General features: G+C 49.6%; 1 protein-coding gene across 1 annotated transcript; it reads right to left on the bottom strand.

Moving 5' to 3' along the window:
- Nucleotides 1–6,033: 6,033 nt before the first annotated feature.
- Nucleotides 6,034–40,055, bottom strand: tmem72 (transmembrane protein 72). The gene is made up of 6 exons (XM_038783252.1): nucleotides 39,774–40,055; nucleotides 39,590–39,692; nucleotides 13,263–13,329; nucleotides 13,095–13,166; nucleotides 10,383–10,531; nucleotides 6,034–7,734 (listed from the first exon to the last, which is right to left on the bottom strand). The coding sequence occupies exons 2-6, from the start codon at nucleotides 39,657–39,659 to the stop codon at nucleotides 7,307–7,309; spliced, it is 786 nt and encodes a 261-aa protein (XP_038639180.1). The 5' UTR covers nucleotides 39,660–39,692; nucleotides 39,774–40,055; the 3' UTR covers nucleotides 6,034–7,306.
- Nucleotides 40,056–72,089: the final 32,034 nt, after the last annotated feature.

The following is a 72,089-nucleotide window of genomic DNA, read 5'->3' on the forward strand; positions in this document are numbered from 1 at the left end:
CGTTCCGCTTTTTGGTCTGCGGGTAAAGCATTTTCATCACTCTGTGACTGTGAATCCCAGTGTTTGATTTTAGACATGTTGCCACAGGGGCAGGGGGTGATGTTGAGAAGTACAATATAAATGTGGACAACAGTTTAATCTGCTTTTCTTTGTTCACCAGGCCCAATCCTACAGGCCACCCATCGCCTGAAGGGGGAACCGTCAGTAGATCAGTTTCCAATCCTGCATGGTTGTGGATGAGAAATGTCTCTGCTGAAAGTGAATAAACTGAAATTGTGCTCAATGTTAGAACTTTACTGCTGCAGCTTTTGAAAGCGCCGCTAGGTGGCAGCACCATTCTGGGTTCGATCAGTCATATTAAGCAGCAGCTTTTTTTATTCTTGTGCAATCCTTTGGCAGTGAAATTCTTGAAACTTTCCCGCGGACTCTCAGCTGCAGAGAGCGTGTAAACATCCTGTAAATGATTGTAGATGAGTGCTTAGCGCATTTACAGGGCAGCCCTCTGCTTTCTTTTAACGAAAGCCATCTGCATTATAATTAACTTATTTACTTTAACCAGGGAAAATGCCACCATGAAAATGGTTGGCAGAGGAATGATCCAAACCACATTCTGGGCTATGGAACATGTTGTAATATAGAACATAAGAACTAGGAGCAGGAGTCGGCCATCTGGCCCCTCGAGCCTGCTCCGCCATTCAATGAGATCATGGCTGATCTTTTGTGGACTCAGCTCCACTTTCCGGCCTGAACACCATAACCCTTAATCCCTTTATTCTTCAAAAAACTATCTATCTTTATCTTAAAAACATTTAATGAAGGAGCCTCAACTGCTTCACTGGGCAAGGAATTCCATATATTCACAACCCTTTGGGTGAAGAAGTTCCTCCTAAACTCAGTCCTAAATCTACTTCCCCTTATTTTGAGGCTATGTCCCCTAGTTCTGCTTTCACCCGCCAGTGGAAACAACCTGCCCGCATCTATTCTATCTATTCCCTTCATAATTTTATCTGTTTCTATAAGATCCCCCCTCATCCTTCTAAATTCCAGCGAGTACAGTCCCAGTCTACTCAACCTCTGCTCGTAATCCAACCCCTTCAGCTCTGGGATTAATCTAGTGAATCTCCTCTGCACACCCTCCAGCGCCAGTACGTCCTTTCTCAGGTAAGGAGACCAAAACTGAACACAATACTCAGCGCCGGCCCTAGGGTTGCTGGCGCCCCGGGCAAGCTGAACTTCGGCGCCCTTCGGGGGGGGGGCGGGGGCCGGCGGGGGCCGGCGGGGGGGGCGGGGCCGAGGCGGCCGGGGGGGCGGACCCGAGGGCGGGCGGACGGAAGGGGGGGGCGGATGGAAGGGGGGGCGGACGGAAGGGGAGGCGGGGGGGCCGCCCTGGGGGAGGGCGGCCACCGCGCATGCGCTGGTTGGCACCGGCCCAACTGCGCATGCGCGGGACCCGAGTCTCTGGCGCCCCCTAACACATGGCGCCCCGGGCGACAGCCCGAGTTGCCAGTGCCTTGGGCCGGCCCTGACAATACTCCAGGTGTGGCCTCACTAACACCTTATACAATTGCAGCATAACCTCCCTGATCTTAAACTCCATCCCTCTAGCAATGAAGGACAAAATTCCATTCGCCTTCTTCAACACCTGTTGCACCTGCAAACCAACTTTTTGTGACTCATGCACTAGCACACCCAGGTCTCTCTGCACAGCAATATGTTTTAATATTTTATCATTTAAATAATAATCCCTTTTGCTGTTATTCCTACCAAAATGGATAACCTCACATTTGTCAACATTGTATTCCATCTGCCAGACCCTAGCCCATTCACTTAACCTATCCAAATCCCTCTGCAGACTTCCGGTATCCTCTGCACTGTTTGCTTTACCACTCATGTTAGTGTCATCTGCAAACTTAGACACATTGCCCTTGGTCCCCAACTCCAAATCATCTATGTAAATTGTGAACAATTGTGGACCCAACACTGATCCCTGAGGGACACCACTAGCACTGATTGCCAGCCAGAGAAACACCCATTAATCCCCACTCTTTGCTTTCTATTAATTAACCAATCCTCTATCCATGCTACTACTTTACCCTTAATGCCATGCATCTTTATCTTATGCAGCAACCTTTTGTGTGGCACCTTGTCAAATCCAGATATACCACATCCATTGGCTCCCCGTTATCTACCGCTCTGGTAATGTCCTCAAAAAATTCCACTATATTAGTTCGGCACGACCTGCCCCTTATGAACCCATACTGCGTCTGCCCAATGGGACAATTTCCATCCAGATGCCTCGCTATTTCTTCCTTGATGATAGAGGTTAAAGTAGATTTAAGGTTAAAGTATATGACAGCAGAGCAGGGTGTTGTGCGTGCTAACCTCTGAGTATTTTTCTACAATAGGTACATTTACACAATCAAACATATTGGGCAGCATGGTACCTTTAAGTGGCTAGCACTGTGGCTTCATAGGGTCCCGAGCTCAATTCCCCGCTGGGTCACTGTCTGTGCAGAGTCTGCATGTTCTCCCCGTGCCTGCGTGGGTTTCCTCCGGGTGCTCCGGTTTCCTCCCACAGTCCAAAGACGTGCAGGTTAGGTGGATTGGCCATGATAAATTGCCCTTAGTGTCCTAAAAGGTTAGGAGGGATTATAGGGTTATGGGGATCAGGTGGAAGTGAGGGCTTGGCTGGGTTGGTGCAGACTCGATGGGCCGAATGGCCTCCTTCTGCACTGTATGTTCTATATTCCTGTAAAAGTGATTTCAACACTGAAGAGGAAAACATGCAACAACCTCATAAACTTGAGTGGTTGAACGACTGTAAAGAAGGGGCTTGCCTGGACTTTAGATATTGCTTCTAGCCTTATGTTAGGAGGCCGAGCTTTACATAGAATGGGTGTTTTATATTAGTACAGTGGGCTGATCATCAAGGGCAACTACAGGGGGGAATGGAGGCAGACGGGTTGGTAAAATACGGGCGCTGGTTGGCATGTCAGAATTCCTGGCACTAACCATTTTAGCCAAGATGGGATCAGGGCCGGTAGGTGTCAGATTGCCCTTGAAGCTTCGAGGGCCCATGGCCACCCTTAGACGTACAAGGAACTGGTCTCCATGTCAACTAAAGGGATGGCTCTTTGAAAATCCCAACGAGCGACGGTCACCCTATCCCCCCAGCCGCTGAGGTGGGTTTGCGACCAAGAAACAGCCCCGATGTTCATTCCTGCCACCCATTCCCAAATCCAGCCCAGTGTCTTCATGTTGACTGTCCAACGACCTTTGGAGGAATATTTGATGATGTCATTTGGGGTCTGCTACAACCCTTGGATCAACTGCAACATGTCTGCGGACAAATTAAAGTCCCCGTGTGCACTAGGTTTGTGTTCTCAGCAACAGCCCCCCGTCACCCCTCCTCCATTCTCTCCTTTGACTGTAGTGAGGCGTGGACAACTTCTACAAGCCAAGAAAAGTAACTGAACTCCTTCTACCTCCTCTGCCTGAGATGAATATTGGGGATCTCCTGGCCCGACAGAGTGTGAACATGGAAGTACACCAGCGTGCAGGAATCCCCACCCTGTTTGCCCCCCTTGAGTCGGTGGTGACTCTTTTGTCTGGGCCATGTGAGCTCACCCTTCCCAAGAGCTTCAGAGCAGATCTATTGAAGATCCCCCATGTCCTTCGTAGCCACCATAATAGTTAGCTCCCTTTTAACCCCATTGACATTATTTCCAACTGTTGAGCTATTTGTTGCAATGCCACCTCGAAGGATTGGCTGGGGAGGTGGACTTCCCCTTGAAATCTTAGGTGCTGAAGAGATTGTGAGGAGGCCAAGAAGGAATCTTAAGCTGCAATGTTGGTTTAGCTCATCTTTCCCCTCAAGATCCCATCCTAGAATCATAGAATCCCTGCAGTGTTGAAGGAGGCCATTCAGCCCATCAAGTCTGCACCGACCCTCCAAAAGAGCAATCTATCTAGGCCCAATCCCCCGCCCCTGCCCCATCCGCCTAACCCCACCTAGGCTTTGGACACTTCGGATCAATTAAGCATGGCCAACCCACCTAACCCGCAGCTTGGCAAAGGAATTTAAGTCGGCTCCGAGGACTGGCTGTCTGGAGGATTATTGAGGGGGCTGACCGACGATTCAGCACACACCGAAGAGGCGGCACACCATTTTGGTGACTCGCGCTTTTTCCAAAAGCCTTCTCCTGACAGTGATTGGCTGATTGAAAATAGATGAATCATTGCTGAGGGCGTCAAGCGCTGCTTAGAATTACACCACCTTTCACTGCAAAGGCTTGTTGGGGACTTTTGAAACACCTCAAGAAACTTTCTGGGACACTTTGTCTGACATTGAATGTATTTTGCGGTGATCAAGAATATTGAACTAGGGCAGCACGGTGGCGCAGTGGGTTAGCCCTGTTGCCTCACAGCGCCGAGGTCCCAGGTTCGATCCCGGCTCTGGATCACTGTCCGTGTGGAGTTTGCACATTCTCCCCGTGTCTGCGTGGGTTTCGCCCCCACAACCCAAAAGATGTGCAGGCTAGGTGGATTGGCCATGCTAAATTGCCCCTTAATTGGAAAGAATTGATTGGGTACTCTAAATTTATTTTTAAAAAATAAGAATATTGAAGTTACGCTGAGGGACCTGAGAGAGGCACATCTTACATGAAGGAAAGTTGAATTTTATTGCACATTTTGTTTTTTTTTTCAATTTGAAAGGTGTTGCCCCCAGGCTGTATGCTCGACAGGGAATGGAGATTGTAAATTTCAAGCACATTCCAATTGCATACAGACATCGAGGAATGTGACATAACTGTTTGGAGAAATTTTAATGGGACTTGCTGTAATTTTCAATTTGAAGTGTTTTGTAATGTACTGTTGTGAATTAAGTGTATTTTTGGAGAAAAAAGAACTTTGTCAGTAGTCTCTATCAACATTTATTCAGGAAGCAATTTGAGGACTTGACCGAAAAATAGTAAGAGTCACGCTACTCCACCTAATGGGAGTAACCAGTGGAACGAGAGTGTTTGGTCTTCGGCACCTTTCCGGGAGCCCTCCTTGGCCTGGAAGGAAAATGGGAGAAGGGAATGAGGCCTAGCTGTGGAAGGACGGAGGGACAGGAAGGAAAGGAGGACTCCATCCCTCATGTGGGTTTATCAAGTCAAGTTAACACCAGCTCAATTCTGGTCGCCACACTACCAGAAGGATGTGGAGGCTTTGGACAGCAATAATAATCGCTTATTGTACCAGGTAGGCTTCAGTGAAGTTACTGTGATAAGCCCCTAGTCGCCACATTCCGGCACCTGTTCGGGAAGGCTGGTACGGGAATTGAACCCGCGTTGCTGCCTTGTTCTGCATTACAATCCAGCTGTTTAGCCCACTGTGGGAAACCAGCCAGAGGAGGTTTACCAGGATATTGCCTCGTCTGGAGGGTGTTAGCTATGCAGAGGCTGAATAGACTCGGACTGTTTCATTAGAAAGATGGAGGTTGAGTGATGACCTGATAGCTGTCTACAAGATTATGAGGGCTGTGGATAGAGCAGATTGGCAGGCACTCTTTCCCAGGGTGGAGGGGTCAGTCACCAGGGGGCACAGGTTTAAGGTCCATGGGGCAAAGTTTAGAGAAGATGTGCGAGGCAGGTTTTTTACGCAGAGGGTGGCGAGTGCCTGGAACGCATTGTCAGGGGAGGTTGTGGAAGCAGATACATTAACGGCGTTCAAAAGGCATCTCGACAAACACATGGATAGGTTGGGTATAGAGGGATGTGGCACAAGGAAGTGCTGAGGGTTTTGGCAAAGGTTGGTATCATGACCGGTACAGGCTTGGAGGGCCGAAGGGCCTGTTCCTGTGCTGTATTGTTCTTTGTTAGAACGAGGTGAACCATCTTCTCATTGGGAATGTAAGCAAAGCTAATTGCTTTAGTTTTAACCATTTGAAATAATTTGTTTAATTGTTGGGTGTGAACCGGGAAGGAAGAACACGGAATCCGAAAAGAAATAGGATGAGCCAAGAATGAAAACGTGAACCAATAAAAATGATCTTAATGTTGACCTTTAGTAGCAATGAATGTATACATTTCATGCTCAGCTACTTAATCATCAGCCAACTTTGTCTTCAACGAGGAGTTGTTCTCCTTTAGTTAGGTTAGAAACATAACCAAGAGATAAGACTTGTTCCAGCTATTATAACTAGTGTGATTGCGAATGCATTGACAAATTATGTCTTTGCTACAGATAGCAACGATTCTTCTTCTGTTAGTCTATGTATTAGCGGTGCAAAATCCCTTTCTCCCCAGTGTCCCTGAGTGACTGTAGTGCTGTCTTAAACTGTCAAATGAAGAGGAATTGCAGCTACGTTATAACAGCACTCCGACCCTCCTCTTCATCCAGGAGGGAGGCACTTTGCTCCCACTTGGCACTGCCCGCACCTCCAATCATACCCCTAACCCCACTGGCAGGGTTCAACATTCCGGGCCCAGCGAGTCTCACAATCATGCTTAGGCAATCAAGTATTTATTGCTATTGGTTATAGGTGTCAATGTCACTTGGAATTGGAGAGTCGTGCTCCAAGTCATTAAGGTTATACCAGAACATGTGTTCTGTATTGACGGAGTGCTGCATTGCAGAGGTGCAATCTATCAAGCGCGACATTCATCTGAGTCCCCAGCTGACTGGTAAGCTAAATGTGAATGATCCCCATGGCACATTTGTTGAATGTGTCCTGGCGAACATTGATTCTCCAACCGACATTACGACAAAAAAGCCCACTGGCCTTAGAGCTGATTGTGGGACCTTGCTGTGCACAAATTGCTTGCAGCGTTTGCTGAAGTATAAGTACTCGCTGAAATATAAAGGCCTGGCACATATAGGGTCAATGTGGGACTGAGTGCAGTACCACCCACACAATGATGTGAGAAAGTACATGACCCACAACCAAGATCAGTCTAGTGTTGGACAGAGCTGTGCGTACAAGCAAGCATGGAGACAGCTCCTAGCTTGTATCCTTTCCTGTACATGGGTAAATAGTTCTAAGAGTCAATAGAGACTTACAGTTCGCGTAAGTATGTCTACGACTTCTTCAGCTGTGCTGAAATGCGCTTAACAACATTTGCTTATAAAACAACCATGACTATACTTCAAAAAGTAACACAGTGGCTTTGAATTGCTTGAAGATATCCCAGAGATGTAAAAAAGCTTTACACAAAAAGAAAGCTTCCTTGCTGCATATATGTTGAAGTCATCAATTTGTTGACGTCAATATTCAGTCACAATGGCAGTCTTTGACGATACTGTAGTGTGAAATATGCCCTCACTTTGGTAAAATTGGTACTTTGTCAGATGTTGTTTCTACTGATTCCATTTTCTGCTCTTCCAGGGCATCAGGCTCAGATGGTATAATCTTAATCACATTTTCCTCAAATGGTGCATGTCTGCTCTTCATGTTCAGGCTTGCATTACAGGCAACGCTATCTTGACGTGTTCTTACACCTTCATTGGATAGAGGCCTTCCACTGTTGAGCTTGAAGACATTACGCACACAGTTTGCAACAGCTAACTTTCTCTTTTCAATGTCACGGTGGAAGCTGTACGTCTGCTCCATCTCACCGGCATCTGTCAGAGTCACAGCCGTGATGTACTCCTGGGAACATCTCTGTGTGCCGTCCGGCATGTTTGTTTGAAACCGTTTTCGCAGGTTGAGCACAAAGTAGGCCAGGCCGCTCAGGATTAACATGGTCCCTGGAAGAGATTGTCATGGCAACATTAGTGTTGCAACCCTCCTATGTCCCTGACCACATTCAAAGGCGAAAGTTTCAACTGTGAAATATTGTTTTATTTTTGGAATAAAGAAAAACAGATAAAACGCAAGTGTTCCCATGAAGGGCTTTGCCAACTTCCAGGAGATTGGAATGCCGTTTTCTCAGCACAATATGTTGTCTATTTCCAGCAGTCTCTATTCTTGGTAAGAGTGTCACTTGGGACACGTCCTCCGAATCAATTCTCAGCATGATGCACATACTGTGCTTGTGTGCACATGCAACATTTCCTCCCGGGTGAGTCCCCAGCCTAGTGAGGTTACCCACACGGCGGATTCCCCAGAGGCGAGGCTGGCCATTAACTCCGGCGGGACCGGTAGATCCGAATGGTGGCCAATGGGGAACCGTAAAACCCGCCACGGGGTGGGGGGTAGGGGTTTGCAAAAAATCCTACCCTGAGCTTCAGTACGGGCGTTAATGTGCCTCTGTGCACTGGGGAGCTCTGTGTTATAAGAGAAACAAATTTTAGCTCTGGCCATTTTAGATTTGCCGGGCCAAAAAAAAACCTTTGTCACCCATGGTTTACTTTTCACTTTTAATTCTTGGAAGTTTTGAGATCAGCAAGATTCATCTGTGCGCAGACATGAAGGGCGCGATTCTCCGCTCCCCACGCCGGGTGGGAGAATCGCGGGAGGGCCGGGTGAATCACGACACGCCGCCCTGGCACCCCTCGCGATTCTCCCACCCCCCGCTCGGAGAATCGCTGCTCGCCGTTTTTCACGGCGACCGGTGATTCTCCGGCCCGGATGGGCCGAGCGGCCTGATGTTCCCGACCTGTTCACACCGGCGGCAACCATACCTGGTCGCTGCCGGCATGAACATAGCGCGAAAGGTAAGTTTGGGGCCTGTGCAGGGCAGAGAGGGGATTGAGCACCATGGCTGTGCTCGGGAGGGGACTGGCCCGCGATTGGTGCCCACCGATCATCGGGCCGGCGTCTCCAAGAGACGCACTCTTTCCCCTCCGCCGCCCCGCAAGATCAAGCCGCCACGTCTTGTGGGGCAGCGGCGGGGAAGACGGCAACCGCGCATGCGCGGGTTGGAGCCGGCCAACCTTCGCATGCGCGCTGACGTCACTTAGGCGCCGCCGTCGTGTCATTCTCGGCGCGCCGCTTTGACGCAAGCGTCAAGGCCCGGCGGCTGAGTTTCTCACAACGCCGCTCCTAGCCCCCTGGGGGGGGAGGGGGGGTGAATAGGGTGCGAGGAGCGGCCTCCGACGCCGTCGTGAAACTTGTCCGAGTTCACGACTGCCTTCCCGATGCCGCGCGGGAGCGGAGAATCACGGCCGAAAGGTTCAGAGAGAGAGTTAAAAGAAACAGGATCACGTAGAGAGACAAATAAAAAAGTAACCGAGGTGATCAACGGTGTCAAGGTTAATATCATAGACCAGAAGTTAGATTGAAAAGAACACTGTGCATGTAAAAAGTTTTAGTCATTTAGGTTTAGATCTGTTTAGTGTGATGAATCGCTATTGTTCTCTCCACTTTTTTAATCTAACAGGCTGTGAATTTATTCTGTGGAGCGGATAGTTTTCAGATGCTGAATTTGTTTCTCAGTCCGATGGGTAGGTGACTTGCCTGTTTTTATGAGTGACCCCCCCTTCCTCCACCCCCCCACCTTGAAACCACTCGCTCCACACTGTCAGGTTCCCATGAGTCATGTCCACTGATGTCTCCTGGAATATGCCCACCCCGGCCGGCTTGGCAACTCCAGACTCAACTCAGCAGTAGGACTCCTTCCTGCCTTTGGGTTAGAAGATTATAGCTTCAAATCCTCCACCAGAGATCTGAGAGCACATGATTTAAGCTGACATTCAGTGCATCACTGAAAGAGTGCGGCATTGTCATCAGCTTTTGGGTGAGAAGTTGAACAAGGCCCTATCCTGTCCTCTCAAGTGGATGTGAAAGGCCTCCTGATTCCATTCGAGAAATAATATTGCTGCTCTGCGCTATATTAATGACCCTATTATTCTCTAGGTAAACTGTAACTTGCACTCAAATTAAAGAGATTGAGTTTGCGAGGTTTTAAAGGATACTGGAGGATTTGCCTAGATTGGGTTCAAGGGTGGGTATCTCCAGTGCAACCCTCACAATGAAAGCCGGTGCTGGGATTAGAAGCGACTCAGCTGGGAAAGGAAAAAGCAAGCAGGCCATTGGTAGTGGGGAATAATTTAGCACTGCTTCCAGGAGAAAGAATTGTCTGGCTAGCGGTCAATATAAAGCATGATTGCAGCGATGGATTTTCAGTCATTTCATAGTTAAACGGGCTGTGGCGTAGAGAATAAGTCATCATCTGAATGTTGCTTAGGCAATGTAACTTTGAGATTGTTTAATACGGTAATTTTTCAAAACTTGCAATCGTTTTGTGTGATCCTTCCAGACAGAAATTCGACTACCTGTTTATTAAAGTTATTGATCCCTATGGGGATCAGAACACAACGGTGCATAATCTTGTTGCCGCCCGCCTGTTATCTGAACAGTTTGCAAAGTGGCCACGTGATAATGCCGAGGGGTCAGAAAGAGAAAACTGGAAATTCAGCTTTCAAATGAATAATTCAATAAGCCTTTCACTTGCCTGGAATAGTTGCCTGCCAGATAAGAACTGGGTGCAAGAAGCAAGCCACGGACAAGAAGGTGAAAGTAAGACACTTCTGTAAACCATTCGGCCTCATAGCTTTCTTCCAGATGTTCCAAATCTTGCTGTCCATTTTGTCAAAAAGCGTGCTAAGAGGACAAGAGTAACGTTTAAAATTTTACAGTAATTAGCGCAAGACAAGAGGCACCACAAGAAACCAAGTCAAACACTTCATTTTACCTGGTGGATTTAAGGACACGTTTTCTTTTATCCCCCCCCCGTAACATGATGTTTCATTTTGAGATGCGAAAGTACCTGCTCTCCTGGACCCAGGGGACAATCTGACAAGATACTGCAACCGCACTATGTAAATACCCTGGGGCAGCAGGGTAGCACAGTGGTTAGCACTGTTGCTTCACCGCTCCAGGGTCCCAGGTTCGATTCCCGGCTTGGGTCACTGTCTGTGTGGAGTCCGCACCTTCTCCTCGTATCAGTGGGGGTTTCCTCCGGGCGCTCCGGTTTCCTCCCACAAGTCCCGAAAGACGTGCTTGTTAGGGGAATTGGACATTCTGAATTCTCCCTCCGTGTACCCGAACAGGCCCCGGAGTGTGGCACCTAGGGGATTTTCACTGTAACTTAATTGCAGTGTTAATGTAGGCCTACTTGTGACAATAAAAATTATAAGATTAATATTATATATATATTTCCTCTGAAATGAGGCGCTTTTATTGGCTGCTGTTTAATCCATGGATTTTCCCGCGAAACATTCAGCGCGCGCGGAGTCAACAGTTGCTTAGTGCACAAAAAGAAAGGAGACCAAAGTAAACTATTGGATTTACCGTGGAAGTGTGTGCGCAGTTTCTCACTGTGAATGAGTGTTGAGGATGTGATTCAATGGACACAAATGTCACTTTTAGAACAAAACAGAAAATGCTGGACAATCTCAGCAGGTCGGGCAGCCTCTGTGGAGAGAGAAGGGAGCTAACGTTTCGAGCCTCTGGATGATGCTTTGTCACCTGAGAAGGTGCGCTGTCAGGGTGTCCACCCGCGTGTTTGCGAGACTGTGGTGAGGGGACAAAAATCGACGAGGATGAAAATAGATGAAAATAAAGCTCAAGGGGATGATATTTCTTGGTGAGAGGTGGTGGGGTTGGGTGGGGTGTGAGGAGCTTCCAATTGGCTGGTGTAATTTTAACAGAGGCCATAGTTTGGTGGTGGGGGGGGGCCTCATGCGCCAGTCAGTGTTCTGAGTGCGGCCCATGAAACATTTTGTTAACCGTTGCCCAGAGGCAGGGTTTCCACATTCCGCTGGTTCCCATCCATTTTCCCTCCCATTATGACTGAAGTGAGGTTCATGGTGATTGCTCACAACATTTGGGTGAATTCTCCGCCAACCCAGCTGCAGGTTTTTCGGCAGCGCGTCATCGCTGGCAGCGGGATTCCCCGTTCCCGCTGCTGGCCAATGGGATTTCCCATTGCAGCCACCCCACAGGGCAGTGATGGACACCTAGATTAGTGAGTGGGCCACATGAGTGAGTCCAAAGATTGAAATCGGGTCATGTTCACTAACTGTGGGCCTCCAATAAGATTGAATACATTTAATAGAACCGGAGAATAATACCATAGATGTCCTACAGTGCAGGCGAAGGCCATTCAGCCCATTGCATCTGCACCGATCCTCTGACAGAGCACCTTACCTTGGCCCACTCCCCCAAGCTATCACCGTAACCCCACCTAACTTGCACATCCTTTTTGAACACTAAGGGGCAATTTAGCATGGCCAATCCACCTAATCTGCACATCTTTGGACTGTGGGAGGAAAGCGGAGCACCTGGAGGAAGCCCACGCACACACGGGGACAACGTGCAGACTCCACACAGTCACACGAGGCCGGAATTCAACCGGGTTATACATGTAAACAGTGTCCCCATTGATATTACATTGAAATTAAGGTGGCCGCTCAGAGCGTGTGAGCAGATCTAGCAAAGTGAAAGCAAAAAAACTGCCGTCACTGACGGTCAGAAATGAAACAGGAAGTGCTGGAAAAACTCAGCAGGTCTGGCAGCATTTGTGGGGAGAGAGATAATCAGAGATATCGTTTTGAGTTCCCTCTGACTTCTCCTTCGTCGATTTGGGATTTGAACCGCCAACCCAAGCCTGGGTTTTCCGGGCCTGCTGCAGTGGGACCCACTGCGAGGGATATGAAATGAAATGAAATGAAAATCGCTTATTGTCACGAGTAGGCTTCAATGAAGTTACAGTGAAAAGCCCCTAGTCGCCACATTCCGGCGCCTGTCCGGGGAGGCTGGTACGGGAATCGAACCGTGCTGCTGGCCTGCCTTGGTCTACTTTAAAAGCCAGCGATTTAGTCGAGTGAGCTAAACCAGCCCCTGGCGGCCCAGTCAAAGGTTCTCCATTGACCTTCGATAAGACTGGAAAATCCCGGTGGTGGGCGGGGCTGGAAAACCCCGCCCTCTCTGTCTCTCTCCACGATTCTGCCAGAGCTGCTGAGATTTTCCCAGCATTTGCTGTTTTTATATGAGGAGATGCAGTGCGGATTTCACTTTTTCCACCTTTTCCCTGCTAAGTATTTGTGTTCCGTGCTGGAGTAGTGGAATCGGCACCGTTGTCAGCATCTGCTATTGAAGCAGACAGGATTACTGCAGCAGTGGAATTGTTAAAGGCTCCTCCGAAACACATATTTCTACTTACGGATAACGTCCGACCAACACAGCATCGATGAAATACGGGCCTTCCAAAATGGTGAGGACTGCCGCAGCAAATCTTCAAACAAAACAAAATAGTCAACAACCCAATCTCTCCTGGCACAGATACAAATCTTCCACAAATAAGAAGGAAATCGGGTCGTATCATACTCACAGCAGATAAGCAGCCAACTTCCTGAACTGCCCTTGAACTGCCGTGTCTATCCCCACTCCCAGAAGCACTATGTGTTAAATGGGTAGAAAGCATATCATTAATAATAATTTACCGCTAGTGAAACACTTCTCCCTGTCTCCGACCAATTAAGTTCAGATTGAAACTTGGTATAGTTCAACCCAGTCAACCTTCAATCGATCATGGCAGAAGGCAACGGTCTCACATCAAGGTTGGCGGGCAGGGTATTCGCCAGAGTTGGCACTTCAAACCAAGATATGCTGCGGTGTTCTTCAATGGCGAGTCCCCACCGTCCACGGGATCCAGCCACCTGACAATGGGATTTCCCACTCTGGGAAACCCGCGTGCGTGGGTGGTTTACCGGTAGAACGGAGAATCCCGTCGATGGAGAATCCGGCCTTCTAATATCATAATATTATTGAATCATAGAATGGTTGCAACACTACAGGAGGACACTTGGCGCATTGTGTCCCTGTCTGCTCTCTGCACGGGCCATTTAGGTGATTTTCATGGCATACTTCAAAAATAAAAGGCTTGAATGGGGCAGCACGGTAGCATGGTGGTTAGCATCAATGCTTCACAGCTCCAGGGTCCCAGGTTCGGTTCCCAGCTGGGTCACTGTCTGTGCGGAGTCTGCACGTCCTCCCCGTGTGTGCGTGGGTTTCCTCCGGGTACTCCGGTTTCCTCCCACAGTCCAAAGATGTGCGGGTTAGGTGGATTGGCCATGCTAAATTGCCCGTAGTGTCCTAAAAAGTAAGGTTAAGGGGGAAGTTGTTGGGTTGCGGGTATAGGGTGGATATGTGAGTTTGAGTAGGGTGATCATTGCTCGGCACAACATCGAGGGCCGAAGGGCCTGTTCTGTGCTGTACTATTCTAAATTCTAAATTCTGAATGTGTATTGCCACTCATTCAAAGCTTTTGGGCCATTCCTTCAGTTGTGAGGATAGATTGGAGAGATTGGAGCTGTTTTCCTGGGAGACTAGAAGGCTGAGAGGAGATTTGATAGAGGTGTTCAAAATCACGAGGGGGCGGGACAGAGCAGACGGGAAGAAACTGTACCTCCTCCTAAAAGGATCGCGAACGAGAGGGCGCTGATTTAAAGTGAAGAAGCAAATGCGATGTGAGAAAAAGCTTTCTCACACGAGTGGCTGGGGTCTGTAATGCGCTGCCAGGAGGTGTGGTAGAGGCAGGTCCAATCGAGGCATTCAAGAGGGCGTTAGATGATTATCTGAGTGGAAACAACGCGCGAGGGTACGGGGAATAGGCAGGGGGACGGCACTAAGTCACGTGCTCGATTGGCAAGCCGGATCAGACATGATGGGCCAAACGGCTTCCGTATAGTGGTTCTGGGCCAAAATCAAAGGGTTCCCTACATAACACAATCATGGCCCCAGCAGGCTGGCAGCTGATCAGGGATAAAACCCACCAGCTACCATTTCAGGGCGATGATGGATTAGGAATAAACATCAGCCTCGCCAGTGTCACCTAAAGCTGGCGACCAAGGGCTTCAAATCTGTGGCTGCAATCAATCCTAACTAGCGCATGCAAAAAAAACCATTGGCAACTGTCTACAATATTCTTACAATGGAACAGATTAAAGTAGCATTTTCACACTGCAACAGGTAGATGGCAGAGGCTGATCAGAAAAAAAATCGTTCCGGAGCTCATGTACCAGGATTGTTTTGAGTGTCAACCATTCCCATGTAGCCCAGGCCGAACTAGTCCGTCAAAGCCTGTTAAATGTACCCGTGGAAAAAGGGCAATATCTCAAATTGTAACGCTTTAATTAACCTCGCAAAGAGTAGGAATCAAGGTCGGTCTTTTTTTTCTTCTTTTTAAAATAAATTTAGAGTACCCAATTCATTTTTTCCAATTAAGGGGCAATTTAGCACGTTCAATCCACCTACTCTGCACATTTTTGGGTTGTGGGGGCGAAATCCACGCAGACACGGGGAGAATGTGCAAACTCCACACAGACAGTGACCTAGAGCCGGGATCGAACCTGGGACCTCGGCGCCGTGAGGCCGCAGTGCTAACCACTGCGCCACCGTGCTGCCCTCAAGGCAGGTCTTAATGGTTCAGCTACTCGGTGGGCAATGAAGTCACTTTGGGAGTAGTTAGATTAACCCTTTGAGTCTTTTTGCAGATTTGAGCAAAATATTCGTAGATCATCAGCAGACTATTCCTGAGGACCTGTCTGAAGTCTTCGGACTTTCCTTTCATATTTTCCTTGGAGACAACAGGAACGAACGCTGACATGGCAAAGAATGCAAGTTGAGGCTACACGTAGCACAGCCTTATACGGTGATGCCTATTTGTCGTGACCCAGTTACATTGTTGGAAATGTACCCGTCAGCTCTTGTTAGTACGAACTCAAATTTTCCATTGGTTGTGTGTTATGGTGCTTTGCGATTAATTCCCCAGATATAATGCGCTCCCCTCGTTACGTTCAACTCTCAGCCCAACCCCAGCATTCTGAGCAGATGCCTCAGCTGCCGTTGAGCACTCAGCTTATCAGTAATAGTAAGACTCCCATCTGACTGACCCTGGCAAGCTCGTTGAGAACATTGATCACTCAACGAAGGTTCCTGCTCAAAGAAGGTTAGGGTTGTGGTGATATGCATCACTGTAAATACACAAGGGGTTAATGTAAATACATATAGACTAGCTAGACACACAGACACTCAACCAATAGGTCAGTAAGATAGGACACGACCAATGGGAATTCACGATACACACAGAGGTGACACTACCACAGGGGGGGGGGGCATTACATCAACCCATATATAAAGGACACAGCACACATGATCTTCCTCTTTCCAGTGGAGACACTCAGTGAGTACAGACACAGGGTTGATTGAACATCACACCCACCACGTGGATTGTAGCAGACTGGTTTGTCAGTCTGAGTAGCTATAGAAGGATGAACAGTAGAGGTGAACCTAAGTAAGAGAATCGTAAATAGTTTAATAAACGTGTTGACGTTATCTCCATGCCTGACCCTTCCTTTGTCAGCGTGCACATCAAGGAAGTTGCTTATACTACGCCTAGAGCATAACAAGACAAGGGTTAGGAACCAGATGAGGACAACGAAAGCGCTTCACTTCGAAGGCTCCCCCAAGAAATGGAACATATGCCTGGATGACGCTTGCTCGGAGGAGGCCTATTTGGAGGAACCTCCTGGTCGAAGAGACACAATTCTTCGAGGACAGCAAGAGGAAGATCTGGAAAAAGGAGCCTGAGAAAGGAATACCAGCGATCTCGAGTCCAACGACCGATCCCACCTCCCGGGAAACACCTGCCAAGTGTGCGGTCAAAGATGTGGCTCTCGGATCGGGCTCCTCAGCCATGCAAGAAACCACAGAACCCATGACCAGCAACACAGAGTTTTTTAGGTGGACAATCACACTCGTTAGCGAGTGATCGCTGAAAGAAGAACTGTCAACAAATTACATTCGAAGTTCTTTCATGATAACAAGTGAAACTTTCAAGTTCTTGTCTTGCTTAGATACAGGTCACCCTTGAATATTACATGCAATTTTTGGCACACTGCTACCTTCAAAAAGATAACAATATGTTCTAAAGATGTCAGAGAGTGATGAGCATGGGATTCTATAGTATGGAGCTAAATGATTTTGCAGCTTGGAGCTCTTTTCTAGGTTAAGCAAATCCCACTGCCACTCCCCTCCACTATTCCCTCCCCATAAATCCTTCGGGCGTGATTCTCCCAAAACGGGAGAAATCGTAAAGCTGGCGTCAAACCCGGGCTGGTTTGACGCCAGCACGCCCCTTCCCGACCGGGAACCGATTCTGGTCCCCGGTCGGGGCTAGCAGCCCGACGCCGTAGGCTCCGGCATGACGGGCTTAACGAATATCGTTAAGCCCGCTTGCCGGAGTTAGCGCCGGCTGACGCGTCATATGACGTCAGCCGCGCATGCGCGGATTGGAAGACTCCAACCCGCGCATGCGCGGATGACGTCATCGCGTATTTGCGTGAAACCTGCGCATGCGCGGGCCGGGTTGCCCCTCAGCCGCCCCGCGAATGGATACTGCGGGGCGGCGGAAGGAGAAAGAGTGCGCGGGCATCGGGCCCGCGATCGGTGCCCACCGATCGCGAGCCCATGGCACCCTTGGCACGGCCGTGGTACTGCCGTGCCAATCGGTGCCATGGTTATGAAAAGCGAGTTTGTGACGCCGTTTTTACGAACGGCCAGACCAGGTGTGTTTGCCGTTCGTAAAAACGGCGTAAAGGGCTGGGACTTCGGCCCATCGAACAGCTGTGAATCGCTGCCGGCCGTAAAAAAACGGCGGCAGCGATTCGGGTCGGGAGTTGGGCGGGGGGGTGGGGGAGAATAGCGGGAGGGCGGGAAAAATGTCGGGAAGGCCCTCCCGCTATTCTCCGACCCGTCGTGGGGGTCGGAGAATTTCGCCCTACGCTTTCACTGCCACAAATACTAAGCTGACTGCCCTTCAAAGTGGCAACAGCTCAACTCTTCCCTTTGGAAAAACATTTCATTGACCAAACTACCTTCTGCGTGAACTTTACATTGAAGATCACTCACCATTTTCCCAACTAGAGGACGTAGTCCATTCCCTAAGTCACCCTATCAACACTTTTCACAATAAGGAAACCCTCAATTAAATCACTCTGAATCTTAGCTACTCAAGTGGAAGTTCTTGCAGTCTTTCAAGACCTTCCTCATGATCATAGGTTCCAGCCCTTGGCTTGATCCCTGTGATTCTATGCTGAATGCTCACGCAGGTCTTGGGTGGGATTCTCCGGAATCGGCGCGATGGCCCGACGCCAGCGTCAAAAACGGTGCGAACCACTCCGGTGTCAGGCTGACCGGAAGTAGCTGGTGGGTTTGGAGCCGCACCAGCTGCCGCTGAAGGGACTGCGCGAGTCCACGCATGCGCCAAAGGGCCGGCGTGATCCTGTGCATGTGCGGAACTGCCGGCGTACTCTGACGCATGTGCAAAGGGGGGTGTCTTCTCCACGCCGGCCATGGCAGAGCTCCACAGGGGCCGGCGCTGAAGGAAGGAGTGCCCCCACGGCACAGGCCCGCCCGCAGATCGGTAGGCCCCGATCGCAGGCCAGGCCATCGTGGGGGCGCCCACCGGCGTCGGATCCACTCCCGCCCCCCCCCTCCGAGTACTGCCCCCGCCGACTTACATAGAACATAGAACAGTACAGCACAGAACAGGCCCTTCGGCCCTCGATGTTGTGCCGAGCAATGATCACCCTACTTAAACCCACGTAACCCGTATACCCGTAACCCAACAATCCCCCCCATTAACCTTACACTACGGGCAATTTAGCATGGCCAATCCACCTAACCCGCACATCTTTTTGGACTGCCAGGACCCGCCGTGTGGGACCATGTCTAATCCACGCCGGCGGGACTGGCCAAAAACCGACGGCCGCTCGGCCCATCGGGGCCCGGAGAATTGCCTGGGGGAGGGGCGCTGCCAACCACCCCCAACTGGCGTGGCGTGAACCCCGCCCCTGCCCGAAAACCGGCGGCGGAGAATACGGCAGCCAGCGTCGGGGCGGGATTCGCGCCACCCCCACCCCCCCCTTCCCCCGGGCATTGTCTGACCCGCCCCTTAAATATAAGGGACTTGGAGAATTGGACTTTACATCCAGTGGAAATGGGGACTCGGGGTGGGGGGTAATTCTGAGACACATCGATGATGTAGATGTTAAGAAAAAAGCGACTTGAGCCCAAAGTTCTCCAGATGTGTCCTTGGACAGGTCTGTGCACATTGGGTTGAGGTTGCAAGTCATTTTCTCCCTTTGTCAGCGAGGTGCCAAATTATCCATTTAAATAATAATAATCTTTATTCGTGTCACAAGCAGGCTCACATTAACGCTGCAATTAAGTTACTGTGAAAAGCCCCTAGTCACCACACTGTTCTGGTACACAGAGGGAGAATTCAGAATGTCAAATTAACTTAACGAGCACGTCTTTCGGGACGTGTGGGAGGAAACCGGAGCACCCGGAGGAAACCCACGCACGACACCGGGAGAAACGTGCAAATACCGCACAGACAGTGACCCAAGCCGGGAATCGAACTGTTCCATTTCACATTGAAATTAAGCAACGCAAAATTAACAAGAGATGTTGCCTACACATCCCATTGAGGGTTAAACATTTTATTCTGCTTCACCCATGAATCAGTGAGATAGCAGAATAATAAAGACAGTTATTATCTAGAGAGTCTGTTGGTTCAGTAACAGTATTGGCGATGAGCCAGAATAATTCATTTTAATAAACGGTGTAAATTGCTCATACTAAAAGGTGCAGTTCCAAAAGCAATCAGATTTAGTGCTACAACAACATAAAGACGCATTAAAAGGGCCTGTGGACAGTTTCACTGAGAAACTAACACAAAAGGCAGGAAATGAGCTTGAAACTAATGAAATCCCTAATTTTCCTTCGATCTATGTTGTTTCCAGAATCGCGGGTCCTGTGTCGGGTCAGGGAATAAGAGACGGCCAAAGTACCGAACGAACCGTTACCAACGAACGGATAAGAGAAATGACAAAATGAAAATTCTTCAAGGTCGCTTATTTTGGGGGAAGTATTTGTCACTTCAGGGTTTTGTTTGGAGTTGTTGTTGTTTGGTAACTCATTGAGAAGTGGAGTGACTGGTCCACACTGAGAGACTGATCCACACGGAGTGACTGATCCACACAGAGTGACTGATCCACACGGAGAGTCACAGAGTGACTGATCCACATGGAGTGACTGATCCACACAGAGTGACTGATCCACACAGAGTGACTGATCCACACAGAGTGACTGATCCACACAGAGTGACTGATCCACACAGAGTGACTGATCCACACGGAGAGACTGGTCCACACGGAGAGACTGGTCCACACGGAGAGACTGATCCACACAGAGTGACTGGTCCACACAGAGTGACTGATCCACACAGAGTGACTGGTCCACACAGAGTGACTGATCCACACAGAGTGACTGGTCCACACAGAGTGACTGATCCACACAGAGTGACTGGTCCACAGAGTGACTGATCCACACAGAGTGACTGATCCACACAGAGTGACTGATCCACATGGAGTGACTGATCCACATGGAGTGACTGATCCACACAGAGTGACTGATCCACACAGAGTGACTAGCCCACACAGAGTGACTGATCCACACGGAGTGACTGATCCACACGGAGTGACTGATCCACACAGAGTGACTGATCCACACGGAGTGACTGATCCACACGGAGTGACTGATCGACACAGAGTGACTAGCCCACACAGAGTGACTGATCCACACGGAGTGACTGATCCACACAGAGTGACTGATCCACACGGAGTGACTGATCCACACAGAGTGACTGATCCACACGGAGTGACTGATCCACACAGAGTGACTGATCCACACGGAGTGACTGATCCACACAGAGTGACTGATCCACACGGAGTGACTGATCCACACAAAGTGACTGATCCACACGGAGTGACTGATCCACACAGAGTGACTGATCCACACGGAGAGACTGGTCCACACAGAGTGACTGGTCCACACAGAGTGACTGGTTCACACGTAGTGACAGATTCACGCGTAGTGACTGATCCAAACGGAGTGACTGATCCACGGGGTGACTGATCCACAGAGAGTGACTGATCCACACGGAGTGACTGATCCACACAGAGTGACTGATCATTTCCCTCCGCCTTCTGAGAATCCATGCGGCAAGGCCCAATCATTCTCACTGCTTCACATTAGTGAACCTTGCAGTGTCCCTAAATTTCCAGAAGTCCCATCTCTTCGGCCAGAGAATGAGTTCCTACCCACATTCTGACAGATAGCTGCCGATTCCGCTGCTGTTTGCAGAAGCTGCAGTTTCCCAGTCTCTCTTTCCCTGGGACACTCTTTCTCTCTCACACGGGGCTCTGAATCAACCCATCCTTTGTATTCAGGTGTGAAAGCTGGCACGAGTTTCAATAGGGTTTGACCTGGGTCCCTAGTCCCCACGACAACCAGGTCACATAAACTGTTGTCAGGAAGAACCAGTGTGGGATCGCACCCCCCTCCATTACTCCGCTTTACCTTGAATTAAAACATAACCATCTGATAATGTTCAGCGGACATAAGAAGATAAGCACATGAGGGAGATATGCTAACCGAGCTAGACAAATCCGAGTGAGAGAAAGTTCAGTTGGAGCTTGAACACCAGTTGAGCCAAATGACTAATTTCGGTGCTGCAAAGTCTTAATTGTCAGCGGGAATCAGGAACTCTGTCTGAATTTTATGTCGTTAAATGTCAGATTCTGAAAGAAATTGCCATGTGCCAATATTCTTGGAGAACACTGAAGTCTAACAAAATACACATTCAGATTAGAGTTTGTCTAGTGCCTCAGTTGTCAAGACTTGTTTTAGATGCTATCGGTGCTGTTGCTTGTTCAGCCCAGCAGAGGCCGCTGTTGAATGGAAGAAGGAGGGTCTCTTTACCAGCACTGTGAGTCCAAGAGATTTCAGTTTGGCTTTGAGCTTAAATCTCCGGGTTTATTGCTCTATTATTGCATCCATCAAGCCTCTCAGCTGCAAAACGTGGGCATTATAGGGGGCGAAAAGCGAGGGAGTGGTATTCAGTGCATTGCGGAGAGCCAGCATGGCAATGAGGGGCAGACTCCCACCTTATCTGATGTCACCATACTATGATTCTCTGCTGCATTGTGGGTGTCCTGCTCTATTAGCGTGCATCAGCCAGGTGTGAAGTAAACATAACAACACCTTCGTTCAAATTCAAAGAAGACTAAATCTCTCCATTGATGGATTGAAACTTGTATGTTCTGGACAAAAGTAACATTTGGAACAAATAAGTATAATTCAAAGGCCAGGATTTTAAGGCCCTGCGGTGGTATGTCTCCCCCTGGTGGATGGGCCCTGCCATTTAAATTGCTGTTTACTTCGACGGGACCCTGGGATACCACGGGGCAGGACTGGATGTAAAAGTCTGGCCAAAATCTTTGTGTATGAAGAATATTGATTTCCAATACCTTACCTTGATGTATTTTCTTGACAGCTCTGTCCTGCCATGGCCAAGAGAATCTGACACCCTGATTGATTAAAGGGCGGGATTCTCCGACCCCCCCGCCGGGTGAGCGAATCGCCGGGGGTCGGCGTGAATCCCACCCCCACCTGTCATAACATACATCTATGTACACAATGGAGTGCAGACAGGCAGTGATTGACACACAGGATGACCAGTAAGCACACAGAACACAGCAGCCAATCACCAGACAGGACACTACGACTATAAAGCCAGAGGGCACCAGGTTTCCCGCTCTTCGGGACCAAGCCTCCGAGACAAGCAGAGTACGTGAGCATGGCCAGTGCAAACACGGTAGCTAGTAAGTCTGGTCAGGCTAGTGTCAGGTCTCCAGTCAAGTCAGCATAGTGTCAACCCACAGTTGAACATGTATAATAGTTTAGGTGTTAAATAAAATCGTGTTGCATCTCATCAAGTGTTGGAATTCTGTCTCTCGCTACACTGCGTCAAGTGCAGTCCACATCGACCCAGCCTGCCCAACTCATCACCGCCATCCTCCCAATTCCCCCGCCCCCCAAAATCCGGCCCGGCGTGAGTCACGCCGCCTGCCTCGGAGAATGGCGGGGTCCGGCGCGACTCAATGGGTGCTGGGGCCGCTCAAATTCTCCGGCCCGCGATGGGCCGAAGTCCTGCCTAACTGTAGCTGGTCCCGTCGGCGTAAATTAGAGTAGGTGCCTTACCAGCGGGACGTGGTGACGCGGGCAGGCTTCGGGGTTCCTGGGGGGTCGTGGGGGGGGGGGGGGCCTGGCCCCGGGAGGTGCCCCCACGATGGCCTGGCCCGCGGTCGGGGCCCACCGATCCGCGGGCGGGCCTGTGCCGTTGGGGCACTCTATTCCTCCGCATCGGCCGCTGTGGTCCTCCACGATGGCCGATGCAGAGACGGACCCTCCTGCGTATGCGCGGTGATGACGCCAGCACGCGCTGGCGCTCCCTCGCATGCGCCGACTCGTGCCGGCCGGCGGAGGCCCTTCGGCGGCGGTTGGCGTGGCGCCAACCACTCCGGGTCGGGCCTAGCCCCTGAAGGTGCGGAGGATTTCGCACCTTTGGGGCGGCCCGACGCTGGAGTGGTTCACGCCACTCCGTCCCGCCGGGACCCCCCGCCCCGCCAGGTACGGGATAATCCCACCCAAAGTCTCTGCACCATTGGCAAGAGATTCCTATGTAAACCAGAATGGGCTGACTAATTGACCTCCTGCTCGCTGGAATGTTCCAGAACCGAATAGATCTGCCATCACACAATCGCCCCCCCCCCCCCCACCTTAAATCAAACTGGACAATTTGCCAGCGAGAATAAACAGTGTTTCTCACTGACTCAGATTGGAAGATGAATCATCAAATGTGTTTGCCTTTCCATCCAGTATTACCATTGACATGCAGGTGTCATTCCTTCGAGGACAGGATGGATCCATCACCTACCTGTTTGGGGCCACTGGCATTGGAAAGGGTTAAGTTCGGGCCGAGTGGTTCTCCGCCACTCTTTTGGAAGAGTTTGATGGGATAGGTTCAGAAGTTTCCAGAGGGCGATGAGGCTATATCCAAGCTCTCTCCTTTAATCATAGAATCGTAGAATTTAAAGTGCAGAAGGAGGCCATTCAGCCCATTGAGTCTGCGTCGGCCCTTACAAAGAGCACCCGACTGAAGCCCACGTATCTACCCTGTCCCCGTAACCCAGTAACCCCCATTTTCTGGACACTAAGGGCAATTTAGCGCGGCCAACCCACCTAACCCGCACATCTTTGGACAGGGGAGCTGCGCAAATGTTCTGTCAAAACGGGAGGTGACCATCTTGAATTGGACAGCGAGGTCCGACCTTCCCAGTCCGAAAAGTGGCAAAGGAATTATTCAAGAAAATGCGAATAGGCATGTTGTGCTGGGGTGGAAACAAGACATAGACTCGTGGCCTGCCACAGGTGGACATTGGCACCCAGGCCCGACGTTCCGTCTTCAAGCCCTGCAGGGTTACCAGTACATGGAAGTTCCCCTGAAGTGGTGTTTCCTTCAGCCAGTAGAACACAATCGACGATCACAGGGCAGGGATGGATCGTCAGAACAGCTGCGTCTTTTTCACTGGGGCTCGACGAGAGTTTTGGAGGGTTTCCTCCATCGGGAGCTCTGACTCCCACTCGTCCCGTTCAGAGGCAGCAGCCATTTTGTACGGACTGTCCCGCCGTAAGCCCCCCCCCCCCCGCCCCTCCCCCTCATCTCTGTATGGTCAGCTTTGTCACTGGCTGAGAGAAGGACATTTGTGGTTTAAGTCACTGGAGTCAGGGACAAACCTGTTAGCGGCAGACTGTGCTGGACGCCAGCGGAGACTAGTGGAATGTTCCGGTAGTACATCCATTTTCTGCGGCCTTAAATTTGGGGACTCACTTCTGTACCACTGGAATGGAAAGTGTTATCTCGATACTGTGGCATCAAATATCACATTGGCCACTTTGAAGCTATCCACACGATGGGTCTACAGCCCAAACAAGGAAGTTTTTCACAGTTAAAGTGGCCGCTCCCCCTTTCTTTGACTAGACTTCAGTCTGCCGTTCCTGATCTCGAATTGCCTGGTGAGTAAAGAGGTGAGCAGGTTGGAGGGCCTCCCTGTGGATGTGCTCTGGGGCCTGGCCGAGAGGGTCGATCACGGGCCCGAGATTCACAGGCTCGCTCTGAGGAGGGTTGCTCTGGCTGCTCGCCACACCTCTTGTGTATTTGAGTGCACTGAAGTGACTCTGGAGAGGGATCTCATAGTACTCGTCAGTTTTGGGCAAGATCTTCCATGGCTGGTGAGCACCACAGGAATGTTCCTTGTGTTAAAGAAGACAATCCAGGTTACGATTCACTTTTCTTTTGTTATTTCCGCACATCAGTTTGGATGAACCATTTGTCCATGAGTGGTGATCTTCAATGGGGCCATTTTCAGCAATAGCTCTGACCTGGGGACACCAAATTAGCCCCGTATTGTTCTACTGGCCCAAAACTCCGAGAGTAGGGTCAGGGGGGGAATTTACAATCAGCCATGGTTCCTTCTCCATATGAATGTGTGGCTATCTGGACCTCAGATGAAGACCGAATCTGGACCAGCGGCCGTGCCGTGCTCCATGGCGGACTCAGAACGCGGAGCCAGATAAAAAAAATAAACCACCCCCCAATCTACCGTGCGCCCGAGCATCTAACCCCGCACATTAAATCGCCGGCCGCCTATAAGGCCCCCCTGGTCTCCGATCCGCCCGCCCCTGACCAGGGCGGCGACGGATTGAGTCCGCAGCCGCCACGCCTCGATCGGCAATAGGTGGTTAGTTCCACGCTGTCGGGAACTCAGCTGGTTGGGAGGGTAGGGTTACTGGGCGGGCCTCTGGCAATGGAGCCCCGGCCGCGCGGCGTACTCCGCAACGACGCCGATTTTCGGTGCCCGGCGAATTGCCACTCCGGCGCCAAGCCCGCTTACGTCGCAAAATTGGATTCCTCGCCCCGGCGCCGGCCACGATTACGGCGTCGGGCTGCGGACAGTCCAGCCCAATGGCCATTGGTATCTGTTCTTTGAGCAAACGGTTTGATATCTTCGATGGCGGAGCTAAAACAAAGAGGTCCCAACTTTCCACAAAGCCCTGTGATAAAATTTGCCTGCAGCGTTCGCGACTTGTGACAGGCTTGTTTACTTTCATCCATTGAGCATTTTTTTACCATTACTAATTTTTGTTAAAAAAAGGCAGCAGCAACTATTTGTTTTCAACCACAGTTATTGTTAATTCAAAGGAAGGGAGGAACTCAGAGAGCTTTCCAAGGTGGGGGGTGGAAATGCCCCTGACCTGTAGATTTGCACTGGGTTGTTCTGGTTCTTTTCACCATTCTGTGCCTCTTGTAATCCACGTCTGAGCAAAAACGTGAAGAGTCTTACACAGCTGCTTCTGTTGGTCTTTGCTCTGAGGATGATGATATTAAATATTCACATCGGTCAATAACAACTCTGCCAGCCAACACACAATTTACACTTTTCTGCTTTCGTTACCATTCACAATTGACTGTTTTGCCATCCAATCTCCCCGGACCGTCGCCATGTTGACCGACGCTACCAGGATGGGAGATTGATATGGCATTTGTCACATCCCTGGGATAAACCATTAACTTTCCGCAACTAATGACTTATGGAATGCAGACCTGGCTCCTCCCACCGCGGGGTCTTCCAGCCCCGGCGAAGCCGACCCCTCACAGCAGGTTCCGCAGTGGCCGTGCGCAAAATCCCAGAATTCGCAGGGCCGGAAGATCCCACCGGCAGCCAGTGGTTCGGCACATCTGCCGTGGGAATTCCCGCCATGGGGCGGCGGCTCAAAATCCCGGCCATTTTCTGTGGGAAATCACGGCAGCCAATTTGCACACCAACGGCAATGAGAATGGTGGCCAGTTAATCTGTTCTTGCTGCCGTTGATTGGGACGTGAATATTGGCCATTATATTGGGAGACCTCTCAGCTTTAAGGGCCCAAAGGATCTTCACATCCACCTCTGTAGGCAAACAGGGCCTAGGTTTAATGGTTCATCAGAAAGTAGTACACCAACAATGCAGCACTCCCTCGCTACTGATTGAAGTGGCAGCTTAACATAGAACATAGAATAGATGGAGGCCATTCGACCCATCGGGTCTGCACCGATCCAGTTAAGCCCTCACTTCCACCCTATCCCCTTAATTCAATAACCCCTCCTGACCTTTTTAGACACTGAGGGGCAGTTTATCATGGCCAATCCACCTAACAGCACGTCTTTGGACTGTGGGAGGAAACCAGAGCACCCGGAGTGTGGTAGTATGACTAGGGGTATTACGGTGCCTGGGAGTGTGAGCTGCCATTGGTGCAGAGGACTCGCTGCCCATTGGCCTAGGTATCGTGTGCCTCTTATCCCTATTGGCTAAGAGGAAGGTAGCTCCGTCTACGAGGCGGGGTATAAGAACCCGTGTTCCCCTGCAGCCAGGCCATTTCCTGTACGTCTGCTGCCGGACTCACTTCTTGCTAATTAAAGCCTTTCGTTTCGGACTTCACCTACGTTTCGTGTCCATTGATTGTGCATCACGGAGGAAACCCACGCAGACACGGGGAGAACGTGCAGACTCCGACCCAGCGGGGAATCGAACCTGGGACCCTGGCGCTGTGAAGCCCCAGTGCTAACCACTATGCTACCGTGCCGCATAGATTATATACTGGCATCCTGAAGCGAAACGTAACTCCACAACCGCTTGCGGTTCCACGGTAAGCGTGCAGCCACTGATCCAAGTCAATGTTTCAAGTTGCCCAATGAGGAATGTGCCCCGGCCCTTGGGTAATATTCCCCATCATCAGCGACTGACCATCTGAAGCTGGGGAAATGAAAACCCTCTGGGAAGTCCAATGGTGCACTTTTGTGAACACTGGGATTTGATGGTGAGCCTTCGTACCAAGACCACATCACGCTGAGGGTGAAATCCCTCTTCAGCAGTGGGGTCAATGAAACAAAGAGGGTTAAGTGCGGTCGAAATGTTCGTTACTGGTTCCCTCTCACTTGTTACGTGTTTTCACTGAAGATTAACTTCAGTAGGTTGAAAGGCTTAGTCCCTTTTTCTATAAACTTGACGTTTGTGCATTGAAATTTAGGGTGTTGGTCTAATTGAGGTATTTGAAGTGATTAAGGGATTTAATAGGGTACAACTGGATAAATTCATTCCTCTGGTGGGGCAATCAGGAAGGGCATTGTCTGAATAATCATAATAATCGTTATTACTGTCACAAGTTGGCTTACATTAACACAGCAATGAGGTTACTGTGAAAAGCCCCTAGTCACCACATTCCGGTGCCTGTTCGGGTACACAGAGGGAGAATTCAGAATGTCCAATTTACCTAACATGCACGTCTTTCGGGACTTGTGGGAGGAAACCGGAGCACCCGGAGGAAACCCGCGCAAACATGGGGAGAACGTGCAGACTCCGCACAGACAATGGCCCAAGCCGGGAATCGATCCTGGGACCCTGTGAAGTACCAATGCTAACCACTGTGCTACCATGCACTAAAAGCCAAACCCTTTAGGAGTGAGGCCAGGAAGTACTGTTACACAGAAAGAGAGTGGAAATACAGAAACTCTCACCAAAAAAGGCAGCGGATGTAGATTTTGAGTAAAATTACCTTGATCACAATTGATGGATTTCTGTTAGTTGCCAGTTTCAACATACATGGAGCTAAAGCAAGTAAGTAAATGAAACTGAAGTGAATCATTATCTAATGGAACCTAACTGTTGGCTCAAAAGATGCATTGGCCTCCTTGTGTTCATTTGTCAAAGTGGCACAGTGGTTAGCACTGCTGCCTCACAGCGCCGGGACCCAGGTTCGATTCCAGCCTCGGGTGACTGTGTGAAGTCTGCGCGTTCTCCCCGTGTCTGCGCGGGTTTCCTCCGGGTGCTCCGGTTTCCTCCCACAAGTCCCGAAAGGTGTGTGTGTGGGTTAAGTGGATTGGCCACGCTAAATTGCCCCTTCGTGTCCAAAGATGTGCAGGCTAAGTGGGGTTACCAGGATATGAGGATAGGGTGGGGAATGGGCGTGAGTGGGATGCTCTCGATGGGCCGAATGGCCTCCTTCTGCACTGTTGGGATTCTGTGGATTTCACTGCCTGCCTTTTTCTCAAATGAGTAATCTGTGACTTTAAAAGCATTTTTTTAAAGAGAAAAACCTGAGCTTGGTTCAGTATTTCTATCTCAATTTCCCTGATTTATTTTGGATATGTTTCACTTTGTAGCGTCTTAGTCTACTGACATTTTATTTTTCGCACTTCAAGCTAGCCAAGAGGAAACCACTCTCGCGTTCATTTCACTTGTAGAGAGCTGATTCATACTTGGGATAAAAGTCCTTTTCACTTCCCAGTTTTCAAACTGCTCAGAAACCCGTAAGCATTTTGTGTCATCACTTACATTCCTTTAACCACCCATTCTATTTTAAATTATGTATTTCATTACAAACATGTTTCAAAACAGGTTACAGCGAATCAATACCGCGGGAAACATACTTCCCAACAATCAACTATACAGTCTGCACAGATTTTTCCCCTTTTTCACCCCCCTCCTCCACGACGAACAGCCCCTCAAACACGGTCACAAACATCCCCCACCTTTCCTCAAACCCCCCTGAATAGCTCCTTAATTCATACTTTATCTTCTCTAATTGCAGGAAGTCACGATTCCGACCGCCACTCCAGCAAAATTCGCCGCCGTGCAATCAGAAAGGTGAAGGCAAAGACATTGGCCTTCCTCCTCTCCATGAGCTCCGGCTTCTCTGAAACCCCAAATATCGCCACCAAAGGGTCTGGGTCCATCTCCTCCTCCACTATCCTGGCTAGGACTGTGAACACTCCCGCCCAAATCTTCCCAATTTTTCACATCCCCAAAACATGTGCACATGATTCGCTGGCCCCCGCCCACACCTCTCACACTCATCTGCTACCCCCTGAAAGAACCCACTCATTCTCGCCTGAGTCATATGCATCTTGTGCACCACCTTAAACTGTATCAGGCTCATCCTTGCACAAGAGAAGGTCCCGTTTACCCTTCGCAGTGCCTCACTCCATATTTCCCAATTGATCTCCATTCCCAACTCCGCTTCCCATTTCGCATTGATCGTCACCACCCGCTTGCCTCCCTGCTCCTACAGCCACTTGAATATATCCCCAATTCTTCCCTCCCCTTCCACATCCGGAAGCAGCAGTCGCTCCGGCAGGGTGTATCCCGGCAACCTAGGAACCCCGTCCAGACCTTTCGCGCAAAGTCCCTAACCTGCAGATACCTGAACTCACTCCCCCTCGGCAGCTCGGCACTCTATCTTAGCTCCTCCAGATTGGTAAACCCTTCCTCCAAATACAGATCCCTCATCTTGAACAACCCCACTTCCTTCCACCTGTATACACTATCCCCCCCCCCCCCCCCCCCCCCCCCCGGCTCAAACCCATGATTCTCGCACAGTGGCGTTAGCACCGACATCCCTTCCACCCTAAAATGCCTCCTCAACTGATTCTATATCTTCATCGTGGACTGCACCACCGGGCTCCTTGAATACCTACTCGCAGCCATTGGCAACGCTGTCGTCACCATAGCCCTCAGACTAGACCCCTTACAAAATTCCTCCTCCATCCTAACCCACCCAACCCCTTCTCCTTCCCATCACCGCTGCACCTTGATTAACCACCCATTATATCCCCCTTTATCTCTATCAGCAATGACGAATTATTTATCCTTTATTTTCCATTTTCACTTGTATTGGTGTCATTGCCCAAGTTTAGAATTTAGATTTAGAACAGTACAGCACAGAACAGGCCCTTCGGCCCTCGATGTTGTGCCGAGCAATGATCACCCCACTCAAACTCACGTATCCACCCTATACCCGTAACCCAACAACTCCCCCTTAACCTTACTTTTTAGGACACTACGGGCAATTTAGCATGGCCAATCCACCTAACCCGCACATCTTTGGACTGTGGGAGGAAACCGGAGCACCCGGAGGAAACCCACGCACACACGGGGAGGACGTGCAGACTCCGCACAGACAGTGACCCAGCCGGGAACCGAACCTGGGACCCTGGAGCTGTGAAGCATTGATGCTAACCACTATGCTACTGTGCTGCCCCTACTCCACCCCGCACTCTTGCACATGAACTATATTGCAGTCTGGGACTTGCTTTGAGTATGAATGCTCCAGCTGCTGAGCTCCAGTGTGGATCTGCCCTGAAGTCATAGCCCTCACCTTCAGCAGAAACCTTTTCTTCCGGAATCATCCGACACGGAGAGAGAGACCAATCAGTCCATTGAGCTACACCATGCATCCCACTTCCCTGCTCCCTCCCCACAGACCTGCAAATATTTCCTTGTCAAGTGTTTATTCAATTTCAATTTTGACATTTACTATAGAACCTGCGTCCCTCTGCCCATTCTTTCTTGCACTGGTTATAACACTGGCTGCGTGAAAAAATGCCTCTTCATCTCTCCTCCTTGGTTCTGAATCAGTTAGAACACTCACCTTCTCCAGCTTGTAATCTGTGACCAACCTTCATTGATTTTATAGTGACGTTTGACTAGCAATCCTCAAGTTAAATAGTAACTTCATTTCCTCTTTTATTCTGGATAGTCAGAGTCCAATTCAAGATGGCCAAAACCATTTGACCATCAGATGGCCCACTTGGTAATTGTGTGGGTTAATGTGGCACAGGAGACCTCTCATTCAGTCTGAGGAAGGTAGTACAATATATGATTTGTTCCTTAATTCTTTTTATTTGAGCCCTATGCAAGCCCTAATAATGTATAGATAGTGATGCAGAGAGGAGAATGATCCGACCAACCTGAAAACATCCACTTAATCCTATACTCAGATTCTTGCAATTACTTGAACCTTCCCTAATGTATGCCTCAATCTGTATACGGGACTGTGTACAATCGTGGGTTAAATATCAAGTATGTTGTTACATACAGTGTTGTGTGGAAGCCTGGTGCAGTGCTGAATATAATATTGTGTAAAATATCAATTACAGTGCTGCATACAATTTAGTGTTGAATACCAATCACCGAGCTGTGTACAATAGTGTACAACATGCATAAAGCTGTAGACAGTGTTGCACGGAATGTAAGTACAGTGCAATATACAATGTAGTGTAGAGTATCAAGTACAGTACAATGGACAATATTGTGTATAATGTCAGGTTTAGTGATAATGTTGTATAGAATGCTAAGAACAGTTGTACATAAAATGGCGGATTCTCCGGTTCACCCAGCCGCGTGATTCTTGGCGGCGCGCCCTTCACTGGCCGCGAGATTCTCTACTCCTGCCACTTGCCCATGGGATTTCCCATTGAGGCCACCCCACGGCACCAGGAAACCCCCAGGCAGGAGTGGACTGCCGGTGGGAACAGAGAATCCGAATGGCCGGAGCATTCCTCCCATAATGTCGCATACAACTAGAGTGAAAAATGCCTGATGTTCCCAATGTGGTCCTGATTTTATCATAGATTTCATAGAATTTACAGTGCAGAAGGAGGCCATTCGGCCCATCGAGTCTGCACCGGCTCTTGGAAAGAGCACCCTACCCAATGTCAACACCTCCACCCTATCCCCATAACCCAACCCAACACTAAGGGCAATTTTGGACACTAAGGGCAATTTAGCATGGCCAATCCACCTAACCTGCACATCTTTGGACTGTGGGAGGAAACCGGAGCACCCGGAGGAAACCCACGCAGACACTGGGAGGATGTGCAGACTCCGCACAGACAGTGACCCAAGCCGGGAATCGAACCTGGGACCCTGGAGCAGTGAAGCATTTGTGCTATCCACAATGCTACCGTGCTGCCCATTTCAGTCTGGTATGTCTTAGCAGTGTAACAATAGAGCGCGTTTGATCTTCCCGGTACTAACTATCTTATTTGTTTCAATTACATGGCTCAAAACCTGTTTTAATTAATTACTTCCTTCAACTCTTTAACTCTCAAAGTCGTCAAACAGGGGGAACTGGCTATTTGTACCGATATGTCACACAGCACTGCATACAGCTCTTTGTTTACTGTACAACATTGCATACAACATTGTCTACGTCAGAATTATTGCAAGGTATACACGGGAGTACTGTCTGGTCAATCTTTATTGACTGAGCACAAGGACAACAGCTCAGTGGAACTCACGGCAATGTTCTGTCTGAGTCCAGCGAAGCAGAAACCCTTATAGCTTTTTCAACCAATAGAATTACAGTCGCAGTCTAATCCTTCAATTGCATGGCAACACACCAATAATATCACAGTTGAACTTTCATTTTAAACCAAGGAAAGGACAGTAATTCTAGCTAATATATAACAGGGCAAATGGACCAATTAAAAAAAAATTCCAATCCTTTATTTGCATACTTATCTCCCCACCTGCCCTTGGATGTTACTGTACTTTACTGTAGGCGAATTCTGTCATTTTGTCTCTGCAGAGCCACATCCTTCAGTTTTTCATGAATTCCACATCTACACTAAATTGTACGCAACCCTGTACTTGGTATTTTACACAAGATTGTGGACAGCACTGTACGAGATTGAACCGTGTGCAGTGTAAAGGCTGGAGCTGAACACAATATGAAAGGTGCGGCCAGTTCCGTTAGCAGTGTGACTCAGACCAGACGTTGTCAAACTCGGGGGCATCGTGGGTGGGTGACGGGAGGGTCGCGGAGCCGTCCATCGCTGCGCTCCTGATCGTGCAAATCTGCACGCAACAGGTGCAGCAGCAGGCTGTTAATAACGCCGGCTGCAAGCAGCCTTCAAAATGGCCGCGAACACGTAAACAAAATGCGGCCGCACTGCGCATGCATGCCAGATCATCGCTGCACATGCGCATGCGCAGTGCGGCCTCTTTTTTGTAAACAGTCGCAGATTTTTGTTTCCCAAGTTCAGGGGGGTTTTCTTCATTTATTTTATTCATTTTATTTTATTTTTTTTCATTTATTTTATTCATTTTTTTTTACAAGTTCGGGGGCGGGGGGTTTATTTGATAAAATTTTACAGGAAAAAAATGCAGAACTTTGGACAGATGGAGACTCCATACTTTCCGACACCGGAAGGCTTCACCTTCATCCAACAGGTTCCATTGGGAGAGAGTGTACGAGGGCCGAAGGGACCCAAAACCATTTCCTGCAATTTTGTCAGGAGCAAACAAGGTAAGAGAAAATGGTGGGTCGCGCAGGTCAGCCAGCGTAGGTCGCGAAGGTCGGCTGGCATAGGTCGCAAAGAATGACTGGCGTGGGTAGCGAAGGCCGGCCGGTTAGTAAAAATGGGTCCCCGGAAAGAAAGTTTGAAAAACACTGACTCAGACTATGCACTCTGGGATAACACAAGCTGAAACTTGATGCAACTTTGACCAAAAGATAATCCAGACTTTGAAGTAAGTTCAATGTGATTTATTGAACCATTCGTGCAGTTCTCTATGAGTTAGGCTCTCCTGCTAATCTTGCTATAGTAACTCAGTCTAACTAACCAGTCTGCTCTAAGCCACGTGGTGGGTGTGATGCTTCTGATCTGCCCCGTCTTACTCTCTAAGTGTCACCTGTGTAAAGAGACAGAGTACGTGTGCCCTGCCCTTATATATGGGGTGTGTAATGCCACCTTGTGGTAGTGTCACCTCTGGGTGTCTTGACTGCCCATTGGTCGTGTCCTATTCTATGTGTTCATTAGCTGTATGTCTGCATGTCATGACGTCTCTGGTGCTCCCTCTAGTGTTTACTTAGTCGTAGTGTATTTACATTAACCCCTTGTGTATTTACAGTGATGCATATCACCACATAGACCATCTCTTGGGGTAATAATGTGTCAAACATGTTTACTTTTGTTTCTTCTGGAATGTGGAAAAGCCCCTCATCCAGAAGAAACTTAAAACATAAAGAAGAATCAATGTGCTGTGCTGTTTTTAATATCGGCACTGTTTCAATGTTCTGCCACCCTGAATGTTTCCATGTTGATTCAGGTCCTCCCCCTCCCCTCCCCCGCACCAGATATTTAACGACTTTCCAGGATTTTCAATGGGTGCGCGTAATTCTGTTTCGCTCCTTTGGCCAGGGAAGAGTTAAAGAAAGTAATTAACCTCCGTAGCACTGGAGAAATCTTATTCAAACATTTATTGCGTGAAAGAATAATGGATCACTGGGTTACTGGATTGTAAACCAATCGCATGGATTGCGAACCAATCAACCAACGCCATATAAAGGGAGGGCAAAGTTTAAGTGGCTTGTAAACATTATTTGGACCTGGAGATTAGATTAGAGCCTTTAACTGATCACAAATTTGTTCTTCCAAAAAATGTATTTACTCACCCTGCACATCATTTATGGCGAGAGGGGAATTAGGGGGATGTGGAATATTGATGGTGATGGCCCTCGTAATACAGAGGGTCAATTTAATAATAACCATATTAGCTTGATCAAAATGAGACAAATCAGTGCTGGAAATTCTCCTGTACAATATTTCAACAAAGTTTTTGTTTGGCTGAACCTAATTAGCGAGCTGAGGGGATTCAACGCATTAGTGCTTTAGCCAAATATAAATTGCTAAAGTAAACATCATTACCTTTTTATAATTATGCAATACTATTGCATTTGTAAGTGTGTGCGAGCGGTTTTTCAGCTCTGGGAATGTTTAGCTGTCAACACGTTGCAGCTATCATTCAATGATTTCCCCTTTCACAGAATTTCCTATGAATTACAGATTTATGTGGAATGTCGGAAGTTTGTGAACTGCTTTTGGCTTCACTACGGATTGCCAAGGACTCAACCCGCTCAGTAAATATTCTCCGTTTTGGCTCAAAAGTTGAAAAAGGTTTCCCATTTCTGGAGCGACTCAGGCAACAGCTCTTTTCTGTCAAAGCCAAGGGGAAACTTGTTAGATGTACAACTTATCGCTCGTGCACCTCCAGTCTTTGACTTCCCTGCCGCATTCTATCTTGTTCCTCATTAATCTGTTGGCAAAACTGTGGGCACTGACCCTCCGACCCTACTCTGTTCCTGGTAAGGTCACTACTGAAACTCCTTCTGGTGCCTACAACTGAGCTGTGTTGGAATCCAGACTGTGTTCGATTTCAACTCATTCCTTCTCAGGACCTCAGCACCGTGGAACTAGCCTGGTATCACCCAATCTCTTCTCGGTTATACCCACCGTCCTGTTTCCTTCACCCACGGTGACATTCTGCATTACCGACTTTGGTTCATTGGCTGGGATTGTCCGACCCTCCGCGCCGAAATCGCGCTCGGCGCGGGAGCGGAGAATGGGGCGTCAGACCCGCGATCGGGTCCGAAGCTGGGACGTGAACCTCCGGCGATGGGAGAATCCCCGCAGCCGGGCGTGCGCGGTCGACGTGGCGCTGGTCGGGGGCCGTTGAAAGAGGCCGCCACGGCGATTCTCCGCGATCGACCGGCTGAGTTCCCGCTGACGTGGTTCCTGTATGGTTCCACCCGGCTGGAGCTCGGCGTCGCGGCTGCGGTGGCTGCCTTGGTGGGGGGACGGGGGCGGGGTTAGTCGCTGAGGGGGCCTCCATGATGGCCAGGCCCGCGATCGGGGGCCTCCGATCGGCGGACTTGCGCGATCTGGGAGGGGCCTACCTACTTTCGCGTCGGCCCGCTGTGTGGCTCCGTCATGTTGCCACGCGCATGCACGGACCCGCGGCCGGAAGGGCAGGGCCTCGAATCGGCAGCAGGAGATGTGCGGTGCACGCTGGGGCCTTGCAATCCCTCTTAAAACCGGAGAATCACTCCGGACTTTTTGAAAAATGCCCGGAGTGATTCGTGCCCGTTTTCTGCCGGGCGTGGGGACATAGCTCCATTTTCGGAGAATCCCGGCCATTATGTCTCAAAAAAACTCCGAAATGTAGGATCTTTAGTCTTCAGCCTATCCACATCTCAGGAAAGATACAGAAAGAGTGAAGAGATATACTGTACACCAGGGTCCCAGGTTCGGTTCCCGGCTGGGTCACTGTCTGTGCGGAGTCTGCACGTCCTCCCCGTGTGTGCGTGGGTTTCCTCCGGGTGCTCCGGTTTCCTCCCACAGTCCAAAGATGTGCGGGTTAGGTGGATTGGCCATGCTAAATTGCCCGTAGTGTCCTAAAAAGTAAGGTTAGGGGGGGGGGGGGTTGTTGGGTTACGGGTATAGGGTGGATACGTGAGTTTGAGTAGGGTGATCATTGCTCGGCACAACATCGAGGGCCGAAGGGCCTGTTCTGTGCTCTACTGTTCTAAATCTAAATCAAAATAAGCTGGATTATTGTTCCTGCGGCTAAGTGCTGACACCAACGGAGGATGCGTGGAGTTCCACGACGGAACAATCGGCGGCACACCCGCACCGATTCCGCTACCGGTGACGGGCTGGCATCGGCGCCGCATGAAACACCCACAGAACACACGGAAAACAATGGGAGAATTGCCGGGACCGTGCTGGACACGCGCAGGGCTGCCTAGCTGCAGCCGCACGTACGCCTACACCCCCCCCACAGTGCCTGTTGTGCTGGACCGCGTACCCGTTCACCCCGACCCCACAGCCCACCTCCTGACCACCCCCCACCACTCACTGCAGCCCATTAATGAGATGCGAACGCTTTAGCCGCTGATTTGGAGGGGGCGCAATTTCGCCGTCGGGCAATGGAGAATCCCTCTCTATATATTTTTAAAATAAATTTAGAATACCCAATTCTTTTTTTTCCAATTAAGGGACAATTTAACATGGTCTGCATACTATACACTATAAGCAATCAATTATTATCATCTCTCTCCACACTGGTGATGATAGAACTTACACAACCTGTATTCAATCTCCATTCACTATATTCAGATCCACGAACTGAACCATTTTTGTATGTTTGCTCTGTTGAACCACTTTATTTTAAACCAAGGCTCCATATTTTACAGCTCAATAGAGGCCCAAGATAATTCTCTGGGGTGGTGGGTTCAAATCCCACCTCGGCAGCTTGTGGAATTTACGTTTCATTGATAAATCTGCAATCAAAGCTACTCTCGCTGATGGTGACCATGGCAACAATCATTGATTGCTGCACATCTGGTTCTCTATTGCCCCTTTGGGGAAGGAAATCTGCCATCCTTACCTGGTCTGGCCTACATGTGACTCAGATCCACAGCCATGCGGTTGACTTTTAACTGCCCGCCTGTGAAATGGCCAAGCAAGGCCACTCAGTTCAAGGGCAGTTCGGGATAGGGAACGAATGTTGGCCAGTGATCATAGAATTTACAGCACAGAATTGGATTGGAGAATTGAATTTGGGGCAGCACGGTAGCATGGTGATTAGCATAAATGCTTCACAGCTCCAGGGTCCCAGGTTCGATTCCCGGCTGGCTCACTCTCTGTGTGGAGTCTGCACGTCCTCCCCGTGTGTGCGTGGGTTTCCTCCGGGTGCTCCGGTTTCCTCCCGCAGTCCAAAGATGTGCGGGTTAGGTGGATTGGCCATGCTAAGTTGCCCGTAGTGTCCTAAAAAGTAAGGTTAAGGGAGGGGGGGGGGGGGGGGGTTGTTGGGTTACGGGTATAGGGTGGATACGTGGGTTTGAGTAGGGTGATCATTGCTCGGCACAACATCGAGGGCCGAAGGGCCTGTTCTGTGCTGTACTGTTCTATCTATCTATCTAAGAAGGAGGCCATTTGGCCCATCGACTCTGCACTGGCCTTTGGAAAGAGCACCCCACCCAAGCTCACATTCCCACCCCCACCCTATCCTTGTAACCCAGCAACTTCACCCAACCCAAACCAACCTTTTTGGACACTAAGGGCAATTTATCATGGCCAATCCACCTGACCTGCACATTTTTAGACTGTGGGAGGAAACTGGAGCACCCGGAGGAAACCCAAGCACACACGGGGAGAAAGTGCAAACTCCGCACAGCCATTGACCCAAGCCGGGAATCGAATCTGGGACCCTGGAGCTGTGAAGTAACTGTGCTAACCACTATGCTACCGTGCACCCCTCCTGAAACACATGAAAAAAAATGAAGACAACTTAAATCAGCTACCGCCTGCTCTTGCAGATGAAGAGGGAGAATCTATTCTCTCAGAGGGTAGTGATTCTGTGGAATTCTTGGCTGTGGAGACTGGGAGATTAAATATGTTCGAGGCTGAGGTAAGCTGATTATCAATCAGTAAGGGAACTGGGGATAAGGCTGAAAAGTGGAGTTGAGATAATTTCAGATTAGTCACAAACTCATTGAATGCGCAGAAGACTTGATGGGCTGAATGGCCTACCTCTGCCCCTACATCTCGTGGTCTTACTCTGACCTTAGGCAGCGATCCTGCAATTCCACAACCAACTACCTATATTTTGGCACCTATAATCACCAAGGCTTTCAGACAGGGGCAGTAGAATGAAGGGAAGCCCCCAGAGGTTTGTAAGATCGTGTTGTTTCTGATGTCTACTCTCCCCATCTTACCCCTCCCTGCTTAGTCTGCTGCTGTCAAATTATCTTGGTGACAAAAGCCATATTTTCTTTTGGGTAGTTGGAGTTCCTTGCTAAAAGTTAGACGCAAGAACATTTCGACATTTACAGAAGGTCCCAATGGAGCCATCAGTGCAAATGGAACAACTTGCGATATAGTTCAGAGCTCCCGTGAAGTGTTGTGCAACTGTCATTTCGATACAAAGTCTGGAAGAACGAGAAATACATTGCTCAGATAATGAGGGCGGTCTGTGGTTCAATTCCCCCTGGTATGCTATATCGTTACTGATGGCTGATATTCATACCTGCAGCCGTTACAATCCCGAGGATTCTGCAAATGTGCTCCAGCACTGCCCAAAATCTCGCAGCAGCCATTCGGGTCGATGTCTTACCAGTTGTCCCAGCAATCTCTTAAAATCAAACAGATAAATCAATCTTCCGGTGGCTATAGTTACAAGTCAGGCGGTAATTCACAAGAATCCCACTCACTTTTGAAAGCAGATTTCCTTCGCAAGATTTGCTGGTTGACACTGTTGACTGTGACTTAGCTGTCTGCCTCTCCTCACGCACACTGTGTGTTTTGCCAACAAGGCTACTTCAGGGGTTTAACCATCAGACCGTGGATTTCACCACTCCTAACCAGTTAACACGGCTCCAACCTACCCCAAGGTTACAGCGACAGTACTTCGCTGTTTGTTTTCGAAAATCCAATTTGTTTAATCATTACCCAAAGACATTATACAAGTAGGGTTAATTGCTCCCTGCGGCAAATCGCTTCCCCCCCCTGTCGCACACTCAGTCGGTGAATTAAACCTTTCAGCAATTGTTGACCAGGTTTCAAAGATTAAAGTCTCCAGTCAGGATCACAAGGGGACTTACCGAGAGAACAATCTCCTCTCAGTTGTTTCTGCTATTTCATGCTTTGTGTTTTGCGACATGCGAGGCGGTTTGCACAGTTTGTCTCTCAGAAATGCTCCCCACAGGGCGGCACGGCGGCGCAGTGGTTAGCACTGCTGCCTCGCGGCGTCGAGGACCCGGGTTCGATCCCGGCCCCGGGTCACTGCCCGTGTGGAGTTTGCACATTCTCCCCCTGTCTGCGAGGGTCTCACCCCCACAACCCAAAGATGTGCAGGGGAGGTGGATTGTTCACGCTAAATTGCCTCTTCATTGGAAAAAAAATAATTGGGTACGCTAAATTTATTAAAAACAAAAGGAATGCTTCTGACAGTAACTATAAATCATTCTCACCCTCTATTGTGACATATTCCTTTGCGCAGTCTTGGTCTAATTTCATGAATTTGATATTAGATATCACCGCATTTGGCCTTGGAGGAAGTAGATTCTGTCACTGCCGTTGCAATTCTTTACGCCGTCGATTGGCCGCTGTGTTCAAAATGGCGAGGGGGGCTGAAAGATGGAGGAAAAAACTGCACGGCGGCGCAATCCGAGCTTAGACCCCAACGATAGAAGTTCAGTGGTGATTCGGCTGATGGTATTGCTATAACCATAAAGGACAAGAGGGCTGAAAGCTAGGGATGAACGAAGGGCCATGGATCGGGGCAAACGCTTTACCAACAGTACCATCACTTTACCATGGGCAGCATGGTAGCATTGTGGATAGCATAATTGCTTCACAGCTCCAGGGTCCCAGGTTCGATTCCGGTTTGGGTCACTGTCTGTGCGGAGTCTGCACATCCTCTCCGTGTGTGCGTGGGTTTCCTCCAGGTGCTCCGGTTTCCTCCCACAGTCCAAAGATGTGCAGGTTAGGTGGATTGGCCGTGATAAATTGCCCTTAGTGTCCAAAATTGCCCTTGGTGTTGGGTGGGGTTACTGGGTTATGGGGATAGGGTGGAGGTGTGGGCTTGGGGAGGGTGCTCTTTCCAAGAGCCGGTGCAGACTCGATGGGCCAAATGGCCTCCTTCTGTACTGTAAATTCTATGATTCTATGATTTACCATCCCAGTAACAGTGACGAAAAGCGCCCTCGGCTGAGGCATTGTGAATCCTGACCCAACTTCTAGTCATGGGGTGAGAGTGGAGAACGGCAACTTTAAATGGCAATTTTGCTGTAATGGATAGATCAAAAGTAGACTTCAGGAAATGGAGAAGACCCATCTTGCTCCACGCCAGTCACCAGTTCCCTGCAGCCCAGAGCTTTAAATTCAGAAAAATTATCCGCTCCTCCGTATCGATTCTTCGTATCCCAATTTCAAACGAACGGATAGATCCTTTTGTACCTCAGTTCAAAGCTTCGTATTCTCACGTGTAGTTGGTATCTTACAACTAGGGTAATGATAAACCAAATTTGCGTAATCCAATGTGCAAAAATAGAGAGATAGACATAGAATGCTTGAGGAACGGAGTGGAGCGGAAAGGTTATGAAAGGGAAAGTTTACCATTTTCCTGGCTGGGGTGGAATTTTCCCCTCGTTAGTAATGCATGAAGGGAAAATTAGGCTGGAACACTCAACCTGCGAAGACTACATATCCTGTGCACAATCTAGGGTATTGTCACATTTCAAGCAGGGCTGAAAAGGCAGAATAACATCAAATCCCTCTTTCTCAGTTATTGCGAATTAATATTCAGTGCGTACGTGCCAAATAGCTTGCGCACAAAAACGTTTTGTCTGAAGAGAATGTGGCAATAAATTTGTGAATTATTAATTAGTGTATTCAGATCGGTGAAGTGCATTGTGCGTAAGGTTATTTTCTCCACTTGTTCTCTTGCACATTGTGAGAATATTTTGCGACCATTTCTTGTGCTGTGCTTCCACCAGAATAGAACAAGAATGGACAAGACTGAAGAGGTTTATTCTCAGGTGTTTTTCTCCACACTTTCAATCTGCCTCCTTTCTCCCCCAGCTTTGTGTATTCTCCCATTGCCAATCCTCATCCATGGGAACTCGATTGGCAGCACAGAAACAGGCCGTTCAATTCAACTGGTCCAGATTGTTGTTCATCCCCCATGGGAGCCTCCTCTGATCCTACTTCGTCTACTCTTATCAGCACATACTTCCATTTTCTTGGCCCTCAATTACACATTCAGATCATGGGCGGGATTCTCTCAGCCCAGGGCCGGGCCGGAGAATCCCCACGACCGGCGCAAATCGTGTCACGCCGCCCCGACACCGGGACGCCCCGACGCCAAGTGGCCGCAGCAAAACATCTGGGTCCCGCCGGCGCCATTCTAATCTGCTCTCAGCTGGCGGGACATCGGCATGGAAGTGTCCGGGGGCGGTGTGGGTGGGGGGGGGGGGGTGAGGTGGGGATCGACCCCGGGGGGGGGGCTCCGTTGTGGCCTGGCCCGCAATTGGGGATCACCGATCGGTGGGCCAGCCTCTCGGGCTGGGGGCCTCCTTTCTTCTGCGCCGGTCCCTGTAGCCCTACGCCATGTTGCGTAGGGGTCGGCGCAGAGAAGGGAGCCACTGAGCAAGCGCGGGTTAGCGCCGGTCCCACTGTGCATGCGCGGACCCTGCGGAGCCGGGGATCGGCAGCTGGAGCGGTGTGGGCCGCTTCAGTGCTGTGCTGGCCCCCTGTAGGGGCCAGAATTGCTAATCCTGAGGCCGTGTTGATGCCGTCGAGAAACGCGATGGCGTTTACGACGGCGTCAACACTTCGCCTCAGGATCAGAGAATCCCGCCCCATGTTCCTGTACGTTCCTGCCCTCTTTCCCTCTCCATCACTAAGAAAGCCAACCCATCCAAGAACTGTACCATCAAGTGCTTTGGGATGTTTGCTGCGTTCAAGGTTCTCTATAAATGTAACTTGCTGTTGTATGCATCCAGGAGAGGCTCAGTGGTAGAGCTGGCTTTGAACCAGAAGCTCAAGGTTCAAGTCCCGCTCCAGAACTTTATTTATTGACTACAAGTGGAATGCTCACCAGGCTGCAATTAAGCCAACATCCCCATGACTGGCAATAAGTGTAGGAGAGGTTTCTCGTCTGCTTGATGTGGTGTGTTGTTCTTCAAGCAATAACAATTTCTCTCATTAACCCTAATTTGAATGTCATTCGTGGACAGGAGGCCCAATTCACCTGCCCCTTGGGATGCTCCAATTGAAAGGAAACTAAATTGACTGATAAAAACAGTTCAAAGGTTTCCACCACATTAAAGGGGATACTTTCACCTTCACCTCGCAGATCTTTTAACTTGGTATTCTGACACTGTTTAAAGGATTTAAGGCTCCAGAGGGAAATACTTTCACTTTATTGTCAGAGATTTTTAATCTTGGGATACTGACACAGTTTAAAGGCTATAAAGGCTGCAGATGGGAAGACCCCCACCGGTCATGAAGGACTCCCTTGGCACCCCAAAGGCAGTTACAGGGAGGGCACACACCCTCTTGCCACACCTCAGAGTTCAAGCTGCCAGGTTGGCACTGCCAAATGGTGGGGCCTGAGGGGGAGAATTGGGGGGTGTTAAAGGGTATGACAGAGGGTTTGATGGAGGGGTAGCGGGGGTAGGCTGAAGAAATTAAGGGGGGGGGGGGGAGCGGGCCTTGCCACCGATCCCAGGGAGAAGGAAGGCTGCAGCAGCATTCTGAGATCGGACTGTCATTTAAAAAGGGAACCCCGATCTCTGAGGAGTGGAGCTTGGAGAGTGATTTGGTCCTACGCCACTCAGGTCCAGCGAGAACCCAATGTGCCATTGAATGGCATGGAAAGTCCAATCCTGCCAAAGTGCCATTAAATGGCATTTTCCTTTTGCCAGCGGGAATCAATCCAGTTTTCCGCTGGCGGGAGAAAATAAACTCCAATCGGGAAAAATGTGCCTTCTGTTACTAAATCTTTCTATCTTTGGGTAAACATGTTTGACCCTGCCTAGTTGTGGTTTGAATAACATGACAGTCTTCTGGGAATTACCTTTTCTAATTTTGTTTGATGGCCCATGTTGGCAAATAGTTTCGAGTGGATCTGAATGTTTCGAGTGGATCTGAATGTTTCGAGTGGATCTGAATGTTTCGAATGGATCTGAATGTTTTGAGTGGATCTGAATGTTTCGCGTGGATCTGAATGTTTCGAGTGGATCTGAATGTTTCGAGTGGATCTGAATGTTTCCAGTGGATCTGAATGTTTCGAATGGATCTGAATGTTTTGAGTGGATCTGAATGTTTCGCGTGGATCTGAATGTTTCCAGTGGATCTGAATGTTTCGCGTGGATCTGAATGTTTCCAGTGGATCTGAATGTTTCGCGTGGATCTGAATGTTTCCAGTGGATCTGAATGTTTCCAGTGGATCTGAATGTTTCGCGTGGATCTGAATGTTTCCAGTGGATCTGAATGTTTCCAGTGGATCTGAATGTTTCCAGTGGATCTGAATGTTTCCAGTGGATCTGAATGTTTCCAGTGGATCTGAATGTTTCCAGTGGATCTGAATGTTTCCAGTGGATCTGAATGTTTCCAGTGGATCTGAATGTTTCGCGTGGATCTGAATGTTTCCAGTGGATCTGAATGTTTCCAGTGGATCTGAATGTTTCCAGTGGATCTGAATGTTTCCAGTGGATCTGAATGTTTCGAATGGATCTGAATGTTTTGAGTGGATCTGAATGTTTCGAGTGGATCTGAATGTTTTGAGTGGATCTGAATGTTTCGAGTGGATCTGAATGTTTCGCGTGGATCTGAATGTTTCGAGTGGATCTGAATGTTTCGCGTGGATCTGAATGTTTTGAGTGGATCTGAATGTTTTGAGTGGATCTGAATGTTTCGAGTGGATCTGAATGTTTCCAGTGGATCTGAATGTTTCCAGTGGATCTAGATGTTTCCAGTGGATCTGAATGTTTCGAATGGATCTGAATGTTTCCAGTGGATCTGAATGTTTCGAGTGGATCTGAATGTTTCGAATGGATCTGAATATTTCACGTGGATCTAAATATTTCGAGTAGATCTGAATGTTTTGAGTAGATCTGAATGTTTCCAGTGGATCTGGATGTTTCCAGTGAATCTGAATGTTTCGAATGGATCTGAATGTTTCGAGTGGATCTGGATGTTTCGAGTGGATCTGAATATTTCACGTGGATCTAAATATTTCGAGTAGATCTGAATGTTTTGAGTAGATCTGAATGTTTCGAATGGATCTGAATGTTTCGAGTGGATCTGAATGTTTCGAGTGGATCTGAATGTTTCGAGTGGATCTGAATGTTTCGAGTGGTTCTGAATGTTTCGCGTGGATCTGAATGTTTCGAGTGGATCTGAATGTTTCGAGTGGATCTGAATGTTTCGCGTGGATCTGAATGTTTCGAGTGGATCTGAATGTTTCGCGTGGATCTGAATGTTTTGAGTGGATCTGAATGTTTTGAGTGGATCTGAATGTTTCGAGTGGATCTGAATGTTTCCAGTGGATCTGAATGTTTCCAGTGGATCTGAATGTTTCCAGTGGATCTAGATGTTTCCAGTGGATCTGAATGTTTCGAATGGATCTGAATGTTTCCAGTGGATCTGGATGTTTCCAGTGGATCTGAATGTTTCGAGTGGATCTGAATGTTTTGAGTAGATCTGAATGTTTCCAGTGGATCTGGATGTTTCCAGTGAATCTGAATGTTTCGAATGGATCTGAATGTTTCGAGTGGATCTGGATGTTTCGAGTGGATCTGAATATTTCACGTGGATCTAAATATTTCGAGTAGATCTGAATGTTTTGAGTAGATCTGAATGTTTCGAATGGATCTGAATGTTTCGAGTGGATCTGAATGTTTCGAGTGGATCTGAATGTTTCGAGTGGATCTGAATGTTTCGAGTGGATCTGAATGTTTCGAGTGGATCTGTAAGTTTTGTGTTTATCTGAATGTACCAGCCTCCCTGGACAGGCGGCGGAATGTGGCGACTAGGGGCTTTTCACAGTAACTTCATTGAAGCCTACTCGTGACAATAAGCGATTTTCATTTTCATGTTGTTTTGATGAACGAGATACAGGGTACTCTCAAGATACAGGATTTCTAGAAACTATAAACAAGAGTAATTTGGATTGATACATAGTGCCTTTAGCATAATAAAATATCCAGGGCAGTTCACAGGAGTGTTATAATGCCAAATTTAAAAATGAAAATCGCTTATTGTCATGAGTAGGCTTCAAATGAAGTTACTGTGAAAAGCCCCTAGTCGCCACATTCCGGCGCCTGTTCGGGGAGGCTGTTACGGGAATTCACGGCTTAATTATGGCTTAATTCACATTAAGCCAGAAAAATAATTTGTTGGGAAGGTGATTAAAAGCTTGACCAAGACGGCAGTGTTAAGGGTGGACTCGCCAGGTCGTCGGGAACCAATTTAGATCAATGAGCGTAAAGGTGCTGGGCCTGGTGCAAGTTGGGACACAGCGAGGCGCGCTTTGATCTCAAACTCATCCAGGGTAGTATGAGAGAGATTGGCCGGACAGAGCATGGGAATGGTCAAGACTATAACTCACAACAGCTTGGATGAGAAAGCAAATGATTGAGGTGCTGACTCCTACCTGAAACTCATGGATTATATTGCCAACTGTTGGCACTTTTAGACCCCGCGGTTATAACCTCTGTGTGTTATGAATCACAGGGTCGCCATGTTGAGAAAGGAAAGGTTACAGTGCCTGATTGCGATCCAATGGTGCCTCTCTGCTGGAGGTTCAGGCGTGACTCCTGGTTGAATAGCTGACCTAAGAACCCTGGGCCCCATGGTCAAACGGCCAACCGAAACCCACCGTCAAGGCCCCCACAACAGGGCAGGGTGACGAAACCGTCCCTGCTCGTTTTCAGTTTTAGACACCGTTCTGTGGAGAGGAGGACTGAGTAGCGAAACTCCAATGGAGGGAGAGGAAAAAAACTGGGGGCTTGCCACATAATTTGCTGCTGTAATTGTGGAGAATGATTTAATTTCCTTTGAGAATCTGCGAAAAGAACAATAATGAGCGGCGGGCTCCGTGGCCGATTAAAAATAGGGAAAATATGCTGCCGAGCACCATTTCCTGGATTGCTGCATTGTGTTTTTAAGATATCGGAATGTGTGAAAAGGAAGCTTGGGATAACGCAAGGCCATTGGCAATGGGTGGGACAGGAGTTGCAGCCTTCAACCCGTTCAATGGTTTTTGCAGATCGAGCGTCGGACTTGCTGCATTAGCTACCTGAGGTCTGCACTAGTTCCTTAGAAAGGTTTGAAAAGACGTTCTGTGCAATAGCAAATTGATCCGAGTATTTTGGGTTACGTGAGATTACTGGCCATATCCATAAGACCATAAGATCATAAGACATAGCAGCAGAATTAGGCCACTCGGCCCATCGAGTCTGCTCCGCCATTCAATCATGGCTGATATTTTTATCATCCCAAAGGTAACTGGCCACAGGGATCAGGCCAATCATGGCCAGTCCAGCAAGTCTCGGCCTTGCAGCTGGACAAACCTGAAGCCGGATCTGTGGACCCCAATCGTGCCTGTGGGAGAGATGTAAAGCCAGGAAATCATGAATACTAATCACAAAACGGCCCCTTGTTATTTTGTTTTTATACCTCATCAATGAGAAAGGAACGTTTTGATTTTGGGCATGGGGGACGTCATGCCAGTGTAACTGGCTATTTCCACAAAAGAATCCTGCACCCCGATGAGTCAAACTCTCCCTTCATCTGCCCAATATCTCGGGAAATGGAGTCTGCACCTTCTCCCCGTGTCTGCGTGAGTTTCCTCCGTGTGCTCCGGTCCTTCAGTCCAAAGATGTACGGGTTAGGTAAGTTGGCCATGCTAAATAGCTCCTTAGTGTCCAGGGATGTGCAGGTTAGGTGGGGGAGTGGGCCTATATGGGGTGTTCTTTCAGAGAGGTGGTGCAGACCCGATGGGCCGAATGGATTCCTTCTGCACTGCCGGGATTCAATCTATTCTGTGGATTCTATGGATTGAACAGAAAGCCCATGATTTAAAAATGTTTTTTATTTTTACAATTTAGAGTACCCAATTATTTTTCCCAATTAAGGGGCAATTTAGCATAGCCAATCAACCTATCCTACACATCTTTGGGTTGTGGGGGTGAAACCCACACAGACACGGGGAGAATGTGCAAACTCCTCACGGACAGTGACCCAGGGCCGGGATTCGAACCCGGGTCCTCAGCGCCGTAGGCAGCAATGCTAACCACTGTGCCACCGTGCTGCCTAGAAAGCCCATGATAATGTATATTACTTAACTGGAATAACTCACATATATGAAGGCGGGATTCTCCCTCTGCCTGTCGCGTTTTCTGACGTGGCGTTCCCCCGCCAGCCAGCGGGATTCTCCGTTCCCACAGTCGGCCGATGGGGTTTCCCATTGTGGCCACCCCACGCCGTGGTGTAACCTATGGGTGTGGCTGTGCTGCCGGCGGAGTGGACGTTCCCACCGACGGGCAATTCCGCAGCTCATCTTTGGAGGATTGAACACACACTATTCAACTTGGGTCCAGTTTGAAAAGACAGTTGAATTTATTCAACATTAAACAAGCAAATGAACCAGAAGCAGCACAAACCAGGTTAACAGATGCTACAACCGTTACAATTTACCTCCAAATGCCGCAACAACTGACACTTCTCCTGGGCGGCACAGCAGCACAGTGGTTTGCTTCACAGCTCTAGAGTCCCAGGTTCGATTCCCGCTTGGGTCACTGTCTGTGCGGAGTCTGCACGTTCTCCCCCGTGTCTGCGTGGGTTTCCTCCGGGTGCTCCGGATTCCTCCCAAAATCCCAACAGACGTGCTTGTTAGGTGAATTGGACATTCTGAATGCTCCCTCCGTGTACTCGAACAGGCGCCGAAATGTGGCGACTAGGGGATTTTCACAGTAACTTCATTGCAGTGATAATGTAAGCCTACTTGTGACAATAATAAAGATTGTTATCATTAACCTCTCAACTTAAAATCATTAGGATTTTAAGATTCTGCTCAGTTTTTCTGATGGTTAATCTTTTTGACTGAACTCAGGCCATGATAGCCCCCTGGGTATTCGGGTACATAGCAGGGCCAGGGATTAGTGCCAGGTCGACACTACCAAGGGGTGGGATCTCAGAGAAACTGGACCTGCAGGCACGTTTTGGCCCTACCCTTCTCAAAACAATTGCAAAGCCACCACCCCACCCTCCAAAACAATGACTAAGTGGGGTTGGATTGCGATCGGGATCACTCAGCGTTTCCTGCCGGAGACGGCACGTCCTTTTTTTGGGAGAATTGCGAATTGCGCCCAGACTGGGGGGGGTGATACTCCCAGCCCCGTGCCGGGCTGGAGAATCGCCGCAACCACGCCACGCCACCCCAACGCCGCCGTGCGATTCTCCACGCCGCTGTCCCCGGACGGGCCGCCGATTCTCCTGCTTGGATGGGCCGAGCGACCACGCGGAAACGGCAGAGTCCCGCCGGCGCGGTTCACCCCTGGTCGCTGCCGGCGGGAACTCTGCGCGAAGGGTGGGGGCTGCCTGGGGGGTGGGGGAAAAGCGCTCCTTCACCAGGGGGGGGGGCCTCCGATGGGGTCTGACCCGCAATCGGGGCTCACCGATCAGTGGGCCGGCCTCTCCCCCCACGTGCCTCCTTTGTTCAGCTTCCAGCCCCAGAACCCCCGCGCCATATTGCGTCGGGGCCGGAGGGTTCCGTGAGTCCACCGCGCAAACGTTGGTTGGTGCTTCGCCACTGCGCATGCGCGGGTTGGCGCCGCCCCAGGACGTAAGCTGGAGCGGCGTGAACCACTCCAGCGCCGTGGGGCCAGAATCGTTACTGCCGGCACCCGTTTCGCGCCATCGTGAAACGCAACGGCGTTCACGATGGAGCGGACACTTAGTCCCGTGATCGGTAAATCACGCCCTGGTGTCAGCCAGCACTCAGGAGAAGGGTGAGTGGGAAGGAGGGTGAGTGAGAAGGAGGGTGAGTGGGAAGGAGGGTGAGTGGGAAGGAGGGTGAGTGGGAAGGAGGGTGAGTGGGAAGGAGGGTGAGTGGGAAGGAGGGTGAGTGGGAAGGAGGGTGAGTGAGAAGGAGGGTGAGTGGGAAGGAGGGTGAGTGGGAAGGAGGGTGAGTGAGAAGGAGGGTGAGTAGGAAGGAGGGTGAGTGAGAAGGAAGGTGAGTGGGAAGGAGGGTGAGTGGGAAGGAGGGTGAGTGGGAAGGAGGGTGAGTGAGAAGGAGGGTGAGTGAGAAGGAGGGTAAGTGAGAAGGAGGGTGAGTGAGAAGGAGGGTGAGTGAGGAGGGTGAGTGGGAAGGAGGGTGAGTGGGAAGGAGGGTGAGTGGGAAGGAGGGTGAGTGGGAAGGAGGGTGAGTGGGAAGGTGAGTGGGAAGGAGGGTGAGTGGGGAGGGTGAGTGGGAAGGAGGGTGAGTGGGAAGGAGGGTGAGTGAGAAGGAGGGTGAGTGGGAAGGAGGGTGAGTGGGAAGGTGAGTGGGAAGGAGGGTGAGTGGGAAGGAGGGTGAGTGAGAAGGAGGGTGAGTGGGAAGGAGGGTGAGTGGGAAGGAGGGTGTGGGAAGGAGGGTGAGTGAGAAGGAGGGTGAGTGAGAAGGAGGGTGAGTGGGAAGGAGGGTGAGTGGGAAGGAGGGTGAGTGAGAAGGAGGGTGAGTGGGAAGGAGGGTGAGTGGGAAGGAGGGTGAGTGGGAAGGAGGGTGAGTGGGAAGGAGGGTGAGTGAGAAGGAGGGTGAGTGGGAAGGATGGTGAGTGGGAAGGAGGGTGAGTGGGAAGGAGGGTGAGTGGGAAGGAGGGTGAGTGAGAGGTGAGTGGGAAGGAGGGTGAGTGGGAAGGAGGGTGAGTGGGAAGGAGGGTGAGTAGGAAGGAGGGTGAGTGAGAAGGAGGGTGAGTGGGAAGGAGGGTGAGTGAGAAGGAGGGTGAGTGGGAAGGTGAGAAGGAGGGTGAGTGGGAAGGAGGGTGAGTGGGAAGGAGGGTGAGTGAGAAGGTGAGTGAGAAGGAGGGTGAGTGGGAAGGTGAGTGAGAAGGAGGGTGAGTGGGAAGGAGGGTGAGTGTGAAGGAGGGTGAGTGGGAAGGTGAGTGAGAAGGAGGGTGAGTGGGAAGGAGGGTGAGTGGGAAGGAGGGTGAGTGAGAAGGAGGGTGTGTGGGAAGGAGGGTGAGTGAGAAGGAGGGTGAGTGGGAAGGAGGGTGAGTAGGAAGGAGGGTGAGTGAGAAGGAGGGTGAGTGGGAAGGAGGGTGAGTGGGAAGGAGGGTAAGTGAGAAGGAGGGTGAGTGGGAAGGAGGGTGAATGGGAAGGAGGGTGAGTGGGAAGGAGGGTGAGTGGGAAGAAGGGTGAGTGGGAAGGAGGGTGAGTGGGAAGGAGGGTGAGTGAGAAGGAGGGTGAGTGGGAAGGAGGGTGAGTGAGAAGGAGGGTGAGTGAGAAGGTGAGTGAGAAGGAGGGTGAGTGGGAAGGAGGGTGAGTGGGAAGGAGGGTGAGTGGGAAGGAGGGTGAGTGAGAAGGTGAGTGAGAAGGAGGGTGAGTGAGAAGGAGGGTGAGTGGGAAGGAGGGTGAGTGAGAAGGGTGAGTGAGAAGGAGGGTGAGTGGGAAGGTGAGTGAGAAGGAGGGTGAGTGAGAAGGTGAGTAGGAAGGAGGGAGTGGGAAGGAGGGTGAGTGGGAAGGAGGGTGAGTGGGTAGGAGGGTGAGTGGGAAGGAGGGTGAGTGAGAAGGAGGGTGAGTGGGAAGGAGGGTGAGTGGGAAGGAGGGTGAGTGGGAAGGAGGGTGAGTGAGAAGGAGGGTGAGTGGGAAGGGAGGGTGAGTGGGAAGGAGGGTGAGTGGGAAGGAGGGTGAGTGAGAAGGAGGGTGAGTGGGAAGGAGGTGAGTGGGAAGGAGGGTGAGTGGGAAGGTGAGTGAGAAGGAGGGTGAGTGAGAAGGAGGGGTGAGTGAGAAGGAGGGTAAGTGGGAAGGAGGGTGAGTGAGAAGGTGAGTGGGAAGGAGGGTGAGTGGGAAGGAGGGTGAGTGGAAGGAGGGTGAGTGAGGAGGGTGAGTGGGAAGGAGGGTGAGTGGGAAGGAGGGTGAGTGAGAAGGAGGGTGAGTGGGAAGGAGGGTGAGTGGGAAGGAGGGTGAGTGGGAAGGAGGGTGAGTGGGAAGGAGGGTGAGTGGGAAGGTGAGTGAGAAGGTGAGTGAGTAGGTGAGTGGGAAGGAGGGTGAGTGGGAAGGAGGGTGAGTGGGAAGGAGGGTGAGTGGGAAGGAGGGTGAGTGGGAAGGAGGGTGAGTGAGAAGGAGGGTGAGTGGGAAGGAGGGTGAGTGGGAAGGAGGGTGAGTGGGAAGGAGGGTGAGTGAGAAGGAGGGTGAGTGGGAAGGAGGGTAAGTGGGAAGGAGGGTGAGTGGGAAGGTGAGTGAGAAGGAGGGTGAGTGAGAAGGAGGGTGAGTGAGAAGGAGGGTAAGTGGGAAGGAGGGTGAGTGAGAAGGTGAGTGGGAAGGAGGGTGAGTGGGAAGGAGGGTGAGTGGGAAGGAGGGTGAGTGAGGAGGGTGAGTGGGAAGGAGGGTGAGTGGGAAGGAGGGTGAGTGAGAAGGAGGGTGAGTGGGAAGGAGGGTGAGTGGGAAGGAGGGTGAGTGGGAAGGAGGGTGAGTGGGAAGGTGAGTGAGAAGGTGAGTGAGTAGGTGAGTGGGAAGGAGGGTGAGTGGGAAGGAGGGTGAGTGGGAAGGAGGGTGAGTGGGAAGGAGGGTGAGTGAGAAGGAGGGTGAGTGGGAAGGAGGGTGAGTGGGAAGGAGGGTGAGTGGGAAGGAGGGTGAGTGAGAAGGAGGGTGAGTGGGAAGGAGGGTGAGTGGGAAGGAGGGTGAGTGTGAAGGTGAGTGAGAAGGAGGGTGAGTGAGAAGGAGGGTGAGTGAGAAGGAGGGTAAGTGGGAAGGAGGGTGAGTGAGAAGGTGAGTGGGAAGGAGGGTGAGTGGGAAGGAGGGTGAGTGGGAAGGAGGGTGAGTGAGGAGGGTGAGTGGAAAGGAGGGTGAGTGGGAAGGAGGGTGAGTGAGAAGGAGGGTGAGTGGGAAGGAGGGTGAGTGGGAAGGAGGGTGAGTGGGAAGGAGGGTGAGTGGGAAGGAGGGTGAGTGGGAAGGTGAGTGAGAAGGTGAGTGAGTAGGTGAGTGGGAAGAAGGGTGAGTGGGAAGGAGGGTGAGTGGGAAGGAGGGTGAGTGGGTCTCGGTAGGTCACCTGCCTTTGCCTTGGGGCCCAGGGCCGGCTGGAAATCAAAATCACGACCCCAGGATATCAGTCACCTGGCAAACTCAGAAATGAATGACGTGGCTTGATTGATTGATCTGAAATCAGTAGTTTTTCCAGGTAGGTTGTAAATAATCAAAAGACAGAGAGCAAGGATTTCCACAACTACACAAGTGTTGAAGTTGCCTTGAGCTGTAAGCTGACTATAGTATAAAGCAGTTTGCAAACTTACAACCATGACCTGAAATCAAGCCTTATTGGGACCTCCAATTAAGAAACCAGAAAATAATTTCCTTGTGGTGGCAATCTAATCTCATTATAAAAGTGAAGTCTGTTCTACGACTTGGCAAACTAGACGGTGGCTAAGAGGGATAACATTTGTGGGCCGGCAAAAAAATTGGAATAAGTTAAACTAGGTAAATAAACAAACAGGCTTCAGTCATGGGAATGAAAGGTCTGGGTTTTTCTGATGGACATCCTGTTATGGATAGGAGAAAAAGACATCCTTAAAGTCTCACCAACTGTCCGTAAGTAGAAGGTGTTTTTGAATTGTTTTAGGTGGGCTGTGATCTAATTTTAAGTAACTTGCAACAAACTCACGGTTTGGTTAACTCAGGAGGTCAGTGCACGTACACACTTGCACGCACAAACACACACAAGTGCACACAGAGGGGGAGAGAAAAAGCCAATTCTACAACTATGGGGGGAAACAGTAAAAGAACCACGGAAATGAATGTCAGTTTACACGATTATCAGAGTCCAGAGTCAGAGACCAGTTTGTTGAAGACCAGGATTGGAGGGCTGTCTTTACAGCTGGTGCTGATACTGAAAGATTAATAGGGCGCGATTCTCCCGAGTTACGAAAAATCGGGAAGCTGGCGTCAAAAACGGGCGCGTTTGACGCCAGCCTCCGCCCCCCCCCGACCGGGAACCGATTCATCTCCGTGGTCGGGGCTAGCATCGCACGGCCGTGAACTCCGGCATCGCGGGCTTAACGAATTTTGTTAAGCCCGCTAGCCAAAGTTAGCGACGGCTGACGCGTCAGATGACGTCAGCCGCGCATGCGCGGATTGGACGACTCTAACCCGCGTATGCGCGGATGACATCATCACGCATATGCGTGAAACCCGCGCATGCGCGGGCCGGTATGCCCCTCAGCCGCCCCGCGAATGGATACAGCGGGGCGGCGGAGGGAGAAAGAGTGCGCGGGTTAAGTACCCGCTGCCCGCGATCGGTGCCCACCGATCGCGGGCCCATGGCACCCTTGGCACGGCCGTGGTATGGCCGTGCCAATCGGTGCCATGGTTCCCCAGATCGGGACTTTACGGCCGTTTTTACGAACGGTCAGACCAGGTGTGTTTTACGTTCATAAAAACGGCCGTAAAGGCCTTGGAAATCGGCCCATCGGCCAGGGGTGAATCGCTGCTCGCCGTAAAAAAACGGCGAGCAGCGATTCGTGTCGGGGGGCGGGCGTAGGGGGGGGGGGGGAGAATAGCGGGAGGGCGTCGGACCAGCGTGTCCGTAAAAATTTACGCCGCCCGCTATTCTCCGATTTTTCGTAAGTCCGGAGAATTGCGCCCTAAGTTGGTACACAGAGACCGGGTCAGCTCTGCAGGCAATGGTAGGAAATCCTCCAGCTGGGGCAGACTTCGAGGAGCAGGCTGTTTTTCAATTTGGAGTTCTGCTTCGTGGTGTTCACTGGCTGGGTGTTAGCCAGCAGACTGGTGATTTCTCAGTTGTCAAAGAAATATAGATATTTAAAATGGCCACTTGAGCCATGTGACCTTTCTCCACAATGATTTCAGAAGAGGTGCCGAACTGGTGTCTGGAACTGACTTTGATTTCAGGACCGGTGATGTCCCAGTTTTAGCTTTTGGAAGGGTTACCATCCACATTGAGGTGTGGTCTCAGGAAGCCATTGTCTAGGTCGTCCCTCTGACTCTGCTGGAGGAGTAAGCTTATCAAGATGCAAATGGTGTCTATTGTCCCCTCAATGAAATGAACCTGGATAGTCCCAGGTGTGAGATGGATCTCCTAACAAATCTGCAGGCATAATGAATTTTGATCTGCGAGTCCCGGGTTTTGCATTTACAGGCCGGAATACTCCATACGTTCATGCCGGTGGGATTCTCCGGTCCCACTGCAGTGAATGAAGTTTTGGCTGAGCGCCAAATTCTCTGTTCTCGCTGACAGTGGTGATGGGGTAAACTCAGGTTGGAGCACCCCGACCTTAATGTCACAATTCGCTGTGAGATTCCACCACAATGAGAGGAGGATTCTTTTGTTCTTGCGACTCCTGTTGGTGGCTTCCGGAACAAAGGTCCAATTTTATGATCAGGTGACTTGCAACAGCCATCTTTATTGCTTCAGCAGAAAGTTAATTTTTAAAATGGCAAAATTAATCAAGTTTTGATAGATACAGTTCTGAATGCCTTTTCGTATGTTATTGACAGAACAATCCATATATATTGACAGGTATATAGATTTCCATTACATTTCAATCTTTCCCTAAATTTCATATTACATTTTTCAATGTGTTTGAGTGACAATTTGGACAATTACATTACTATTCCAATACCACGAACCAGTAAATAATAACAAAGAATGTAATTTACCCTAGCCTACACTAAAATAATGATTATGGCGCCGGAATGTGGCGACTAGGGGCTTTTCACAGTAACTTCATTTGAAGCCTACATGTGACAATAAGCGATTTTCATTCATTCATTCATTCATTCATTCATTATTTCTTTTAACAGCATTTTACATATATGCCTGAAAATATCAGAAGACCAAACATCGACATGAACAGAAACCACGGGCCCCGAACATCGACCAATAGCAACACCCCAACCCACCCGCCTTCCTAATTTTTCCCCCTAATTCCCCCCCCCCCCCCCCCCCCCCCCACCACCACCCCACCCCACTGATCCGTCAATTCCCCTTGAAGAAATCAATGAATGGTTTCCATCTCCGGGTGAACTCCTCCTCCGACCCCCAAGGCGAACTTGACCTTCTCCAAACACAGGACTTCTGCCAGGTCACTCACCCAGACCTCCACTTTCGGCGGCTCTGAGTATCACCAGTACGACGTGATCCGCTTCCCGGCCATCAGGGAGGCAAAGGCAAATACATTGGCCTCTCTCCCCATCTCGGCTCCCGAAACATCCGACACACCAAATACTGCCAACTCAGGACCCGGGGCCACCTCCACGCCCAGAACCTCGGACATCACATCCAGGAACCCCTGCCAGAAGCCTCCCAACCTCGGACACGCCCAGGACACGTGGACGTGATTCACGCCCCCCCCCCCCCCCCCGCTCCCCCCTCACACCGTCCACACCTATCCTCCAACCCAGTAAAGAACCAGCTCAACCTCACTACCATCATGTGGGCCCCTTGCACCCCCTAAACTGGATGAAGCTTAACCTCACGCTCCGCAAGGCCGCTTTACACGTCACGGCCAGCTAACTCCTCCTCCTATTTACGCTTAACCTCCTCCACCGGAGCACCCTCCCTCTCAGTCAACTCACTGTCGGTGCCCGACACCAATCGTAATGATTATTGATTGTGTAAATTGTGTATAAACCCACCTCGTAACGGTTGTAGGAACGCACAACATTCCAACTTGTGGGCCACATCACACATTATAATGTGCATTCCTTTCAATACTTATCCCATGAAATGTGTGTGGAACAGCACAATCAGGGGCATAATAGTCTCCTTTCTCACTATTATAATTGCAGAATTTTTATTCATACAAGGACAAGATATTCATTTTCAAAAGTGAATTCGTGACGTGGACGCAAGTCGATGAATATTCTTGCAATGGCCCTGTGCAAATTATACTGGAAAATTGCATCTGTGTTGCAGGACGAATGTTAATTCGCTGCAAGGAATCGCATGCCCTGAGCTAATGAAGCTGTTTTTACACAACAGAGGATTTTATGAATCATCACTGTGGAGCTGATATACTTTCAAAAATATCTTGAATTCCTTCTACCTTCTGTTCTTTAACTGGGGCGTTCACACTGAATTGGCTGGTTGGCAAGTCACAAGAAAGCTTCACACCTCTACTGCAATTATTAAGGCTCAATTTAATTCAGGAAATTAGCACAGTGGATTCCTGGTCAGCACAAAATAACCGGCCAGAGAATTGCGCGATTGAGGCACGATTACTGTAATCTTCAGATAAAATTCTGAATGTGTTTTATTCTCTTCGCTTGGCCCATTGAACCATTCTTTCAAGAAATTTGATCCCGAGAACACAAAGATCTTGTTGAGCAAGCCGTGCTACAGGGGAGTAACAAGGCCAGATGCCGCATGAACTGTTTGTGGAAGCTTAGCCTTGCTCCAATCGCCAGAAGTTAGAAACATTGCACCAAAACTGCTTGATGCACTATCAATTATGACCAGAGCAGAGTAGAGATTAGTCGAGGCTTTATTACACAGAGATGTGTGGCCTCCTGCGGCAGCTGGCGAAATGGCTAGCGTTCGGAGAGCACACACATTTATACTCCGCCTACTGGGTGGAGTCACCTGGCAGGGATCTACCCCCGTACCTGTAGTACAGGGGCGTTACCGTAATACCCATATATACGCTATAATACAACAGTGGTGACTACCACACTGCTCTAATTTGTTACAGATTGGGCAGCCCTCTTCAGTGAAGGTCCCAATCTATGCTGGGGTATTGTTCAATGGATATCGGTGGCCTTCTATGCTCGCTGGCCCAGTAGCTGGCCATACTTTGAGAGCTAAGGCAAAGATCCAACTGTAACAACAATGGAATGGCATGTGATCACTGGACAGCGATCTTATGAGTACGAAAGCTGACATCCCCCCCCCCCGCCCCCTCCCCGGCCGACTTCTACGAGCCAGCAATGACACATTAACTCAATCGCGACCCTCCCCCCCCTGTGCATTCCTACTTCACAACAGCAGGCAATCCTTTGAAACGTTGGGGGAGACAATTCGCTGAAAAATTGCAAACGCAGAAACAAACAGGGGTGCCGGTATCACCAAACATGCCAGAAGACTGCAAAAGGTGTCCCCCCTTTGTTAACAGAACATAATGTTCCCCTCCACCAAGCTGAAGTGGAAAGGAAAACCATTGGGATGTAACCTTGTCCCCAGTTGTGTATACTGCATTTCTGTATTTGCTGCTAAGGGACTGGGATTAAACCTCAATTGCCATTGAATAACTTTCCTAACTAAGACCATATGTTACTGTGCAAAAACAGCAACATTAAAAAGAAAATAGAAAATTTCAGTGGACTCCCACATCTGTCATTTCCCTCATACAGTTCAATCTTTGTACATAAATTGTCCGCAAAGATACTCTTTCTAAACAAACATACTACGCAGCTAAAATTTTTGCTCGGGTAGTGCTGCAGTGATTGACTTGAACGCGAGGTCGACCATGGGATTTCATGGGGCCTTTGTCAAGTGCTCAGCTGTGTGTAGGATTAATCCTTCTAAACGTCAGCGAAAACGAACTGACTTTCCGAATATATTCATACTTTTATACAAAAGCAGCCTGAAGAGGGAAAGAGTATCTGATTTCTTTTGAAACCCCTGCTGAAATCAGATCCTACCCCGAGAAGTATGAATAGCTAAATGAACACGGTCGGCCTTGCCAATGTCTAGAACAAATTAAACCATGATGCACAATTTTGTCAGAAAAAAATCAGAGCTGATGGGCTGATCCATTTGTGCTTCCATTGTGGTTTCCAGCCACTGACTGCCACTTCATTGTAGAATGTTCCCCCCCTCTTCCCCTGACCCGTCCGCTCTATTGAGTGATTGAAAATATTCACCAGAAAAATCAGGATTAAAATCTCTGCCATTGCTGACTATACTGCCGGGGCTAAATTCAATCTCGTTCTGCTGTTTACGATTAGCCCCATCAATGTAGTCATCGTAGAAATAGTAGAATCCCTACATTGTAGAAGGAGGCCATTTGGCCCATCGGAACTTCACCGACCCTTGGAAAGGCCTATGCCCCCACCGTATCCCCACAAATCAGTAAGCCCACCTAAACCTTTGGATACTGCATTCCATAGTTAGCATCATCTCCTTTGAGGTTTGTAAGCAAGTAATGGCGGAGACTTTCAGTCCTATCTGCTAATCAAGGGTCAGATTCAACCTCCTCACAATTAAAAATAGTTACACAACATCTCTTCAACCCTTTTGCTGCACTTCATAAACATCTTTCAAATGACTGACATTTGACTTCGAACATGGGCACAATCCTCTCCAGATTCATTGTAGCTTGCCTGATCTTTGTTTTGTTAATGCGAACTGCTTTTAATGCCTTCATGCATCGAATAGGTTATTGTAAATAATTCCAAACCTGCGAACTCTATCACCTAGAAGGACAAGGGCAGCAGATTCACAGGAAGACCACCCTTTCAGTGAAAATTTCATTTTCATTTCACCTGTGGACCTGTACACCTAGATCTCTCTGACTGTTAATATTCTTGAGGGTTCTGCGGAACAAAATGGGGAATTGCTTAAAAAATAACACCTTTCGAGGTCTGTAAAGGTGGTAGAGGTTGCAGATTTGGAAGATGATGTCCAAGGAACCTTGGCAAGTTTCCTTCAGTGGATCCTGTAGACGGTGCAGGTTGCTGCTACTGTACGCTGGCGGTGGAGGGAATGAATGTTTAAGGTGCTGGTGCCAATAAAGCGGGTTGCTTTGCCCTGGATATCGTCAAATCTCTTGAGTGTTGTTGGAGCTGCACTCATCACACAATAATAATAATTATAATAATCTTTATTGTCACAAGTAGGCTTACATTAACACCCTAATGAAGTTACTGTGAAAAGCCCCTGGTCGCCACATTCCGGCACCTGTTCGGAAACACGGAGGGAGAATTCTGAATGTCCAAATTACCTAACAGCACGTCTTTCGGGACTTCTGGGAGGAAACCGTTCTGCGTGGCCACTTTATCATAGAATTCACGGTGCAGAAGTGGGTTATTCGGCCCATCGAGTCTGCACCAGCCCTTGGAAAGGGCGCCCACACCTCCTATTATCCCTGTAACCCAGTAACCCCACCTCGTCTTTTGGACACTAAGGGGCAATTTAGCATGGGCAATCCACCTGACCTGCAAATCTTTGGACTGTGAAACCCGCGCAGACACGGGGAGCAATCGCAGACTCCACACAGACAGTCTCAATTGGAGAGCATTCCATCACACTTGTGCCTTGTAGATGGTGGACAGGCTTTGGGGAGTCAGGAGGTGAGTTACTCGCTGCAGGATTCCCAGCCTCTGACCTGTTCTTGTAGCTGCAGTGTTTGTATGGCTGGTCCAGTTCAGTTTCTGGGCAGTGGCAACCCTTAGGATGTGGGGGATTCAGCGATGGTAATGCCACAGAATGTTGAATACAAAATGGGGCCCTAGACTATAAAGACTTTACTACATAAGAACTGAGTAATCATTCTGCTCTCTGCTCTGCTAGTCTGCATTGCTCTTCATTATACCACTGAGCTGGTCTTCAAAAAGATCTAAAACTGCTATTAAAGGCATTTGAAAGGATTGGCAAACGTAGCATTAAACTACCAGGGATGCCCTTAATGCAATTACTGGAGGAATATAACTTTGTTCTTTTTAATAAGGTGACCTCAAACACTGTCATTCTCTGGAGAACCTTTTACCTCAAGGCAGTGTTAAGGACTGTATCAAAAAGACAAATGTGATCAATCCAGCTTTGCACTAAACGATGTTAGGACACTTTTATTAACTGAATAGAGTGTGATGTGAATGGAGTACATTGCATATAATGAATATTTTAATGGTATCATTTATCACTTTAATAATTTTTATTACATTCTATGTCTTCCACTGTTATAATTAAGCAATAATGGATGCCTGTGTGTACTGTAGCAAGGAACTGAGGCTAGATCGACTGATTGAAGGATGAGACTGTCTGACTAAATCCTTCAATCTATCTGCTCCTTCGTAGCTCCCTGGTGGAAGTACATTATCGGTGTTTAATCAAATCTCCTTGAATCTTTGGAACTGCGGGTACAGGCAACCTCTTGAATTTGTTGCTGCGATTTTGCTAAAATCCCTGAACGTCTTAGAAAGACTTGCATTTGGATAGCACTTCCACAGCCTCAGCACATCTCAAAGCCCTGATGTATTATTGAGATTGTACTGTAGAAAATGCAATAGCCAATTTGTGCATAACATATCCCCCACAAGCGTCAATGCGGTAAGTACCAGGTAATTTGTTTCAGTAAATCGAGATTGAATATCGGTCAGAACACCAGGGACAACTCCTCACTCGTCCTTGATGTAGTTTCATGGAATTGTCAGCATCCAGCAAATGGCTAAACACCCTGAAAGCCAGCAACTCTGACAGTGCGGCACTCCCTCAGTAATAAAGTGTCAGCCTGGAATTTGAGCTGAAGTTTCTGAAGTGGGACTTGATCTGACAATCCTCTGATTCAGAGATAAGAGTGACCACTAGGTCATTGGACACGTTGGTTCGGATTTTTATCGAGTAAATTGGACAGTCATTTCTGGTGTTTATGTGTGCGCAGTTAGAAATCTGGAAATTAGGAAGTTACTTTCCAAAGTCCGTATTCTGCCACAAGCGTTACTAGTCCCCAGCCGCGTGTTTCTTGGCAGTGCGCCGTTCGCTGGCGGTCGGATTCTATACTCCAGGAGCTTGTCAATGGAATTTCCCATTGAAGCCATCCCACAACGCTTGGGAACCCATGGGTGGAGGTGCGCTGCTGGTGGGAAAAGAGAATCCCAACTGCCGGAGGATTCCGGTCAACACATCAGCAAAAGTTGGAATTGACAATTCAAATATTTATTTATTAATTTTAAAAATTCCAATTAAGGGGCAATTTAGCGTGGCCAATCCACCTACCCTGCACATCTTTGGGTTGTGGGGGTGACATCCATGTGAACACAGGGAGAATGTGCAATCTCCGCATGGACTGTGACCCAGGGTCAAGATCAAACCCGGATCCGCAACGCAGAGAGGCAGCAGTGCTAACCACTGAGCCACTGTGCCGTCCAACAATTCCAATATAATTGGAATCCCGCCCCCGCCGGCTGCCGAATTCTCCGGCGCAGGGGATTTGGCGGGGGTGGGAATCGCGCCGCGCCGGTCAGCGGCCGCTCGCAGCGGCCCACCAGGCGATTCTCTGGCCCGCGATGGGCCGAGTGGCCGCCCGTTTTCAGCCGGTCCTGCCGGCGTAAATTAGAGTAGGAACTTACCGGCGGGACCTGGCTGCGCGGGCGGCCTCCGGGGTCTTCGGGGGGATGTGGGGGGGATCTGGCCCTGGGAGGTGCCCCCACGGTGGCCTGGCCCGCGATCGGGGCCCACCGATCCGCGGGAGGGCCTGTGCCGCGGGAAAACTCTATTTCTCTGCGTCGGCTGGTGTAATAGTCCGCGATGCCGACGCGGAGATGAACCCCCCCACCCCCTGCGCATGTGCTGGGATATGGCCAGCACACGCTGGTGCTCCCGCGCATGCGCCAACTCGCGTGGCACCAAACCCCTTCCGCGCCGGCCAGCGTGGTGCAAACCACTCTGGCGCCGGCCTAGCCCCTGAAGGTGCGGAGGATTCTGCACCTTCGGGGCAGCCCGACGCCGGAGCGATTCACGCCACTCTTCGCCGCCGGAACCGCCCGCCCCGCCGGGTAGGGGAGAATCCCGTCCCTGGAATTACAAGTCTAATGATAACCATAAAATCGTTGTCAATTGTTGTAAAAACCCATCTGGTTCCCTAATGCCCTTTGGGGGAAGGAAATCTGCCATCCTTACCTGGCCTGGCCTACATGTGACTCCAGCCACACAACAATGTGGTTGACTCTTAAAATGCCCCCTGAAATGTCATTTGGTTCAAGGGCAATTAGGGGTGGACAATAAACACTAACCCAGCCAGTGACACCACCAGCCCTGCCCCCGCTCCTCCCACACCCCATCATTAATTTTTAAGAAGTGTATGCAAGGTAAGTCCCAGTAGATTAACAGGCAATCGGAGTGCGACAATCCTGCCACATTCTTGATCATACTCCACAGGATTCACTCAACGTTTATTCATTCTTCTTCTTAATTCAGTCTGTTTTCAATTACAACTTTGGAAGAATTATGTTATTATCTGTAGTTAATATCTGTTACTACCTTTTCATATCGTGCACTCTTAATTCACGAGGACCGGGAATTCCAACTTATTTAAATCAGGCAAGAAGCAGTAAGATTTAACGCTGAGCGCTTCAAATATCAAAAGCATAAAATGAAATGGAAAGACATGCATTTCTACCGTGTTTTTTGAAAAAAACCATAGCATGGCCCAAAGTGTCTGACAGTCAATGAAGCTGTTTTTGAGAGGTGGTCAGAGTTATAGTGTAAGAACTTCCACAGCCAAGCTGTGCACAGGAAGATCCTACAAGCAACAACAACTATGTTTTAGCAAATGCTCTGTTGATAGGTCATGACCTGAAATACTAACTGTTTTTCTCTTCTCAGATGCTGCCCTGATGTGCGAAAAACACCTCTTCACACAGCGAATGACTCGGGTCTGGAATGCACAGCCTGGTGGAGGCAGATTCAATCGAGACATTCAAGAGGGCGTTAGATGGTTATTTGAATAGAAACAATGTGCAGGGGTGTGGGGAAAAGGCAGGGGAGAGTGGCTGGAGACACGATGGGCCAAATGGCCCCCTTTTGCACCATAACAATTCTGCGTTTCATCAAATCATTGAATCATAGAATTCCTACAACGCAGAAGGAGGTTATTCGGCCCATCGAGTCTGCGCCGACCCTCTCAAAGAGCGCCCCACCCAGCCCCATTCGCCCGCTCTATCCCCGTAACCTCACCCAACAGTTGGACAATTTATCATGGTCAATCCAACTAACCTGCACCCGGGGAAGACCCACTCAGACATTGGGAGAACGTTCAGACTCCACACAGACAGTCACCCAAGGCCGGAATTGAACCCAGGCGCTATGAGGCAGCAGTGCTAACTAGTGCTGAACATTTTCTGTTTTTATGGCCGGAATTGCCCGGCCGCTGGGATCTCTGTTTCTGTCGGCAGTCCGCCAGCCCGTGGATTTCCCAGTGATGTGGGGTGGCTTCAATGGCAAATCCCATTGACAAATGGCAGGAGCAGAGAATCCCACCACTGTCGAGCAGCGGGCCACCGAGAAACACACGGCTCGGGGACCGGAGAATCCCGCCTCTTGTCTATTTCAGCGACGTTGGTTGATGGATAAATATTGGCCAGGAGAGACCCTTATGGGGAGAACGCCTCTGGTCTCCTTTCAAATGTTTCCTGGGGTCCACTGGGCGACCAGGAAGACATCACCACAACAGTGCAGCGCTCTTCCAGTACTGAATAGGGTCTCAGGCTCGATTCGATGCTTGGAATTGAACCTGAATCCACAAACCTTTGTCTCAGAATAGTGTGTGCGACCCGTTGAACAACAGCTGACTTTCTAGCCGAATGTGAGGGCTACTTTTGCATTAATATCTGCCCTGGGCTTTCTTGGATAGCTATATGCTCAAGGTAAAGGTCTCTTTCAATTGAGGACTAACCTGGTCATTTCACTCTTTCCCATGTCCATTTACTAACATTTCGAGCACAGTTTAATTTACTTTAACCACTAGGTCGTGCTATGCCCACAGATATTGGGACAAAGCACAGCCCGTGTTATTTTCATTTTCTTGTAATAAATAAAAAGGGCTTCTTTAATATATAAAGAGTAAATTAATACTGTATCGTTGTGTTATCACGTTTTAAGCGCTATTGTTCATATAAACACTTTTTTCCCGCTCGTTTTCTCACTTCATCTCCGTGATCCTGTAGTTACGATTCTCGTTTCTCTGCTATTTTAACGGGAAAGCCATGGGGCTGGATTCTCTGCTTGGGATAAGTGTTGACGCCAGTGGAGCATGTGTGGACTTTCACGACAGGAAAGTCGTTGCGAAAACCTCACCGATTCCGGTACCGGTGAGGGGCTAGCACCGGCGGTGAGTGAACCTCCCGCGGACCGCGCCGGAAACAGCCGGAGAATGGCTGGGTCCCTGGCCACGCATTTGCACGGCTGACAACCTGCACCGGTCGCGCCAGCGACATGGGTCCCGGCCGAGTGCGGCGGCGCTGGACACTGTCCGCAGCCGGCACACCGGGTTTCTGCACGGTTGGGACCACACGTGGCCCCGCGCCGTCGGGAACTCGGCCCATCGAGGGCGGAGCATCACGGGTGGGCCGGCCGATAGCACACTAACGGCGCTGAAACGACGCGGCCGTGCGTCACAATGACGCACGTTTGGAGGGAGCAGAGCATTGTAGATTGGTGTCAAACCGGCGCCGGCCCCGATTCCGGGTGGGGGGAGGTGGGGGGGGTGGGGGGGGGGGGGGGGTAGGGGGGTGGGGGGTGGGGGTGGGATGGGGGGGTGGGGGTGGAGGGGGGTGGGGTGGGAGGGTGGGGTGGGGGGGGGCAGAAGATACAAAAATTTGAGAACACGCACAAGTAGTTTCACAAACAGCTTCTCCCCGCTGTTACCAGACTCCTGGGCAGCATGGTAGCATGGTGGTTAGCACAAATGCTTCACAGCTCCAGGGTCCCAGGTTCGATTTTCTGTGAAATTTAATTTGAGGTGGTAGATTGGTTGTATGTGCGATTGAGATAAACACATTTCTTTTCCCCCTTGAGATTCCTCTGTCCAGAAGTGACGACAGGCGGCTGTGGGCGGACCCAAGTCTTCGCGAGCGGGTTCAATGGCCGGCATGGTGGGAGAATTCTGCGAGGCCCAGAAATCAGGAACGACATGGGAACACGGATGTCGGGTCTCATCAGATCAATGCCTGGGGCTACCTCCAGAGTTCGGGATGGAGTCCTCCCACAATCCTGGAACATCACAGCAATGGGTGGGTGGGGGGAGCATCTGCAGGTGGACCTCCTAGATCAGTTGTCCTGGAGGGCGTCCATCTTCCAGCCTCAGAATGTGCCTGGAGACCTATATCCGTTCTCAGAAGGACCACCGTCCGGTGCTCCCGGAAATCTATCTCCATTTTCAGGAGCTCCACCTTCTTTCTTCAATAGTGGGCCAGTGATGTTGGACGCCCTTTGTAGGTGACCTCCAAGCACGATTGTGAACTACGCGGCATCAGTCCTGCCCCACCCGGGCGTAAAACATCCGGGTTCATAAACAATGAGGTTGGGGCTGGAACGTTTGACCTATTTTCCCGCCGGCTGCCGCAGCGGAACGCGCTCCACATTCCCACCCCCGCCACAGCACTTTGCCTCAAAGTGGGAGAATTTCACCTTGTGTGCTCGTCCAGCAATGGCGTGGCTGGTAGATTGGCGCCACTCGTTTCAAATCTCTGCAAAGTTTGCACAATCTTCCGGTGCACAAAAGGAATAGAGAATGGGAGCTTGTTATGATGTTGTGATTTTTCCTGAGCAATTTAACAGTTAATCTGAAAAAAGTTCAAGTATGCAAGATGTTTGAACAGATGTTGAATTGGTTGATTCAATAAATTTGACTCAAGACATGCATTTCGTTATTTGTTTGGAGGAGTCAAAATGGTTTAATAAAGACATTTGTACATTGGGTTGGGTGGTGTGGGGGCGGGAGTGTGGTAGCGGGTTCTCCTGGGACTAAACGATGATTGGACAGGCCCCTTGTCCCTTTCACAATCCGCATCATCTGACCCAAATCTGTTGCATGGAATGATGATGGCTCTGTTAGCGAATAACGTTACCCAAATATATGATCTTGTGCCTGCCATCAACTCAATACAGACAAACCTCTCTGTCTAACCGTATTGTGCACATCGTGTGTGTATCCGATACAATTCAATAACACAGCTTCAGCCACAATAGCCTCTGCAAATAAAGTGTGTAGAAAACATTGCCAACATTAATGTTATCAGATCAAATTGAGAGCTTCAGAATTCCCCAGTACATCCTGTTCTATAAGTTTTACAAGGGAAAAAGCAATTTTTGTTTTGTGTGGGATTGGCTCACAAATCGACATTTGGCCAAATGCCTAATTGGGAATGTAACCTGCCGGACAAGATTGACCCTGTCGAAACCAATGGTTATTGTTTTTGAAGAGCTAATAGTGGAGGCATTGGAAATGCTTAAATCATGTTAACAAGATTCTCTGAACATTTTCATGGCAACTTGCACTAATATAACCTGTTTAACATTGTAACATGGCCCAAGCTTCTACACAGGAGGATTATCAAAGAACATTTGATGTGAGGTAATGCATTTTGCAAAGTCTAATACAGGTGGGAAATATACAGTAGATGGCCCAACCCTTAAGAGTACTGACAGGCAGAGGGATCTGGGAGTACAGATCCACAGATCGCTGAAACGCAGGTGGAGAAAGTAGCCAAGAAGGCATACGGCATGCTTGCCTTCAACAGCCAGGGCATTGAGCATAAAAATTGGTCATGCTGCAGCTGTGTAGAACCTTAGTTAGGCCACAATTGGAATATAGGGCGGGATTCTCCAGCAATCGGCGGGATGGGCTGACGCTGGCGCCAAGAACGACGTGTATCACTCCGGCGTCGGGTCACCCAGAAGTTGCGGAATCCTCAGCACTTCCAGGGGCTAGGCTGGCGCTGGAGGGGTTGGCACCGTGGTCCTCCGCATGCACAGAACCGCCAGCGTTTTTCCTGCGCATGCGCAGGGGGTTTCTTCTCCGCGTCGACCATGGCAGAGCCCTACACAGGCCGGCGAGCAGGGAAGGAGTGCCCCCATGGCACAGGCTCGCCCACAGATCGGTGGGCCACGATCGTGGGCCAGGCTACCGGATCCTCCTGCGCCCCCCTGAGGACTCCGGTAGACGGCCTACCAGCCAGGTCCCGCCGCGATGGACCATGTCCATTTCACACCAGCGGGACCGGCCGAAAAAGGGCGGCCGCTCGGCCCATTGGGGCCCGGAGAATTGCCGGGGGGGGTCCGCTGCCAACGCCCCCCGACCGGCACGGCGTGAACCCCACCCCTGCCCAAAAACCAGCGCCGGTGATTTCGGCAGCCGGCGTCGGAGCGGGGGGTGGGCGGGATTCATGCCGCCCTCCCCCCGGCAATCCTCCAACCTGGCGGGGGGGGTCGGACAATCCCGCCCATAGTGTTTAATTCTGGTCGCCACACTACCACAAGGATGTGGAGTCTTTGGAGAGAGAGTACAGAAGAGGTTTACCAGGATGTTGCCTGGTACGGAGGGCATTAGCTATGAGGAGAGGTTGTATAAACTCGGTCTGTTCTCACTGGAATGACAGAGGTTGAGAGGCGACCTGATAGATGTCTACATAATTATGAGGAGCATGGGCAGAGTGATAGTCAGTAGCTTTTTACCATGGTGGAGGAATCAATTACGAAGGGGAAATAGGTGCGAAGGGCAGAGTTTAGAGGAGCTGTGCGAGAAAAGTTTTTTTAGACAGGTAGTGGAAGCATGTATGATAGTGAAGTTTAAGGACCATCTTGATAAATACATGAATAGGTTGGGAATAGAGGGATACGGACCCTGGAAGTGTAGAAGGGTTAAGGTTAGACGGGCAGCATGGTCGGCGCAGGCTTGGAGGGCCGTAGGACCTGTTCCTATGCTGTACTTTGTAAGGAGATAATGAGATAAGGAGATAATGAGGACTGTTGGCCAAAAACCTGGTCACAGAGGTGAATTTTATGGACCATCATAAAGGAGGAAAGAAAGTTAAAGAGGCAGAAATGCAGAGGGAGAGCATTCGAGAGATAAGAATCCAGGCAATGATGGAGGCAATGATGGGGGGGGGGGGGGATTAAAAACCGGGCATGCACAAGAGGCAAGAATTGCAGGAATGGGAAAACCTCAGGTGGTTTAGGGCTGGAAGCGATTGTAGAAACTCAGAAGGGGTGGGGCCACGCGGGAATTGGTAATAAGGATTAGGATTTATAAATTGATGTTTCACTGGTTAAAGGACAACGTAGATCAGTGGGCGTAGGCGTAATGGGTAAATGGAACCTGATGCAAGTTAGGATACAGGCATCAGAGTTTCAGATGAGTCACATTTAGATTGCGGATTGGTTAAATGTGCCATAAATGTTTCACCTGAGGTCGCTGTGAGGGAATTGCTTTGATGTATTATGACTGGGATCGGAGGCAAGCTATGCTACGGGATGGCAATGGCCATTGACGAGAGAGAGGATACAGGGTCAGAAGATCAGCTCAGTGCTAAACTTCACATTGTTGTCAGAATTGATCTTGAACAAAATGTCGCATTTCAATTAAGCACTCAATTATCAGACGGTTAACATTGCTTATCATAGAGTATCATAGAATTTACAGTGCAGAAGGAGGCCATTCGGCCCATCAAGTCTGCACCGGCTCTTGGAAAGAGCACCCTACCCAAGGTCAACACCTCCACCCTATCCCCATAACCCAGTAACACCACCCAACGCTAAGGGAAATTTTGGACACTAAGAGCAATTTATCATGGCCAATCCACCTAACCTGCACATCTTTGGACTTATCCTTATGTTGGTGTAAAGATGCTGATGTAATGATGATGTCACTATAAGACCATAAGACATAGGAGCAGGAGTAGGCCATTCGGCCCTTCGAGCCTGCACCGCCACTTAATAAGATCATGGCTGATGGAGTACTCACTAAGTCCACTTTCCTGTCTCATCTCCTTAATTCCCTGACTGATTGAAAACTTATTGATCTCAGCTTTGAAAACGTTCAACCGCCACACCTCCCTGGGGTCTTTGAGAGAAGAAATTTGTTGAGAGAACAAAATCTTCTTCAGTTCATGCAACATGATTGAGTAACAGTGATTTGGAGGGAGGAGATGTTTCGAACATTTGTGGAGCTCCCAATATGTACATAGTAGCTGTACACAAAGAGTAAAATAAACTACAGCCTCCAGCAGCTTAATGTGGGAGAATAGCCTGGCCCCAAAGAACACCATCTAGAAGGCGAACACGTGACGAAACAGTTGTAGATTTATTGATGTTGAATCAGCTCCCCGTTCAGCCTCACCGGAGGAGGCTCTAGGGCACAGTTGGGAGCTTTCCTCCCTGGGAACCAGCTTTGAACCCCACTCCAGGATCTGATGAGCAAGGAAGGTCCATGACGCGGCCAAAGCAGGTCGATTATCAATCTGCAACTCCTTCCCACACAAAGCAATGGCAGGTGGTAAGAGTGGGAGAAATTCTCACTCGGAGCCATGTGATGGAAATGAGGTTAGAGCTTATCCACAAGCAAGTAAAAATACACGTTCCCTCAACGGCTCAGGCTCCCGAGTGGTCTGTAATCCACCACAACCGTAATGCCAATTTATCCTTCATTTGGATTGATCAGTGTTTGCAGAACTTTATGATATTCTCTGTTTTAAAGTCCAGGTGAGCCCATTTAATTTAATGGGTTGTTGCCTCTATTAGAATGGTGGAACGAAGACTGCCATGTGAACACATTAACATTTGTCCATTAATATCACAGGCTTGTAAGTTTATATAAGTTATTTATTGATATGATCCCAAGGGTGGATAATAATCTTTATTATTGTCACAAGTAAGTTTACATTAACACTGTAATGAAGTTACTGCGAAAATCTGGGCAGCAGGGGCAGCACGGTAGCATGGTGGTTAGCATAAATGCTTCACAGCTCCAGGGTCCCAGGTTCGATTCCCGGCTGGGTCACTGTCTGTGTGGAGTCTGCACGTCCTCCCCCTGTGTGCGTGGGTTTCCTCCGGGTGCTCTGGTTTCCTCCCACAGTTCAAAGATGTGCGGGTTAGGTGGATTGGCCATGCTAAATTGCCCGTAGTGTCCTAATAAAAGTAAGGTTAAGGGGGGGTAGTTGTTGGGTTACGGGTATAGGGTGGATACGTGGGTTTGAGTAGGTTGATCATGGCTCAGCACAACATTGAGGGCCGAAGGGCCTGTTCTGTGCTGTACTGTTCTATGTTCTATGTTCTATCTTCGAGTCGCCACATTCCGGCGCCTGTTCGGGTACACAGAGGGAGAATTCAGAATGTCCAATTCACCTAGCAAGCACGTCTTTCGGGACTTGTGGGAGGAAACCGGAGCACCCGGAGGAAACCCACGTAGATACGGGGAGAATGTGCAGATTCTGCATAGATAGTGACCCAACGTGGGAATGGAACCTGGGACTCTGGCGCTGTGAAGCCACAGTGCTAACCACTGTGCTACCGTGCCAATGCCTTAAGCATAGTTCCAGCATAAGTAACATGCGATTCCCATCCTTTGGTCACGCATTCCCCTTTGGTAGCCTCCAAAAGGGTGGATCTTGTTGACCTCCTTAGAAAGATGACAAAATAGGGCAGTTTGCAGGTAACATCACAGGGCAACTATGGATCAGGTATGCTAATTAACCCACCGTAGTTTATCCAACAGGAGATAATGAAAAAATGAAATGAAAATTGCTTATTGTCACGAGTAGGCTTCAATGAAGTTACTGTGAAAAGCCCCTAGTCGCCACATTCCAGCGCCTCTCCGGGGAGGCTGGTACGGGAATTGAACCGTGCTGCTGGCCTGCTTGATCTGCTTTAAAAGCCAGCGATTTAGCCGAGTGAGCTAAACCAGCCCCATATCGTACAATACACAGCCGCAACACAAGAACCAAAATGGTTCCTCGGATTTTAACTTCCGTTGCTCTGTCTGGAAGTCCATGCTACGTGCTGGTCACTTTTTCCACCAAACAACACCTGACTATCAACCCTGACCCAGCCCTTTGCCCGCCTGACTCTGTACCCTGTTCTCTCATTGTAACAGTTT

The sequence above is a fragment of the Scyliorhinus canicula genome, chromosome 22, assembly GCF_902713615.1.
Source record: "Scyliorhinus canicula chromosome 22, sScyCan1.1, whole genome shotgun sequence".
NCBI lineage: Eukaryota > Metazoa > Chordata > Chondrichthyes > Carcharhiniformes > Scyliorhinidae > Scyliorhinus > Scyliorhinus canicula.

Bases quoted from the DNA above. Each gene is read 5' to 3' on its own strand.
- tmem72 (XM_038783252.1), bottom strand. From the start codon at position 39,659: ATGGCTGCTGCGAGATTTTGGGCAGTGCTGGAGCACATTTGCAGAATC. The intron at 13,330-39,589 runs GTATGAATATCA...TTTAACACATAG, and splicing joins CGGGATTGTAACGGCTGCAG to TGCTTCTGGGAGTGGGGATA. The intron at 7,735-10,382 runs GCAAGTGAAAGG...AATCTCTTCCAG, and splicing joins CTGGCAGGCAACTATTCCAG to GGACCATGTTAATCCTGAGC.